This window comes from Ammospiza caudacuta, chromosome 26, assembly GCF_027887145.1.
Source record: "Ammospiza caudacuta isolate bAmmCau1 chromosome 26, bAmmCau1.pri, whole genome shotgun sequence".
Taxonomy (NCBI): Eukaryota; Metazoa; Chordata; class Aves; order Passeriformes; family Passerellidae; genus Ammospiza; species Ammospiza caudacuta.
In genome coordinates, this window is record NC_080618.1 from 5,655,588 (window position 1) to 5,709,560 (window position 53,973).

Consider the following 53,973-nt stretch of genomic DNA (forward strand, 5'->3'; position numbering starts at 1 on the left):
GTTACAGAACACCAGTGAAACCCCTGGCACACCAGTGAGGCTCTCGGCATGCCAGTGAGGTTCCTGGCACCCCAATGACGCTCCTGGCACACCAGTGAGGCCCCTGGCACACCAGTGATGGTTACAGAATACCAATGGGGCTCCTGGCACACCAGTGAGGCCTCTGGCACACCAGTGAAGCTCCTGGCACATTGGTGAGGGTCCTGGCACACCAGGCAGGGGCACAGAACACCAGTGAGACTCCTGGCACACCAGAGAGGATCTCAGAACACCAGTGAAGCTCCTGGCACCCCAATGAGGCTCCTGGCACACCAGTGATGGTTACTGAACACCAGTGAAGCTCATGGCACACCAGTGAAGCTCCTGGCACATTGGTGAGGGTCCTGACACACCAGTGAGGGTCCCAGCGCACCAGTGAAGCTCCTGGCACACCAGTGAGGCTCATGGCACCTTAGTGATGGTCCTGGCACACCAGTGATGGTTACAAAACACCAGTGAGAGTCCTGGCACACCAGTGAGGCTCCTGGCACACCACTGAAACCCCTGGCACACCAGTGAGGCTCCCAGCACACCAATGAAACCCCTGGCACACCAGTGAAACCCCTGGCACACCAGTGAAACCCCTGGCACACCAGTGAGGCTCTCAGCACACCAATGATGGTCCTGGCACACCAGTGAGAGTCCTGGCACACCAGTGAGGCTCCTGGCACACCAGTGAGGCTCCTGGCACACCAGTGAGAGTCCTGGCACACCAGTGAGGCTCCTGGCACACCAGTGAGGCTCCCAGCACACCAATGATGGTCCTGGCACACCAGTAAGGCCCCTGACACGCCGAGGCTCCCCCCTGTGCAGCCACAGGAGCCCGGTGCTGCTCCCAGCTCCCCAGGTTCTCCTGGCACACCAGCCTGTGCCCCAGCAGGCTGTGCCACCCCAGGATGCCTGGCTGGGCTCTTTGGCCACGCAGTGCCCACGGGAGAGGATCTCAGCTCAGCCAGGTGGGAACTCTCCAGCACAGAATGACAGAAAAGAGGTTTAAAAACAAAAGGAGGAAAGGCCACGGAAACCCCGGAGCCTTTGGGCTGTGCAGAGCTGGCAGGAGGAGCTGGGTGGTGGTTTTGGTTATGTGAGATGCTACAGATGTCTCTGAACCCTTTCTGCGCCAGCCGAGCACGGCCAGGCTGTGCAGGCAGCGTCCACGGGCATGGCACGGCAGTGCCAGGCTCAGTGTCGCTTCAGTCCACCATTGCTGTGCTGAGGGGGCAGCTTGGGCAGGCAGGGCTCGTCGGGCAGCGGGTCGTGGGAGAACACCGAGTCCTCTCCCGAGGAGCACGTGGAGCTGCGCGTGTCCGGGAAGCCGGGGGAGTACTGGTCCAGGGGCAGGGACAGGTCCAGGTACTCCTGAGAGAGGGACAAACCCCAGTGACAGGATCAGGAAAGGATAGGGCAGCTCCCAGAGAGCCCCTCACCCAGGAGAGAACTGATCCAGGGGCAGGGACAGGTCCAGGTACTCCTGAGAGAGGGACAAACCCAGGGATGGGATCAGGAGGCGACAGGGCACAGCCTAACCCAGGTGCCACCAGTGCCACCTCTCCTACTGACCCTGATCCAGGGGCATGGACAGGTCCAGGTACTCCTGAGAGAGGGACAAACCCCAGAGAGGGCTCAGGAAAGGACAGGGCAGCTCCCAGAGAGCCCCTCACCCAGGGGAGAACTGATCCAGGGGCAGGGACAGGTCCAGGTACTCCTGAGAGAGGGACAAACCCAGGGATGGGATCAGGAGGGGACAGGGCACAGCCTAACCCAGTGCCACCTCTCCTGCTGACCCCATGAACCCGGGGGAGTACTGGTCTAGGGGCAGGGACAGGTCCAGGTACTCCTGAGAGGGACAAACCCCAGTGACAGGATCAGGAGGGGACAGGGCAGAGCCTCGCCCAGGTGCCACCCCTCCTACTGACCCTGGGAAGCCATGGACAGGTTCAGGCACTCCTGGCAGGGACAAATCCCAGGGACAGACTCAGGAAAGGACAGAGCAGCCCCCATGGAGCCCCTGACTCAGGTGCCACCAGTGCCACCTCTCCTACTGACCCTGGGAAGCCACGGACACTCCTGGAGGGACAAACCCCAGGGACAGGCTCAGGAGGGGACAGGGCAGAGCCTCAACCAGTGCCACCTCTCCTACTGACCCCAGGAAGCCATGGACAGGTCCAGGCACTCCTGGAGGGACAAACCCCAGGGACAGGCTCAGGAGGGGACAGGGCAGCCCCCCCTGACCCAGGTGCCGCCTCTCCTACCTGGTTGGAGGTCATGGCCACGATCCTGTCCAGGTCCTCCACCAGCTGCTTGAAGGTGGGTCTCTGGGAGGGGACGGCGTGCCAGCAATCCCTCATCATCATGTACCTGTGAGGGCAGGGCAGGAAGGGGCTCAGCGTGGGGACCCCCAGCCACAGGAGCAGAGAAGCACCAGGAATGTGTGCCCAGCGTCCCTGTGCCCAGGCTGGACCATCAGGGAAGATGCTACTCCAGGGTGATCCCCCATGGGCAAGGAAGGGGAACCCTTCTCAATAATTGCTTGGATTGTGGGAGAGTGAGGAATACTAAAGATGTGATGAACACTTAATTCTTTTAGAAATGTGGCTAATTTTTGAGATATATATGTGGGACTACTGTTGGTTTTTACTTCTTGGGGCACACTTAATGAAGCAAAAGTTTGCAAAAAATGCTGACAGGCATGATTACTTGTTTCACTTGTGTGAAGAGAAGCAAAAATTGCACTAGAGAACGTGTCTACTGAAACATTAATATTTTTAAATTCACTAAAGGAAGGGTATTTAGTGATGTCTGTTTGCTATAACTGCAGGCTTTGTAAACTTAGTGCTGCTCTTGTAGAAACAGGAGGTTGCACATGCTGACAGGGCAAGTATTGATGATAGCCTTAGCCTGACTTTTGGAAATTTGAAACATTTCCACAAGTGCTTGCACGTTTCGGTGAAAAAAGGCATGACTCAGTTTTGCTTGTTTAAAAATGTTTGGCAAAGTGTTTGAAATAACCATTGTCAGTTTGTCCGCTCTCATGTTTCTTCCTACTAAAAATCTAGGAAGCGAAGAATGAGCTCCGATGTGAGAGACAAAATATGGATTAGTTCTATACTGCAAAGTTGTATAAAGACATGAAAGCCTGCCCTATCAACCCAGGGAGGAGGATGGACACAGTCTGGGCTGGTTTCTGTGCTGGGATTCCCTCATTATTGCAAATCTGGCTGACTGATGTTTTTGCAGGGCTGGGATTGTAACTCCCAACATCTGCCTGCCACCCTCCATGCCCCAGCCCACGTTCTGCACCCAGCAATGGCACTCAGAGATGTCAAACCCCCCTTCCCCACGCCACTCACAGCTCGTTGGTGCAGTTGCTGGGCTTGTCCATCCTGTGACCTTCCTTCAGCAGCTTGAAGAGCTCCTCAACGGGCACACCAGGGTAGGGGGACCCACCCAGTGTGAAAATCTCCCACAGCAGCACCCCAAAGGACCACCTGGGAACACAGGGCACATGCTGGGGCTCCAGGGTGCTGACACCCTGCTGGACCCCAGTTAGAGGCTGGTTTGCTGGGAGGAACAACCATCCACAGCTTCGATTCACTCTGCAGGATAAATGAGCCCCAGCACCAAAAAATGGTTGGTTGGCTGGCACCAACTGCAATTTCATTAAATCAAAGCAAACCCCATCCATGCATGTCCCCAGCAGGCCCTACTCACACATCACTCTGGTGGGTGTAGATTCTGTCAAAGAGAGCCTCAGGAGCCATCCACTTCACTGGCAGGCGACCCTGGAGCACAAAACCCACAGGGGCTGTGAGGGAAGCTGAGCCCTGCATGCCTGGGGCATTCCCAGTTCAGACTGGGGCATTCCCAGTTCAGACTGGGGCATTCCCAGCTCAGACTGGGGCATTCCCAGCTCAGACTGGGGCACTCCCAGCTCAGACTGGGGCATTCCCAGCTCAGACTGGGGCATTCCCAGCACAGACTGGGGCACTCCCAGCACAGACTGGAGCACTCCCAGCTCAGACTGGGGCATTCCCAGCACAGACTGGGGCATTCCCAGCACAGACTGGGGCATTCCCAGCTCAGACTGGGGCATTCCCAGCACAGACTGGGGCACTCCCAGCACAGACTGGGGCACTCCCAGCTCAGACTGGAGCATTCCCAGGTCAGACTGGGGCACTCCCAGCACAGACTGGGGCATTCCCAGCTCAGACTGGGGCATTCCCAGCACAGACTGGGGCACTCCCAGCTCACACTGGGGCACTCCCAGCTCAGACTGGGGCATTCCCAGCTCAGACTGGGGCATTCCCAGCACAGACTGGGGCACTCCCAGCACAGACTGGGGCACAGCACTCACATTTGTGGTCTTCTTGTAGTAATCGATATGGTGGATGTCACGGGCCAGCCCGAAGTCGGCGATCTTCATCACGTTGTCCTCTGTGACCAGCACGTTCCTGGCTGCCAGGTCCCTGTGGATGCACTGACCAAGCACAGGGCTCTCAGAATTGGAGGGTTCTCCATCATGATGGGGTGTGTCATGGATATATTTTATGAAAAATCCTTTCATTAGGACTTTTTGAAATCCTTTCATTAGGGTTTGACCAAGCACAGGGCTCTCAGAACCAGAGGGTTCCCCATGATGGGATGTGAAAAAATTCTTTATCGTTAGGATTTTTTCTCCTGAGAAGCCTCAGAAATTAAATGTAAACAACAATCATCTGCTGCTGTGGAATGCAACAGGTGGATCTTTAACTGGTGTCATGTGGTTGTTTCTAATTGATGGCCAATCACAGTCAGCTGGCTTGGACTCTCTGGCCAGTCACAAGATTTTATTATCATTCCATTCCATTCCATTCCATTCCATTCCATTCCATTCCATTCCATTCCATCCCATTCCTTTCCTTGCTAGCCTTCTGATGAAATCCTTCCTCTATTCTTTTAGTGTAGTTTTAATATATTCTATTATAATAATTATATTTTATATTATAGTAATTATAAATAATATTATATAATAATATTATATTATATTATATTATATTATATTATATTATATTATATTATATTATATTATATTATATTATATTATATTATATTTTTAATATAACATATAAAATTACTATGTTTATATATAATATTAATATAATATATATAATACATATATAAAAACGTTAATATAATATATAGAAGACATATAATAATATTATATATATATAAATAAAATAATAAATCAGGCTTCTGAAACATGGAGTCAAGATTCTCATCTCTCCCCTCATCCTGGGACCCCTGTGAGGGATGGGCAGGGAGGGAAGGGTGCATGCCCCTGGGCTCCCCATCCCACCACAGCCTCCTGGGAGCTCCTCACCTTCTTGGAGGCCAGGTACTCCATGCCCCGTGCCACCTGGTAGGCACAGGAGACCAGGTCCTTGAAGGAGAGCTGCTCCTCGGGCACGCGGGCGGGGTTGTAGCAGTACTCCATGCCCGGGGGCCGCCGTGCCTGCAGGTACTCACGGAGGTTGCCCTTGCTGGCGTATTCCACGATCACATAGAGCGGCCCTGAGGGGATGAGAACATGGAGCAGGGTGCCAGGAGAGCCCCTCTAGCTGAGGGGTGGCACAGGGGACACCTCGTCCCCACTCACCGTCCTGCGTGCAGGCTCCCAGCAGGTTGATGATGTTCTTGTGCTTGCCGATCATCTTCATCATCTCCATCTCGGAGATGAGGTCAGACAAGTCCTTCTCTGTGGCGTCAGCTGAAGGGGAGGAGGCAGCACTTAGGGGGTGCACACTGCAGACCCCAGCCAGGGCTGCGGCATCGTGCCAGTATAATTTTAATACATCGTTTTCCTTTAATATAATATATAGATCATAAAATAATGAATCAGCCTTCTGAAACAGGGAGTCAAGATTCTCATCTCTTCCCTCGTCCTGGGACCCCTGTGAGCACCACCACAGGGAGGGAAGGGTGTGTGCCCCAGGCCCAGGTGCTGGGCTCCCCATCCCACCAAACCCCTTTTTCATTGGTGAGCTGTGACTTTTATGAGTCACAGTCACAATTATCTCTATCTAGTATTGTATTAAGGGCCACTGCATCACTGAAAGTTTGGCTTTGCAAACTTTCTGAAAACTCCTCTCTCTTGCTTGCTAAAAATTTCACAGCATTGTTTTGCAAGAATAATTCTTTACCATCAGTTTCTTGTACAAACTGCAGAGTAGCCATGATATTTTCTGAAAAATCCTTTCTTTAGGATTATTTCTCCTGAGAAGCTTAGAGGCGTCAGGAACAAAATTGTAAACATTGATTATCTGCTGCTGTGGAATGCAACAGGTGCATCTATGATTGGTCTCATGTGGTTGTTTCTAATTAATGGCCAATCACAGTCAGCTGGCTCAGACTCTCTGTTCAAGCCACAAGCCTTTGTTATCATTCCTTCTTTTTCTATTCTTAGCTGGCCTTCTGATGAAATCCTTTCCTCTATTCCTTTAGTATAGTTTTAATCTAATATATATCATAAAATAATAAATCAGCCTTCTGAAACACGGAGTCAGATCCTCATCACTTCCCTCATCCTAAGACCCCTGCAAACACCACCACACTGCAGTTAGTTAATTACACTCTCTCCCCTTAAATTCCTTCTGTAGCATCATTTTGCTAACACATTTTTGCTGCCACTTACACTTGAGCATCTTCACGGCCACCTTGGTCACACGGTTGGGCTTGTCCTTGTCCAGGCCGATGGCTTCTGCCAGCACCACCTGCCCGAAGCAGCCTTCTCCCAGGGGCTTGCCCAGGATCAGCCTGCAGGGAGAAGACCCCAAATGTTGGGGAAGATGAAACAAGAAAGCCTTATCAATATGATTGCCTGGCAAAAGATTTTGAGAATATGGAAACTATAAGTGAGATTGAAATGAAAGCAAGCTTTGAGATCCCGCAGTTACTGAACAACTGGAAAACAATGGTGTGGCTGGCTGAAGGTGATCCCCTTTTGATGGAACAACACCCTCTGCTTGCAGACAGCTCCAAGGCTCAGAGCAGACCCTACAGCTTGGCAGAAGGGGCCAAAGAGGAGTTTTTAGGGTTTAAAATGTAACACAGGATGGTAATGTAATGATTCTTATAGACTGTATGGAAATGCTGTAGGATTTGTATCTTGTACTGGATTGGTTAGTGAGAATCAGAATATTCAACACAGAAGATGATTTATTGTATTGGAATGAGAACTTCGCTCTCTTACCCCTTTTACTCTTTCACCCTCTCATCCTCTCTCCCCCTCTCCTCTCTCAGGCCTGCTCTGAGCTGTGGCTGCAGCTCCCAGCAGGGCCCTGCACTTGGCCCTTTGCAATGAACCCCAAATTCCGTGACCAGAAGAAGATTTATTGTATTGTAATGGGAACCTCGCTCTCTCATCCTCTTTACCCCTCTCTTTACCTCTCTTTCTCTCTCTCAGGCCTGCTCTGAGCTGTGCCTGGCAGCTCCCAGCAGGGCCCTGCACCCAGGCCCTTTGCCTCCTTGGTTATCCAGCAAGCTTGGCTCAGCAATTCTTTTCTTCTATATCAAAACTTACTTCCATCTCTATTCTTCCATCAGACTCAACACTTAAAAATCTCTCTGCCAAGCACACATATCTGTGAGACTCTCCTGTCAAACTCTCATCCTTCCCAACCCTCACCTGTCCCGGGGCAGCTCCCAGCGTGGATCCTCGGGCAGCTCGTACTCGGACACCCCGGCCAGCATGGGGGTGCCGCTGGAGGAGAGGCGTGAGGGCCTCACCAGCATCACCCCCGAGTTCATGGACGAGCTGGAGTCGGCTGACACCTGCAGGGGGATGTGGGTTACCTTCATGCAGTGCCCAGCCCGCGGCTGGCTGCCGCCGGGGTGGGGGAAATGGTGATGGGAGCATTGGTTCACCCTATGGAAGTGTGCTCCCCACTGATGGAGTGACAAAACTATCCTCTGTCCCCTTGAAGGAGTGGCAAAACTGCCCTTTGTACCCTTGAAGGAGTGACAAAACTGTCCCCTCAAAAAGGAAAGAAACCCAGAAGTTTCTCTCCTGGATTAGGTGAAAAAGCCATCTCACAGGACCTAGGGGACTTCACCTCAAACTTAAGGATACTACACTTAAGGATACCCAATTGCACAGAAGCCAAAAAATCTTGTATAGGAATGTGCTCCCTGTTGACAGAGTGGCAAAATTATCCTTTGTCTCCTTAAAAAGGGAAAAATCCAGAAGTTTCCCTCCTGGATTAAGTGGAAAAGCTGCCTGATAGGACCTGGGAACTTCACCTCAAATTTAAGGATAACTAATTGCACAGGAGTCAAAAAGTCTTGTATAGGAATGTGCTCCCTGTTGACAGAGTGACAAAACTATTCTTTGTCCCCTTGGAGTGACAAAACTATCCCATGTACCCCTGAAGGAGTGACAAAACTATCCTCTGTACCCTCAAAAAGGAAATAAGCCCAGAAGTTTCTCTCCTCAATTAGGTGAAAATGGCATCTTATAGGTCTGGGGGACTTCACCTCAAATTTAAAGATAGTAATTGGACAGAAGCCAAAAAGTCTTGTATAGGAATGTGCTCGCTGTTGATGGAGTGTCCCATCAAAAAGGAAAGAAGCCCACAAGTTTCCCTCCTGGATTAGGTGAAAAAGCCACCTCATAGGACCTGGGGGATTTCACCTCAAACTTAAGGATACCCAAATGGACAGAAGCCAAAAAGTCCTGCCTGAGCAATTAATTAGAAAAAGAAGTGAACAAAGAAACTAATTGCTTTTGTGAGGTGCTTTACCAAGAGCAAAGACCTCCGACACCTGGCTTGGTTTTTCTCTGTTTGTTATTTTGCCTTTTTGTTTCCAACACTGCAACAGAAGCCATCCTGCTGATTTTTATGCCTCCAAGGGTAGCTGAGCTATCTTGGGTGTGTTTTAGACCTCTGAAATCTTATTAGACCTGGCTTGAGGAGGCTCCTATAACAACCCCTGCCCACCCTGCCCACGTGCCCAGCAGTGCTGCTCCCCTCTGTGGAACTTTTAATTACTCTCCATCATGCTGAAGCCCAAAAATGCACAGCCTGGGAGCTCTCCCATCTCCTCCATGCTCTGCTCAAGCCTTAAACTGCTGTAAATCCTCCTGGTTCTCCTCATGAGCCCCATCAGGGCAGGGACGAGGGGAAGCTGTGCAGCCCCACCACCCTGCTGACTGTGCTGCCATCAGAAGCACAGCCAGGTGGGCACATCCAGCAGGGTGAGACGGTCCCAGATCATCCCATCCCTCCTCCCCCAGGCGCCCTGGACTCCAGGAGAGGCAGTAGGTGCAAACAAACCCCCTCTCTACTTTCTGTTACCTGTCTGCGCAGGGGGATGCTCTTGGCCAGCTTGTGCACGGCCAGCTGGCTGTTGAAATCTGTCTTCTTGGTGGTGCTCTTCAGCTTGTAGATGATGATGGTCACCACCATGCAGGAGATGAGGAAGGCCCCGATGCAGTAGATGATGATCTCCAGGTAGAAGGGGGACGTCATCATGGCTGGGGTGTCTTCAATGGCTGGGTCAGCGTGAACAGGGGGTTTGTTAGCACCCACCAGGCCACAGGGAGTGGCAATGGGGAGCTCCTGGCTCGTCCCCAAGCTCAGTGGGGACATTGGGGCAGCCCCTGGCTTGTCCCCAAGCTCAGTGGGGACATTGGTGCAGCAGGGCCTGGGGGCTGCCCCCCAAACCCTTTATGGGAAATTGTGCAAGCAGCCCCCAGCTCATCATCCCCAATGCCTCTGCCACCTCTGCAGGCAGCCCAGGGTGGTCAAACGGGGCAGGAATGAAGAAGGGGACCTTTGGGGACAGGTTGTTTAAACTAAAAACTTTACAGCTTTGTGAAATTTGCAAAGCTGGTATATTTGTTACAGTGCTGGATGCATGTGGAGATGATTCTCTTTAAAAGACGTATACTTTTGGGAATTTCAGATTTTTTAAATTTTAAATATATATATATAAAAATATATATATATTATATAGATATAAATATATATTTTTTCTTCTAAATCTGTATGCATACAATTTTACAATAGGTTTCTACATATTCATTTTTATGAATTTTGCGTGATATTTGCTGTTAGTTCTTTATTAGAAAGAATTTTTAGGTCAGGTTGACTTGGCTTGCTTTCATAGCAGTCTTTCTGTCTTTTTTATCACTTTGTCTCTTTTTGTTTAATTCCTGTTTTTCACTGAAGTAGTTTTTTTGAGCTTAGCTTTTTAGTCAGGCTAAATAGTTATGTTTTCTAACTAGAGATTTAAGTTCAAAACGTGCATTCCACTTAAACTAAAATGGATTTCTATTGGAGAAATTTTTTTGGAGAATCTTTTTTAAGTGTGTTTTTTTTTTTTTTTTTTTTTTTTTGAGAAATTTTTTTTTTTTAGAGAATAAGTAATTTTTTTTTATTTAATGCAATGCAGCCAGGGGCACTCCAGTGGCAATGACCTGCTGGGGGAAGGGACCCTGCTTTGGTGGCTGATGGGGTTTTGGAGCCCTGAACAGCTCAGAGCCCCTTCCATGTGCCTGGTCCAAGGTGAATCAGGCAGGATGGGGCTGCCAGCCCTCCTTGTGCACCCCCAGAGAGCAGAACCTCAGAGAGAGGTGTGAGAGGGAGCTGAAGGTTCCTGCCCCAACCTCTGAGCACACCCGGCTGACAAAGCAGTGGCTGATAACTGGGAAAGTTTTGGCTGGGAAGCAGCGAGCACACAGCACCCCAAAAGCTTTCCCCAAAAGCTGTTATCAGGCTTTGCTCCCTCATTGATAGCCAGCAGCAGCATCAATGGGGACGGGGCAGCCATCCCCACAGGGCAGGCACACACAGCCCTGGCAGTCCCACACCACAGGGCAAGGCCAGGCTCTGGCAGGGAAGGGCAGCACTGCCAGCACCCCCAAACCCCCCTGGACCCCCTGAATGGCAGCGCTGGCCTGGCCTGGGGGTGTGAGACCGTCCTGCTCCAGTGCAGCCAGCCCTGGTTAAGTACCCCAGGTATGCATTGCCTGGGCCAGGGAGAGAGCAGGGGCAGACCCCAGCTGGGGTGGAGAGGGGCACAGAGCCAGGGGACACTGGGGACACTGCCACAGCTGCAGGGCAGCCCACACTGACCCAGGGATGGGGCTGGGATGTGCTCTCTCCCAGACCACAATGCATACCATGGAAAGGAGGGAGGAAAGGAAGAGGAGTATATACCTTCGAGAACTGTCAACCATGCAGAGTGATGGGAGATCCCAATAGAATTACCCGCCAAACATGTATACTCCCCAGCATCCTCAAATGAGACATTCCTTAAGTGAAGCACTTCCATTTCTTTGTCTGTCGTGTTAACGCCAGCCGTCTGGAAGGGAAAAAATGGGAGCAAAAAAAAAAAAAAAAAAAAAACGGAGAAGCAAACGACATGAGATCTTCTGGGAGGAGGCCAGAGAGGAGGGAGAGCCCAGTCTCATTTGGCAGAGCCCCGGGGAGCAGACAGAGACCACTGCAGAGATGAGAGACCCTCGGGATGACCGCTCATCCCTGGCGACCTAGGGAGATGCTGTTAAACAAAACCCTCCACCAGACGGGGTGTCCTGCCCATCATCATGCTGGGGATGGGCTGCATGGAGAAATCACCTGGGCAGGGCTGGCTGGACAGGGAGGGGAGCACAGACACAGGACACAGACAAGAGGATGGTGGCACAGACAGGGGATGCAGCGCTGTGCCAGTCTGGGGTGCCTGGACTGGCATGATGGCAGCACCCTCATGTGTGGGTTTCTATTAAGGGCTACAGCATCACTGAAAGTTTAGCTTTGCAGGTAAGATATAAACCTGAAAACTTCACTCTCTTGCTTGCTAAAGAGCTCACAGCATTGTTTGGCAAGAATAATTCGCTACCATCAGTTTCTTGTACAAACTGCAGTGTAGCCATGATATTTTCTGAAAAATCCTTTCCTTAGGATTTTTCCTCCTGACAAGCTGAGAGGCCTCAGGAACAAAATGTAAACAATGGTTATCTGCTGCTGTGAAATGCAACAGGTGCATCTGGGATTGGCCTCATGTGGTTGTTTCTAATTAATGGCCAATCACAGTCAGCTGGCTCAGACTCTCTGTCCGAGACAGAAGCTTTTATGATCATTCTTTCTTCTTCTAGTCTTAGCCAGCCTTCTGATGAAATCCTTTCCTCTATTCTTTTAGTATAGTTTTAATATAATATATATAATAAAATAATAAATCAAGCCTTCTGAAACATGGAGTCAGATCCTCATCTCTTCCCTCATCCTCAGACCCCTGTGAACACCGAATGATAGCACCCTCAGCTATCATTCTTTTTCATTAACCCTTTGTTATCATCATTTTTCTATTCTTAGAAAAGAACAGCTAGCCTTTTTTATCATTCTTTTTCTATTCTTAGCTAGCCCTCTGGTCCTAAGACACCAGCACACCCTTAGAGACCCAGGTTCACTGGTGCCAGGCTGTCACTACGAGCACACACACTGCTGCTCTCAAGGTGAAGAAAAGGGAAGTTATTTTCTGTCTCTAGCATTTATAGTTTTCTAAAAGTGACACTGGATTGGAGGGTTAAAGTGCCACCTCTCCAATGACACTGGACAAACCAACAGTCCATCAAATTTCTCTTCTTCCATAAAAGAATGCAAAGCAACGAGTTATTTACAGAAAGCGTGTGAGAGAAAGTTTGCTACAAGAATGTGAACATCAGAAGGCTTAGAAAATCTTAAAAAATCCTAAAAAAATCTTAAAAAATCAGGGTGACACCTGCCCAGCAGGCACTTGGTGTGTCACGATGGGGAGGACAGACACTGGGACACACACAGAGCACAGCCAGCCCCGCTGGGTATTTTTCCATGGTTGTTGCACCAGAAACAGCAGAAACAGGAGAGCCCAGAGTTTTGTCTTCCACCGCCAGGCATTCCTCGTGTTACCTGTGGCCAGGGGCCTGGTGACAGTGAGCCACGCAGACTGGTTGGCCTCTCCAATATAATTGGAAACCTTACAAACATACTCCCCGCTCTCGGCCTCTGTCACATTGTACAGGGTCAGCACCTCCGCATCTGAGCTATTAATCCCCGAGTGCTGGAACAGACCAACAACAGCAGTCACACGCTGTGCCCAGGAACCCCAGCGCCCTCAGGGCTGGCACAGGCTCTGCCAGCTCCCACAGGGGTGGGGGGCATGGGGATGTGCACAGGGGGGTACAGGAGGGAGGAGCAGGCAAAGGGATGGGGGGTAACTCTGCTCCCCTCGCTCAGGAGCACAGCTGGGATGCATGGAATCACTGAGTGCGGTGGAAGGGATGCTTAAAGACACCTTAAAGGACCTCCTGGCACAGCTGGAATGGTGGCCAGTGTGCCCACTGAGTGGCACTGCTGGGGTGCAGAGGGAGCTGCTCTGCCTGGGACCATGCAGGGCTCAGCTCCCAGCTCCAGAGCTGGGCTGGCTGCCTGGGACTCCCACCCAGCCCTGTGCTGAGTGCCCTTGGGGCTCCAAAAGCACTGGGACACCCACCCAGCCCTGTGCTGTGTGCCCTTAGGGCTCCAAAAGCACTGGGATAACACACCCAGCCCTGTGCTGTGTGCCCTTGGGGCTCCAAGAGCACTGGGATAACACACCCAGCCCTGTGCTGTGTGCCCTTGGGGCTCCAAGAGCACTGGCATACCCACCCAGCCCTGTGCTGTGTGCCCTTAGGGCTCCAAGAGCACTGGGATAACACACCCAGCTCTGTGCTGTGTGCCCTTAGGGCTCCAAAAGCACTGGGATAACACACCCAGCCCTGTGCTGTGTGCCCTTGGGGCTCCAAAAGCACTGGGATAACACACCCAGCCCTGTGCTGTGTGCCCTTGGGGCTCCAAAAGCACTGGGATAACACACCCAGCCCTGCGCTCAGTGCCCTTAGGGCTCCAAGAGCACTGGGATAACACACCCAGCCCTGTGCTGTGTGCTTTTAGGGCTCCAAGAGCACTGGGATAACACACCCAGCCCTGTGCTGTGTGCTTTTAGGGCTCCCAGCCCTGTGCTGTGTCCCCTCAAGGCTCCAAGGGCGCAGCTGGCACACACATCTGGCACACTCCCTGCTCCCTGCTGGGGATGGCTCTGGGCTCCAGCTGCCCCCAGGCTGGTCCCCAGCCCCAGGTGACTCTGGTGGCTGCCAATGCTGCTGCCCCAGGCACTGGGGAGCCCCCAGAGCGTGGCTTTACCTTCAGGATCTGCACGTAGGGCAGGTTGTCAGGCCCGATCTTGCTGCCGTTCACCTCGATGTGCTTCAGCCACTGGATGTGGGGCTGGGGGTCGCTGTACACCTTGCACACAAACTCCACATTGCTGCCCAGGGCCACTGTCTTGTTGGCAGGCAGCCCTGCCTGCAGGATGGGCCGGTGTGGGGAGCGCTCTGTGGGACCAGACATGATTTAACGTATGAAAAATCACAGGCATATTTTATTTTAGTTTATGAAAAATCCTTTTGCTAGGATCTTTTTCTCCTGACAAGCTGAGAGGCCTCAGGAACAAAATGTAAACATTGATTATCTGCTGCTGTGGAATGCAACAGGTGTATCTGGGATTGGTCTCATGTGGTTGTTTCTAATTAATGGCCACAGTCAGCTGGCTTGGACTGTCTGGTCAGTCACAAGATTTTATTATCATTCCATTTCATTCCTTGCTAACCTTCTGATGAAATCCTTTCTTCTATTATTTTAGTGTAGTTATAATATATCAATATAATATACTATACTATCATATAATATACTATACTATCATATAATATACTATACTATAATATAATGCAGTATAATGCAATATAATATAATATAATGTACTATAATAAAATATACTATACAATATAATATAATGTAATGTAATGTAATATAATATAATATAATATAATATAATATAATATAACATAATATAATGTAATATAATATAATGCAATAGAATATAATGTAATAGAATACAATACAGTATAATATAATACAATAATAATGTAATATAATATTATAATAATGTAATGTAATATAATATAAATAGTATAATAATATAATAATTATATATATATAATAAAATAATGAATCAGCCTTCTGAATCATGGAGTCAAGATTCTCATCTCTTCCCTCCTCCTGGGACCCATGTGAACCCTACCACAATGGGGCACCTTACAATGGGGTTTGGGGTGCATCCTGCAGCCCCCCATGCCCAGGACCCCTGGCACAGGTTGGCACCAATGCCCCCAACTCAGCATTAGTGTCCCCTCACCCAGGAGCCTCCTGCAGTGGGATGACAGCATGCAGGATGTGGGACAGGTGAATTCCCTGTGGGACAGGGACATCAGCACCTCCTGGGCAGGGTGAGGGGTCAAACCAACCTATGGAGGGTCCTGGCTGCTCACAAAGGGGCTGCCACTGTGGTGAGTCAGCATTAACAAACCCCTTTGTTCCCCTCGCTGACTGTTCCCTTCAGTTTGCTCAGTGTAATCAAATTAAATCACATTTTTAATGGTTCATTTACTGGCATTTAGAGCAGCTCCACATGTGGAACTGCTCAGACCAGCCTTCCCAGCTGGGAATTATGGCTAATAAGGCCATTAGAAAAACTTTCTGTCCGGTCTATGAAATGATTTTCAGCACAATTAAAAACCCCCAGAACAGGGTGGGGTGAAGCTCTCGCTGCCCAGACTGGCGCAGGAGGCCATGGGGATGGTGAGGTAGCTCTTTCCATGGGATCAGAACCCACCCAACCCTACAGGGTGGTGTTTGGGAGGGCTGAGGGTGTGGGGTGAGCCCCCAGCCCCTGCACTCACCCACAACATCCAGCTGGTAGGTGTGGTTGATGCTGCCATACTTGTTCTCCACGATGCACGTGTAGTTGCCCTTATCAGATGGCACCACCGAGTCCATGATGATGCTCCAGGTGGCCTGGCGGACCTGGGGGGGACAGAGCCAGTTATGTGCAGCCTGCAGAACTCCAGACCTGCTCATGTTCAACCCCTGGTCCAGGACATCAATCTCCCTTTGGGGTCACCTTTGTTGTTCCCTACAGAGGGGCTGTGAGTGCTGCCAGCTGTCCCAGGAGGGACAGGAGGCACAGAGCCAGCCCTGGCCACACAGAGCCAGCTGTGCTGACCAGATGTTGTCCATGGGTTGGTGGGGACACCCTCCCTGGTGTGTGCAGGGAACAGAGCAGCTTTGTTCCTCCTGCAGGAGCTGCTTCCCTGGCTGCTCCTGGGGGTCAGACCCTGCTCCCCATGGCCAGTGGGGTCTGAGGTGGGCAGTGGGCACCTGTAGCTGCACCCAGGGTACTCTGTGGGTGCTGCTGACCCAGTGACGTCCTCTGGAGGAGCCTCAGTGGCTCTGCTGGGCACTGCCCAGGTCCCTCTGGCCACGGGGCTCTCCAAATTCCAGCCCTGTCCCTGCCAGCTCCAGCTGTGGCTCCTCATGGCAAACCCTCCCTGAGCCCGGCTGGAAACTGGGTTATTTCCACTGGTTATTTCAGCCCTGTTGGCACTGTGCTGTCACCAGCCACGTCCTGCCTGAGCCTGTGTCCCTGCAGGCCACCCTGCCCAGAGCTGGCAGCTGTGACGTGGCTGCATTCCTGCTGCTGCCCCAGGCTCCTGGCAGGAGCCCTGGCATGCAGGGCACGTCTGGAGCCGCTTGTGACACGTGGCACGTGGCCCAGGGGTGATGGGGGCTCGGGCTGCAGCTCCCAAAAACAGAGAGGTGGCAAAAAAAGGGGACAGTGATGCCTTCTGGATGGGGAAAAGGAACTTGGGGATGCTGGTCTGGAGTTGTGAGAGGGGGAAAGCCAAGCTGCCATCCCAGCCTGGCACTGCTGTGGGTGGTGGGGAAGCAGAACTGAGCTCCTGCCCAGCTCAGGGAGCCCCAGAGATGTGCTGGAGCACCCCCACTGTCACAGAAAAATGAAAAATTTAATGAAAATTTTATGAAAAATCCTTTCCTTAGGATTTTTTTTTCTCCTGACAAGCTGAGAGGCCTCAGGAACAAAATGTAAACATTGATTATCTGCTGCTGTGGAATGCAACAGGTGCATCTGGGATTGGTCTCATGTGGTTGTTTCTAATTAATGGCCAATCACAGCCCAGCCGTGTCAGACTCCCTGGTCAGTCACAAGATTTTATTATCACTCCTTTTAATTCCTTGCTAGCCTTCGGATGAAATCCTTTCTTCTATTATTTTAGTATAATAATTAGTTAATAAAGCTAGGTTTAATATAATAATAATATTATAATAATACAATAATATAATAATATATAATATAGTCTATTATATATTATATATAAATATGTATAACATACAGTATTATATTATATTATATTATATTATATTATATTATATTATATTATATTATATTATATTATATTATATTATACTATATTATATATATTATTATATTATATATAACATTATATTTAATGATAATAAATATATTATATTTATAGAACAAGAGATAAATATATATTATATAAATATATAATATATATATTTATATGATAATATATAAAAAGAGTATAATGATAATAATAATATTATAATAATTACATTTAATATAATATATATCATAAAATAATAAATCAACCCTTCTGAAACACGGAGGGAGTTCAGATCTCTCATTTCCCTGCCCCAGGAGCCCCCAGCCCTGCATTCCCCCCTCCCCAGCCATACCTTGTACCCCCCAATGCGATGGTCAGGTTTGAACTCTTTGCCGTTCTTCAGCCAGCGCAGGGTGGGGTTGGGGGTCCCGCTGGAGGGACATTTGAATTTCACTGTTTTGGCAGCAGGGACAGCGTGGAGCTTCTTCTCCATCTTCTCAGGGTAGGTCCAGTAGGGAGCAATGGCCTCTGGGGAGCAGAGGGAGGGCTCAGCAGGGCCAAACCCAGCAGCCTCCTGCTCCTGAGGCACCCAAGGATGCCCAGAGCAGGAATCAGGAGAGATGCCAGCAGCCAAGGCCAGCAGGGAGGGGAACTCAAAATGTTGCATATTTTTTAAATAGGCTAAATTTTTTAAATCCATATCTTAATAGGTCTTACAATACCGGAATTATTTCTTTGCTTGCAGGTTTTTACGTGGAAAAATATCTTAGCTTTTCACACTAATAAAGACATGGTTTTGTCCAAGCAATGAAAGTTTGATAATTTCTTGTTTTGGAGCTCTGGGGCATCACCCAGAGACACAGGAGCCCTTTCCCTGTGGGGTGGATGCTCAGCTAAAGCAGGGAAGGGAATTCAATACATTGCATATTTTTTTAATAGGCTCAATTTTTTAAATCCATATCTTAATAGGTCTTATGATATCAGGCTGATTTTTTTTGTTTGCAGATTTTGATGTGGAAAAATATTTTAGCTTTTCAGACTAATAAAGGCTATTTCTTGTTTTGGAGCTCTGGGGCATTACCCAGAGACACAGCAGCCCTTTCCCTGTGGGGTGGACGCTCAGCTAAAGCAAGGAGGGGAATTCAATACATTGCATATTTTTAAAATAGGCTCAATTTTTAAAATCCATATCTTAATAGGTCTTACAATATCAGAATGATTTCTTTGTTTGCAGGTTTTCACGTGGGAAAATATTTTAGCTTTTTTGGACTAATTTTGCCTAAGCAATGCAATTTTGATAATTTCTTGTTTTGGAGCTCTGGGGCATCACCCAGAGACACAGGAGCCCTTTCCCTGTGGGGTGGATGCTCAGCTGCACCAGCAGTGACCCCAACCCAGCCCTGCTCTCCCCACCATGCCCTCGACAATGCCAGGTGCCCAGGGCTGCTTTCCCCACCCCTGGGTGATGCCCATTTGTGCCCAGGCTCCCCTGCCTGCCCACAGGGCAGTGCCAGCTCGCACGTACGGTTGGGTTTGGTGTTATCAGCCTCCTTCTCCTCCGATGAGGAATCATCTTCATCATCATCATCCTCTGCAGAGGGGAGGGCGTCTGCAAGAGAGGGAACGGCCCTGATGAGTGCCTGGGTGTGTGAGGGGAGCTTTGGATAGAGCACAAAGGGTGGGTGGGTGGTGAGGGCTGTGCCCGGTGGTGCTGGTGCCCAACAGGGGCACAGGGATCCACAGAAATCCCACAGAATCCCCACCATCCCAGTGCCTGCAGCCATCCCGAAGAGATTTGCTGTCAGAGGCGACTTTGCAGCTCCTCATTCCACATTTGGTGCCACCAACATCCACCAAGACCTGTGAGCACAGACACGTCCCCACCTGGAGCATTCCTCCCTCTCCAGCCTCACACGCCATCAACAGCACTGCAGAGCAGTCCCACACAACCCGTGCCCCTTTTTGGGTGGTCCTGCAGCATCCAACCCTTCAGATAAACATGAGATGATTTCTGGTGCTCCTCCCCGCCCTGCAGTGGCTCTGGAGCCCCCAACCCTTCAGATAAATGTGAGATGATTTCTCGCTGCTCCTCCTTGCCCTGCAGTGGCTCTGGGGTGACTCCGCAGCCCCCAACCCTTCAGATAAATATGAGATGATTTCTGATTTCTGACTGCTTCTCCCTACCCTGCAGTGGCTCTGGAGCCCCCAACCCTTCAGATAAACATGAGATGATTTCTGGATGCTCCTCCCTGCCCTGCCCTGCCCCTGGTTCTGGGGCAGCCCCGCAGCCCCCTCAGATAAACATGAGATAATTTCTGGCTGGAAACTCTCCTGGGCACCCGCAAGGTGCAAGTCAGCCCTGAACTCACTGTGTGTGACCAGTGTGTGTGCAGGGACCTGCAGGGGTGTGCAGTGGAGTGCAGGGACCTGCAGGGATGTGGAGAACTGTGCAGAACTGTGCAGAAGTGTACAGAAATGAGCAGGAACCTGCAGAGGAGTGCAGGGACCTGCAGGGGTGTGGAGAAATGTGCAGAAGTGTACAGAAATGTGCAGGGACCTGCAGAGGAGTGCAGGGACCTGCAGGGGTGTGGAGAAATGTGCAGAAGTGTGCAGAGGTGTGCAGAAATGTGCAGGAGCCTGCGGAAGAGTGCAGGGACCTGCAGGGGTGTGCAGAAGTGTACAGAAATGTGCAGGGACCTGTAGAGGAGTGCAGGGACCTGCAGGGGTGTGCAGAAGTGCACAGAAATGTGCAGGGACCTGTAGAGGAGTGCAGGGACCTGCAGGGGTGTGCAGAAATGTGCAGGGACCTGTAGAGGAGTGCAGGGACCTGCAGGGGTGTGGAGAAATGTGCAGAAGTGTGCAGAAATGTGCAGGGACCTGCAGAGACCTGCAGAAGTGTGCAGAACTGTGCAGAAGTGTGCAGAAACGTTCAGGGACCTGCAGAGACCTGCAGAAGTGTGCAGAAACGTTCAGGAACCCGCAGAGGAATGCAGGGACCTGCAGGGGTGTGCGGAGACGTGCACAAACGCGCAGAACCGTGCAGAGGCTGCCTCCTCCTCCTCGCTCCACAGCCCGGCCCCGTGGCTGCCCCGGCCCTGCTACGAACCTGAGACGTTGACGGAGAAGAAGGTGGTGTCGCTCCCCGAGGGGCTGTTGGTCATGCAGGCATAGAGCCCCGAGTCCTCGGGCACCACGTCCCTGACCTCTACCTCGTCGCCGGTGATGCGCGTGCGGTTGTTCTCGGCCAGCTGCACGCCGTCCCTCACCCAGTTGATGCTCTGCACGTCGTCCCGCAGCCGGCAGCGCAGCTGGAGCAGCTCGCCGGGGTGGGCTGAGTACGACTCCACCTCCATTTTGGCTTTGGGCACAGCTGGAGGGGTCAGGGGAGAGGAGGGGAGAGAAAAAAAAAAAAAAAAGGAGAAAAGGGATAGAGGCTGAAGGAAAACCATGCTGCTGTTGCTGCTGCTGCTGCTGCGGCCTGGTTAATGAGGCAACATGCACTGCTGGGATGCTTCCACTGCTGGGATATTCCAGTTGCTGGGATGCTCCCACTGCTGGGACATTCCCACTGCAGGGACATTCTCATTGCTGGGATGCTCCCACTGCAGGGATGCTCCCACTGCTGGGATATTCCCACTGCTGGGATATTTCAACTGCAGGGACATTCCCACTGCTAGGATGCAGATATTCCTGACATATTCCCACTGCTGGGATATTCCCACTGCAGGGACATTCTCATTGCTGGGATGCTCCCACTGCAGGGATGCTCCCACTGCTGGGATGCAGATATTCCTGAGATATTCCCATTGCTGGGATGCTCCCACTGCTGGGACATTCTCAGTGCTGGGACATTCTCAGTGCTGGGACGCTCCCACTGCTGGGATATTTCAACTGCAGGGACATTCCCACTGCTAGGATGCAGATATTCCTGACATATTCCCACTGCTGGGATATTCCCACTGCTGGGATGCTCCCACTGCTGGGATGCAGATATTCCTGACATATTCCCACTGCAGGAATGCTCCCACTGCTGAAATGCAGATATTTTTGAGATATTCTCCCTGCTGAGACATTCCCATTGCAGAGACATTCCCACTGCTGGGACATTCCCACTGCTGGGACATTCCCACTGCTGGGACATTTCCCACTGATGGGACATTCTCATTACTGGGACGTTCCCACTGCTGGGACATTCCCATTGTTGGGATGCAGATATTCCTGAGATATTCCCACTGCTGGGACATTCCCACTCCTGGGATGCTCCTACTCCTGGGATGCAGATATTCCTGAGATATTCTCACTGCTGGAATATTCCCATTGCTGTGATGCTCCCACTGCTGGGACATTCTCACTGCTGGGATATTCCCATTGCTGGGATATTCTCATTGCTGGGACATTCCCACAGCTGGGACATCCCCTCTGGGGCACTGGGACCCCAGCACTCAGGGATGGAGCCCATGGCAGCAGCAGAGCAGAGCAGAGGCTGAGAGCTCCCCAAGCAGCACCAAGTGCTCCCCTCTGCAGCAGGACACAAAGCCCTCACCCTCTTCAGCCCTTATGGAGCCTGACAGGGCAGGGCATCCCCAACAGGGGAGAAACAGGCAGCAGTGACACCTCAGTGCTGCTGTCTGGCAGGATCCAGCCTCAGAAGGATCCCGAACCCCTGCATGGCTCTGCCACCTCCTCGCAGGGCTCTCACCATCCCCAGCACCACAAGCAGGCAGCAAAGCAGGCCAGGGTCCCCCAGGGTCCCCATGGCACCAGGAGCCCCAGCCTGGTTAGAGCAGGGCACTGCAGGGGTGACAGGGCAGCAGAGCAGGCAGGGAGGGAGGGGACAGGGCAGCCCAGGCAGCTCTGGCCACGAGTGCCCATCCACAGCATCCAGGAGGGGAGCGGCACAAAGATCCTTTCTCTCCATCCTGCTGTGACATGGTCTCATCTCTCCCAGCCCTGAAATGTGCAGGGCTCTGTCCTCAAGTCCTGCTTTCCATGGTGGGGGGTGCACGAGCAGCTCTCCTGGCCCCAGCCTTGGGGAAGGTGCTGCCTTCCAAATCACCTCTTCAAATTCCACAGCCCATGGAAGGGTCCAGGCTGCTCCAGATCTGCAGAGGCTCCCAGTGATGATGATGATGATGATGATGAGGGTGGATGCAGTGTGATCATCATCCTAGACTGAGCTCTACAGGCACAGTTCCAGAGCCCAACTCTTCAGGAACCCCTTGATTTCTGCCTCCTCCTCCTCAATAATGTGTCTGGTTGTTCTTGGATGCCATGGGATGCTGTGGCAGCTGCAGATGTTCCTCTCAGGGGCTGGAAATTCCCAATGCAGACAACAGAACCAGCCAGGAGATGCTCAAATTCCACTCCCCATGGAATGGTCCAGGCTGCGACAGCTCTGCAGAGGCTCCCTGTGATGATGATGATGAGGGTGGATGCAGTGTGATCACCATCCTAAACTGAACTCTACAAGATTGCTGGGCACAGCTCTTCAGGCACCCCTTCACCTCTGCTTCCTCCTCAATGTGTGTCTGCTTGTTCTTGGATGCCATGGGATGCTGTGGCAGCTGCAGATGTTCCTCTCAGGGGCTGGAAATTCCCAATGCAGACAACAGAACCAGCCAGGAGATGCTCAAATTCCACTCCCCATGGAATGGTCCAGGCTGCGACAGCTCTGCAGAGGCTCCCTGTGATGATGATGAGGGTGGATGCAGTGTGATCATTATCCTAAACTGAGCTCTACAAGGTTGCTGGGCACAGCTCTTCAGGCACTCCTTCACCTCTGCCTCCTCTTCCTCAATAATGTGGTCTGGTTGTTTTGGATGCCATGGGATGCTGTGGGAGCTGCAGATGTTCCTCTCAGGGGCTGGAAAATCCCAATGCAGACAGCAGAACCAGCCAGGAGATGTTCAAGCTTCACCCAGGATTTCTGAGTGCCCAGTGAACCAGAACACAAACACCTCTGCTCCCTGCTCTGCCCCCTGAGCAGCACAGAGCAGCTCAGCCTGGGCCAGAGCTGCAGAGTGGCACAGGGCTCGCTCCTCCCTGCACCTCCCCGCTCCCAACAGCCACTCTGAGCAGCCAAAAATGAAACCCTGGCTCTCCAGAGCTCTGCTTCACCGCACCGTGACCTGCACTTCACTTCCTGGCCGCTTTTCTTTGCCTTGGACCGATGAGAAGCTTCATGGGAAAAACATCCATGAGCAGCTCCAGAGCTTCTCCTCTTCCTTTTGCTCAGCACTTGAAGGAAAACAGTGGGATGGGGTGGAATTCCTTTGCTCAGTTGCTGTTATACCAATCCAGGGCTCCAGTTCATCCGTGAGAGGTTACAAAACATTTTCATGTGGAAGGTGGGGAAGAGTCTTGCTTTGCAATCCTGTTTTCCCCTGATTTTTCCCCACAGGACAGGCACTTCTCACAGCTGATTTGTGTTTCAAGTGACCCATCACAGGCATCTCCAAAGGCTCCCAAAGCAGCAGTGACACCCCCTGAACCCCAGGGCCGGGTAACACCACATCCTCCTGCCCATCCCTCCTCACACAGAGCAACAAACAGCCATGAACACCCAAACCAGCCTGAGCCCAGTGCTGCAGCCACATCTGCTCTCATCTGCCCCTTCCAGGCATCAGCAGCTCCCCTGTGGAACAGAACAGCCCTGCTGTGGTCGCTCCTCACAGCCTTGAGCTCCACCTGCACCCCAAACTGCACCTGGGCAATGTGCAGAGGGGTCCTGGGCATGGAGAAGGCCTTTGGAGGAGGGGAGATGTTGTGGTGTGGTTTTATTCCTTGTAATAGTTTTGGTTTTGTATCCCAGATTGTGTCCCCTCCCTTTACCTGTGTAATCCCTTTCCTTTGCTGAGATCACCCCCAAATCCCCACCAAGTTTTGGGAGACCCCAGCCTGACGCCAGGGCTTGAGGAAGCAGCACTGCAGGTTCAGGAGGGTCCCTTGCAATGGCCACAGGTGCCTGGGTGTGCTGTGTGAGTGCCACTGCTCCTCCAGACCCCTCTGAAAGCTTCAGCCCCACTGGTTTGGATCAGCAGCATGGCTGGGGCACGGAGGTGTGAGGGGATGGAGGGAGAGGGGAGAGGAGGGCACGGTGGGGTGTGCCCTTGGTCACCCATGGCATAAGAGAGGACACAATGGGGTGTGCCCTTGGTCACTCATGGCATAAGAGAGGACACAATGGGGTGTGCCCTTGGTCACCCACAGCACGAGAGGGGATGCAGGGACAGGGACATGGGGCAGAGACATGGGGCAGAGACAGGGAACATGAGGCAGGGACATGAAGCAGGGACATGGGACAGGGGTTAGGGACAGGGACATGGGGCAGCCCTGGGACATGGGACAGGGAAAGGGGACATGGGGCAGGGACAGGGACATGGGGCAGCCCTGGGACACAGGGCAGGGACAGGGGGCAAGGACAGGAACATGGGGCAGGTACAGGGACATGAAACAGGGACATGGGGCAGGGACACGAACACGGGGCAGGGACATGGGGCAGGTACAGGAACATGAAACAGGGACATGGGGCAGGGACACGAACACGGGGCAGGGACATGGGGCAGGTACAGGAACATGAAACAGGTACATGGGGCAGAGACAGGGATATGAAGCAGGGACATGGGGCAGCGACAGGGGGCATGGGACAGGGACATGAGGCAGCCCTGGGACACAGGGCAGGGACAGGGGGCAAGGACAGGAACATGGGGCAGGGACATGGGGCAGGGACAGGGACATGTACAGGGGACATGGGGCAGCGACAGAGACACGGGGCAGGGACAGGGACATGAAGCAGGGACATGGGGCAGCGACAGAGACACGGGGCAGGGACACGGGGCAGGGACAGGGACATGAAGCAGGGACATGGGGCAGCCCCACGTTCACAAGCTGCTCTCACCGTGCCCCCTCTCTCCGTGCTGCCCCCCAGGCTGGGCACACAGCCCACAGTGCACCCTGCAAGCCCAGCCAGCCCCGGGCTGTGCCGGCCATGGGATGGTGACGGTGGTGGCAATAAAGGGGCCAACAAAGCGGCGCGGGGACAATGCGGGCGGGGGGCGCGGAGCCGCAGGCGCCGGTTGCCCTGGAGACCCCAGCGGGGCTTTCCGAAGGTATTTCCTGAAGAGAAAGCACACACATGCCCGGCAGCCCCACTAATCCCAACAGGAAGCGCTCACCGGGTCCTGGGGATTGGCTTCTTTTTGATTTAAACAGCTCCGTGTCCCCCCAGCCCGGGGGCACGGCCCGAGGTGCAGCATCCCTGCCTTGTCATAGGCATCTTCCATGAAAAATCCTTTCCATAGGAATTTTCCTCCTGAGAAGCCTCAGGAACAAAATGTAAACAATGGTTATCTGCTGCTGTGGAATGCAACAGGTAGATCTGTGATTGGTCTCATAGAATTATTTCTAATTAATGGCCAATCACAGTCAGCTGGTTCAGACTCTGTCCGAGACACAAGCCTTTGTTATCATTCTTTCTTTTTCTATTCTTAGCTAGCCTTCTGATGAAATCCTTTCTTCTATTCTTTTAGTATAGTTTTAATATAATATATATAATAAAATAATAAATCAAGCCTTCTAAAACATGGAGTCAGACCGTCGTCTCTTCCCTCATCCCAGATCCCTGTGAACACAGTCACATATCCTTTTCTTTTAATATAATATATATAATAAAATAATAAATCAGCCTTCTGAAACATGGAGTTAGGCCCTCGTCTCTTCCCTCATCCCCAGACCCCTGTGAACACGGTTCCACTGCGTATCCCTGAATCCAGGGCAAGGCTGCAGCAGGGAGATGCCACCAGATGGGCAGCACAAGGCACACGTGGCTCTCAGAGTGCTCAGGGCACCCCCAGCTCCTCCTGTCCACGTCCCTCCGCAGGGACAGGGGATTTATGTCCTGCTCCAGGCTCTGCCTGCACCGCAAATGAAGCAGCACTTAATTAACAGGCGCCTTGGGAGCTTGCAGAGCCGTCAGGATAAACCCACCCCTTTCCCCCCTTTCCCTGCCCTGGAGGCAGCAGCTTGGGGCACAGACACCTCTCCATCATCACCCCTGGGCATGGCACACATGGGGGGCACAAGAGAACCCCCCAAATCGCAGTTTTGGGCTGGCTTTGCCTGGCTCTATCTCAATGCTGGAACTGAGCGCCCATTCCTGTGCCCACCTCCCTCCTGCACAGCCCCAGGCGGGGGGTCCACACTCAGGGACCCCCCCCTGCTCCCCACAGCCCAGGCTCTGGGTCTTTCCCAAAGACTCTTATGTATTTTTTTTGCTCCTCAATTAAGGGCTGGAGTGACAGCATCCGAGTGGAAAGGCGGGAGGAGGGAACAATGCAGGCTGGGAGGGGACGGGGTGTGATGCCCTGGAGGGCACAGCAGTGATGCCCTGGAGGGAACAGCCCTGATGCCCTGGAGGGCACCGCCCTGGCAATGGGGTCTGGGGGTGCTGCTGGCCCCCCCGAGCTCTGGGAACAGCCCTGGGCTGCTGCCATCAACAGCAGAAGAAGAGCAGGAGGCTGCAGGCTTGGCAGGGAATGCCTGGGCTGCTCGTGGGGCTCCAAATGGGATCCCCCGGGCACTGGGTGGGAGACACCTGGAGCTGCAAGAACAAGGAGAGGGTGGGCAGCAGGGAAATGGGGAGGGGGGCAGAGGGTCCGCAGTGCCCTGGGGAGCAGAGGGGACAACCCAAAGACCCTCGTGGGCTGAGCCTGACCCAACTGTTGGCTTCTACAGGGTGCAAAGCAAGACCCCCTGGAGGAGCTGGGGACAACAAAGCCCCGGGAGCCAGAGCCCCTGCTGGTCCCACAGATGGCCAGGGGGGGTTAAGCCTGTGGCCAGCTGGGCAGCAGCAGCCCTGGGAAATGGGAAATGGGGCAGCCCTCAGCCCCTGCCCCACGGGGAGGGGGCTGCAGCCCAATCCCCTGTGCTTTGGAGTGCCAACACACCCCTATAGGGGAGGGTTTGGGGTGCTCTGTGACCCAAGGCAGGACCCCCTGCCCCAGCACAATCTGCTGCACCCCTTATGAGGAGATGCCTGAGCAGCAGCTGGGACAATGGCAGACAAGGAGAGAGGGGGAAAAAAACCCTTGGCAATTTTCTGCAGGTTTCTATTTAACCTGGAGACAAAGAGCGGCTTTGTGCGAGGGAGGGACGGAGGCTGCGCATGGAAATTTCTTGGCTTTTCCCCTTCACCGGGGTTTTTTCACCACTCCAAATTTAGGTAACTATAAAAACGCACTAAATGCCTGTTAATGTTTTATTTGCTGCAGGTTTTTTGGTGCTGGGAGCTCCCAAACTCCCTCTCACAGCACGGGGAAGGGGTGGGCAGAGCTGAGCCCCCCTCCACGTGAGGCACGGGGCTGGCTGGCCGCGGGGGATTACTCCTCCCTGAGAAGGGAGCTTAGCTGCCTCAGAACCAGGAGTAAACTGAAACCCCATAAACATGCAGAACAAAGTCCTGGAAAGCTGCAGCCTCCAGCACCGAGCAGGGCCATGGGGGATGCTCCTGAGCGCCATGGGGAAGCACAGACACCATGTCCCCCAGCATCCACACCTCTAGGGACCCCAAAACCTCTGAGGTGGGGTCAGAGCCTGCCCCTGAAGGGTGCTGGTGGCTGCAGGTCCTGGCCCAGCGCTGGCTCTTCCCATCCCACACGTCCTGCTGGGAACATTCTGTTCCCACCAGCCGGCTCCCGAGCCAAGGGACGGATCCTGCCCCAGCCGGGCTCCTGCTGTGGCACTAATTGGGCTGCCCTGGTGAGAACCGTGTCGGGAAATGTTTCCAGAGGTTATTGTTAGCCCTGGCATGAGGCTGGCAAGGAACCAGCTCCCTCCTCTCCAGCCTCTCCTCCTCCTCCTCCACTGCCACCGCCAAACCCTCCAGGGCTCCTCACGCACCCCTGTGCTTCATCAGCCTGAACACCCCAAGCCTTTTCTCAGTGGGGCTGCAGGTGGTGCTCTGCTGGCAGCACAGAGCCATCCTTGCCCCAAACACTGCCAGGAAACCTCTTCCAGGAAGAGCAATCTCCCGAGAAAAACATGTTTACCACTGTCAACCGCATTGTTTACAGATGCGGGGAGCAGGCAGGCCAGTGGAAAAATCTCAGCAATGGTGCCTGGCAGTGAAGCTCTGCCCGGGCTCCTCTCTGGAGCTGCAGCTCCCCGGGGACCGTGCCTGGCTCTGGGGTGTCACCTCGCAGGGAGTGACCTGGCACCAGGTCCAGTCAGAGGTACCAACCCTGGCATCACCCAGCATCTCCCATGGGGCTGGGGCAGCTGCAGAGGGGGCACTTGTTGGCTGCCAGCTCCCACCCTGAGCCCTGAGGGGACCCTGGGGCACCTCACAGCGCTGTCCCCATGCTGGCCACACCAGCAATCTGCCTCCCAGGGTTCTGCTGGGGGGAAGGGGGAATGAGTATTAAAAAGCAGAGCAGTGCCCACAGAGCAGACATTCTTGGGTAATTAGAACCAAAAGGAGCGAGTCGAGGTCCCGCTGCCGGCTCTGGTTATTCTCTGCCTCGCCGCGGCTCCGAGGCGCCGGAGCGGGGCTCTCTGCCAGGGCTGGCTCTGCCCAGGGACAGGAGACCCCTTTGGCCCTTCCCTGAGCCTTGGGGTGCCCCACACTCTGCTGGAGCAGAGATTTGGACTGCACAAATCAGCTTTGAGCCCCCACCTTGGGCATTTCCAGCTGGGAGCAACACCAGAGGGTTTCTGTGGGTGCACTCATCCCTAGCACTGCCAGCTGGCAAAAACTCAACCCAAGGTTCTGCCCAGGGCCAGGCGACCCCCTTGGCCCATCCTTGAGCTTTGGGGTGCCCCACACTCTGCTGGAGCAGAGATTTGGACTGCACAAATCAGCCAGCCCCAGCTTTGAGCCCCCACCTTGGGCATTTCCAGCTGGGAGCAATCCCGGAGCATCCCGAGGGTTTCTGTGGGGTACATTCACCCCTAGCACTGCCAGCTGGAAAAAGCTGAACCAGTACCTTGCACCCAAACCTTCACCCTCACTAGTGAGCCCAGGGTCACCCCAGTGGGGCCAAGAGGGTGGGAGCAGCCTCATACACACCCTGGGTCACAGATTGTCACAGGGAGTGACCCCAGCAGGGGACACAGCCCCAGGGCTCTGTGCCGTCCTCCAAACCATCAGGTCAGGGTTTGCCACAATTTTCTCCAGGTTTAAAATGTCCCCAGGCACTGCTGTGCCCACACAAACCACTTTGGGGACAACACATGCCATGTCCCCAGAGGCACCAGCTCCCGGGTGACACCACCATGGCACTGTGGATGTGCTGGTGGCCCCACAGCTGGACAGCTGCAGAGAAAAGCAGCTTGTGTGACCCACGAGGAACACAAAGGAGGGAATGGGGGCACCAGGCCATGCTCTTACCTTGCTCGGGCAGGGTGGGGGCCGGCCGGGCAGCGGAGAGCGCGGCTGCGACCAGCACAGCCCAAAGGATCAGGCACCGCCAGGTCCACATCCCACTGCTGCAGCTACTGCTCGGTGACTGGGCTCTGCAACTGCCCCTCCATGGGGGCCCTGGGGGGAGCAGGGGGGTCTCCGCAGGGCTGGCAGCCCCTACAAGCTGGGAAGGAGGAAAGCAGAGTTAGGCAGGGCCAGCTCCCCCATATCCCACCATCCATCCAGCGCTTGCGATGTTCCTCCCGCATCCAGCGCAGACAGCAGGATGTCTCTGCACCAAGGGACATCCTCGATCAAGGGACATCCTCAGACTGCAGTGGCAGGTCCCCACAGACCCCTCAGCAGCCTGACATGAGCTGGCACTGACTGGCAGGGTTATGTTTCCCCGCGTAAAAGCGCTGATGTGTCACGAGTGAAACCGCTGGCGAAGCAGAACCGAGCGCAGCAAGATTTCCCAGAATGGTGAGAGAAACATTAACGACACTTAAAGAAAGGGAGATTCCTGCTCTCCTCCTCCTGCACTTTGTCAGGTGTTGCTGAGCCACGGCTTCACTGAGGGAAATCCCTTACCCAGAGCAAAATTTCATGCTGTCTGTGCTGCGCCACCCGTAGCAAAGCAGCTCTCACTGCAAACTCCAGCCCCTGCCATTCCCTATAGGATCCATAGGGCACACAGCAGCCACCCCTTGGAGAGGCCTTCCTGGAGCCACAGGGTCAGCCAGCTGCAGCCCATCTCCTTCCACCAACAGCTGTTTTTGAAGTGGCTCTGTGGGGAGAAATCCCCCGGCATCCAGGGCCAACTCTGCAACTCGCTCTCGTCCCTGCCAGCTCTCACGCTCAGGTCCCCATCCCTTTCCAGGCCAGCTCCAGAGCTGGGTTCTGGCACAGCTGGGAGGCTCGGGGTGCTGTGGGGGCGTGCCCTGCATGGCCCTCATTCCTCCTTCCCTCTGACCATCCCTGCCAGCAGCACGGAGCTCTTCCAAGACACGTTCCAGGGGACGCCGGAGCCCGAACCCGGCCGCCCCCGGCCAACTGCTCCGAGCCTGGCGGATGGGATGGGAAGGAGCCCCTGTGCTCCACCCCCGCGCCACATCTGCACCTCGGCAGCAGCCTGGGATGAGGTCCCGAGGCTGGCCATGGCTGATGGTCCCGCTGGGCTCTGTGAGGAGATCCTGCCCAGCCATTGCTCAACGTGCACGGCCCCGGCCAGGGCGCCGCTGCCAGCGGTGGCTGTCTCTCTCTCTGGGACAATTACAAGGACAGGACAGGATACCATGCCACAAACCCTTCCCCATGGCACCTCCTGGGGCACAGCTGTGCCTCCAGGCCCCTCGGCCCCTGCTGAACACCCCAAGCTCACCCGTGCTGCCGTGTGCTGCGCCGTCCCCGACCTGCTGCGGGAACAGGCGTCAGGCTGAAGTACACACTGTTAAAAACAGTGAGTAATAATCATAGTGAGTAATAAACTGCTACTCATCCTCCCCACGCACTCGCTCCATGGAGCTCTACCTCTCCTGCTCCAGTGTGAGATCTTGCGCTCCCTGAGCCTGGCTTTTCCTCAACGATGGGCTGAGCAGCCACGACTCCCAGAGATCCTCCAAAAAGCCTCTGCACCCAAAGGAAACCCAGCTGGGGTGTAGCTGTGGGGGCTCCAGCTGCCTCCTTCATGCCCAACAGCTCTGGCTGGCACAGGAGTATTTGGGACCCAAATTATTGACACAAGGAGCCGGGCAGGGAAAAGGGCACCCAGCAAACACCGGCGTTATCTCCAACACCAGCGCTCCCAGGCACCAGGTAGTGCTTGGAAATAGTTATTGAATGTTCAGGATTTATCAGGGTTTGGAAAGGGGAGGCGGAATTCTTTCAGGGAGGAGGTGGCGGTGGGGGGGGGGGGGGATAAAAAAAAAAGCCTTTGGTATTTCTGGAAATTATTTTCTGTCTCTCGGTGGCTTTGTTTATGGGCAGCACATGCTCCCCGGAACATGCCCTAATGCGGAGCGTCTGCGTGGGCCTCCCGAGCCGGCCCCGCGCCGAGGGGAGGGATGGAGGGATGGAGGAGAGCCCAGTGCCTCCAGTTCCTGACAAATGAGTCAGTGCTGGCTCGCGCACAGCAGAGCCCTTCTCCAGATACACCTCGGAGCGGGCGCCTTCCAGCTGATTCAGGGGCTTGACAGCGGGATATTTCCATGGCGTAGGGACGGCTCGGCAGCACGGAGCTGTGCCGTGCCTCAGAGGGTCACTGCAGGGAGGGAGGAACAGAGGGAAGGGTGCCAGCACCCAGCAAGAGCACACAGAGATGGTCGGCTTCCCAGGGCAGCGAGGGAGGGAGCAGCAGCCATGGCTTTGCTGGAGAACAGCAGGGCTGGGATTGCTCCTTCTGGACAGGTTCAGCAGCACCCGAGGGAATCTCAGTGCTCAGAGAGGCAGCACAGACCTTTTCCCCCTTCCCAAGGGAAAAGGGAACACTGGGGAACCCCAAGACACCTGCCCTTCATGACTCCTTGGTGTCCCAAGGAAGTGGGGAGAGCACTCCTACCTGTGCAAACACCAGCATGGCTCTTTTCCGTGTTTATCCAGCTTTTATATAAATCCCAACAGGAAACCATTTGCTCTGGAGGATGGCAGCTCGGGCAGGGTGGGTCTCTGGGCACCATCCCCACTCCCCGTGACCCCAGCACACTGCAATTTACTGCTGCGGGGTGGATTCAAACAACTAAAAACAGAAGCAGCTAGAGAGGAGCCAGGGCTAAGTGCCCCTCGGAGACCTGCCTCCAAAACTGCAATTACCACCAGCCATTACACCCACGGAGCTATTTCAGAGTGGTGATGGACAGCCCTGTGCCCATCCCTGCACCCTCCAGGGGCACACACTCCCTGTGTGCCAGGATAGATGTTCTCACACTGCCTCTGCACTCCAGCGTGTCCATGAGGAGTCTTGTGCAACCTGTCCCCCTGCCGTCCTCAGGGGGCTGCACTTTCACTCCTCACATCTCCCACAGCCCTGAGTCACAGGGCTGAGCTGTCCCAGGGACGTGGCACGGACTGGACTTTCCCACTTGCACAGCAGATGCACCCCGTGGCTCTGAGCTGAGTGGTTCTGAGTGGGGAAGCCCCTTGCTGTCGTGTCCATCTCTGGAATGCATCTCAGGTGCCAAACACAGGAGCAGGGTGGACAGCCAGGCTTGGAGCCCTGCAATGCTGTGATAGCTGCAGGGGAGCCCCGATCTGATCCCTGAGACTTTGCCACGGGCTCGCTGGGGCTGGGGGCTCTGCTTCCTTTCCTCTGCCTCCCTGCTGGCCTGAGGCATTCACCGCGAATGCCTTGGCACCAGTGGGTAGCACAGCAGGCAGGGAAAGCACAGGGACAGGCCAAATGCAACGGGGAGAAGAGTCTGAGCTCAGCTCCTGGGTCTGCACAGCATCAGGAGCTGGAGGTGGCACACTGTGCCCAAGCAGGCACGGTCCCTGTCCCTCAGGAGGGGAGGTGCTGACTGCCAGCAGACCACCCTGCCTGGCACGGACACCCCTCAGCTCCAAAGCACATGAAAAGAGGCTCCTTTTCCTCTGAAGCACAACAAAAGCAGCCCAAATCCAGCTGCCCTTGGGGAAGGAGGACACGCCAAAGGCACAATCTGTGGGTGGCAGGAGTGAAACCTTTCCCTTGCCCAGTGCTCCGTGCCCCCAACCTGTGGCTCAGGTCAAGAACCAAGTATTTGCTGAAATAAAAAGCAAACACAACTGCACATGGAACTGTAGGGGAAAACTGTAATGCTTAAAGCAGACACATGCTTGGAAAAATAAATATCCAACTGTGCAGCATAAAGAGCATGTTAACCCTTCCCAGCTGGCCGCCAGGACTTCAGGGCTACCAGGGGCACCTCCAGCACTGAGCTGTGGGCTGGAATGCAGTGGTGGGAGAGCCTGAGATGTGGGGCAGGAAGGACAGGGAAAGGCCCAGCCTCACCCACAGATCTCCACAAAACCATCGCAGTTCTAGAAGCATCCTCATGCTCAGGGGTCCCTCCCCACCCAAAGACTTGAGTTTCACATCTACAGAACAATTACTGGTACCCAAAAATCTATACTGGGATGGTCTCCCTGACTGCTTTGGGAGGAGACTGCACAAGGAGAGTGACACTGGGACACGATCACAGCCTGCCATCCCAGGCAGGGACAGAAACCCATTACCCAGCCTCGGAGGGAGCTGGATGGGGTCTTCACTACAGTGCACTCCTCCAAGGAAAGCCATGGGGAGGGGAAGGACACACATTTGCCGTCACGCCCAAAGGGGCAGAAAGTTGGATTTTCAGGATGCAAGGAAAGCCATCGGGAGGGGAAGGACACACATTTGCTGTCATGCCCAAAGGGGCAGAAAGTTGGATTTTCAGGATGCAAGGAAAGCCATCGGGAGGGGAAGGACACACATTTGCTGTCATGCCCAAAGGGGCAGAAAGTTGGATTTTCAGGATGCAAGGAAAGCCATCGGGAGGGGAAGGACACACATTTGCTGTCATGCCCAAAGGGGCAGAAAGTTGGATTTTCAGGACGGGATGAGCATCTGCAAGTAGCCCCTTCCAGCAGCCAGGATTTGGGGGGCTCCACCTGGGGCTGAAGACAATAGGGCTCCTGGCTCAGGTTATGTTTTTAGGTGGGTAAATAAAGAGGGAGCTGCAGCTCAGCTCTGGTACTGGTGAGGCCAGGGAAGGCACCTCGTGTGTGCAACAGCCCAGACTCAGCTCCCGCCGGCCGCCTTCACTCGTGCCTGCACCCTGCCGGGGCAGGGGCGATTTATTTTAATCCTCTCGCAGCAACACAAGGAAAAGGCAGCAGTGCATGCCAGCCAGCACAGGGATTAAGGGAGGAAGTGCTCCTGAGTGGGGAAGATGGCTGCTAGCCAGAGCAGGGGGCTGCAGGGCCCACGCTCCTGCGGCGGGGGGGCTCTGCCTGTGCTGGCATCCAGCATCCATCCTGGCACGGGTGGGGGGTCTGCCTGTGCTGGCATCCAGCATCCATCCTGGCACGGGGGGGCTCTGCCTGTGCTGGCATCCAGCATCCATCCTGGCACGGGGGGGGCTCTGCCTGTGCTGGCATCCAGCATCCATCCTGGCACGGGGGGGCTCTGCCTGTGCTGGCATCCAGCATCCATCCTGGCACGGGGGGGCTCTGCCTGTGCTGGCATCCAGCATCCATCCTGGCACCCAAATCGCCGCCTCCACCTGCCCTGGGCTCACTGAACCGCTTGGGTTCAAACATTGCCGGGCACGGAGCAGCCCCGGCCCGCCCGATCCGGGACACGGGGCAGCAAGCCGGGCACAGAGGGGACGGCGAGGCAGCCCGGCATCACCTGAACGCGGACACGCTCTGCTCCGTCCGCACACGAGGCCGTGTCTGCCGGCCCCAGAACCCGCAAAAACCACAACCAAACCGCTCTGCAGCCGATGCCCCCCGGGTGCCCAGGGCCACCGCAGGTGTCGCCTCCCCGCACTCCCGTGGGCGGACGAGCGGTTCCCGGAGCCGCCGCATCCCCGCGCTGTGCCGGGCTCCGGGAGCCCCACCGGCGTGCACACACAAAGGGAAGCACCAGCCCCGGGACGGCGTTATCCCAGCGCCTCCATTCCCGCTGCCCGCCCCGGCATCCCAAAACTAAACCACAACCAAATCCAGCTCCTTCTTCTCCATTTTTTTCCCCCCTGGAAGCCGCAAGGCTCCCGCTCAGGTACTTTTCGGGAAGAAGGGGCCAGGCGGCGGCTCGGAAAACGCCCCCCGATTCCCGCCAGGCTGCCCCGCGGCCGGGAGGGCTTTGGGGGCCGGGACGGCGGGGGCGGTTCCAGTCTCGGTTCTGCCGATCCCAAACCGCTGCCGTCCCGGGAACGGCCCCGGGGCCCCGCAAACCCCCCGGTCCCTCAATGCGGAGCCCCCCCCGTCCAGCCGCCCCGCCGGGACAACGAGGCGCACCTGGGGGGGGGGGGGGGGTTCGGTCCCGTCCCCCGCCCGAGCGCCCCGGGCACAAAGCGACGCCCGCCGTGTCCGTGCCGCCCCCCGCGGCCGTTACTCACCGGAGCCCCGGCGCGGAGCCGCCGCTCCCGGGAACAATGGAGGGGAGGGAGCCCCGGCCGGGGCGAGAGGCGCAGCCCCGCCGCCGCCGCGCTCACAGCGGCCGCCCCATGGCAGCCCCGGTGCGGCCGGGCCGGCGGAGGCGGCGGGAGGCGCTCCCGGAGCCGCTGCCGGACGCGCTCCCGAAGGCGCGGCCGCCCCGACGCCGCCGCTGCCGCTGCCCGCCCGCCGCGTCCCGCCGAGCGCCCGCCGCCGCCGAACTAAGGCGCTCCCGCACCGCCCCGCCGGCCGCCGCGGCTCCTCCTCCGCCTTCCTCCTCCTCCTCAGCGGCCTGATGGGGCTTGTAGTCACAGCCGGAGCGCCCCCCCCAACTGCAGACCCCGGGGCCATTCCGGACATGCCCGGGGTTTTGCGCCCCGAAGGCAGCGCAGGATGCTGGCCGTGATGCTCCCCTCACCTCTGCACCTTTTCCCTGTGGCTCTTGCTGGCCCCAGGGGAGCTTCAGGCCCCGCGGGTGCAGTTTGGGGTGGGGGGCCTGCCTGCACCCCCATTATCCTGTGCAATACCCGCTCTGGAGGCAGCAGGGTGAGCAGAGCTCTGGGCAGCCTGGAGCCCCCCAGCCAGCCCCTCTGCAGGGCAAGGCGGATGTTTAAAGAGTCCCAAATCAGCCCCAAGTCCTCCCAGGAGCCCTTTTACACAGGAAAACATAACCCTGCCAGTCAGTGCCAGCTGCTGAGGGGTTTGTGGAGAGCTGGTGCTGCAGCCCCTGCCCTACCCAGCTGCTTTCACCGAGGTTTGGAGCAGGAACGTGGCAGCTCTAACACAGAGCTCCCCAAAACTCTGAACAGGCACTTTTGGCTTAGTCCCAGCTGGGGCCACACTCAGCCCCCAAGCCAAAAGGCAGAGTGGGATATTATCACACCAGCGAGCTCGGCCTGAATTCTGTGCTCCCCAGCATGGAAGTTTGGGCACTCAGATGAGCTCCCCCAAAGCTGGCCTGGCTCAGGGTGGTGCAGGGCACTCAGATGAGCTCCTCTCAAACCTGGACTGGCTCAGGATGGTGCAGGGCACTCAGATGAGCTCCCCCAAAGCTGGACTGGCTCAGGGTGGTGCAGGGCACTCAGATGAGCTCCCCCAAAGCTGGACTGGCTCAGGGTGGTGCCGGACACTCAGATGAGCTCCCCCAAAGCTGGAGTGGCTCAGGGTGGTGCAGGGCACTCAGATGAGCTCCCCCAAAGCTGGCCTGGCTCAGGGTGGTGCAGGGCACTCAGATGAGCTCCCCCAAAGCTGGCCTGGCTCAGGGTGGTTCAGGGCACTCAGCCTCCATGCAGGAAGCACTGTGGGAGCAGCCACGAGTCCAAGTCAGGGCATCCTGGGATGAAGACGTCTCCAGACAGCAGGGAAAGAGCTGCCGAGGCAATGTGCAAGTGATTAAGTTATAAGAGGGAAGAGGACAGGCTGAATTAGCCCTGTCAGTCACTGGTGGTAGATTTGAACCAAATGCTGGGCATCCATCCCCAGGAGCGGCCTCCTCCTGCTTCAGGCACCCGTTCAGCTCCCCATGCCAAGACCTGCGGAACATTTCCCTTTCAGATTTGACAGATTTGTGGGCAGGGAGAAGGGGGGAAGGTAACACACCTGCTGGGATGTTCTCCCAGCAAGCTGGAGATGGGAAGTGTTTCAATGCACAACTCACACATGCGCAACTCACCCAAGGTACATTTAGGGTGCAGTCACCCCATCCCCAGCGCTGCCTTCCTCACTGCCCAGGAGCTTTGGGTAAAGGTTCCAAGGCTGCTGAGGGACCCAACCTGATGGACTTTGCTATCCATCACTCCCACTGGGCATCTGTCCCAGCCTTTTCTATGCTGGCTCCAAAACAGGGCTGCACTCATGATGGACAGCCTCTGTGGCTGCTGGTCCTTTGGCATGGTTTTCTGCATGATTTCATCAACAGGGCACAAGTTCTTGGGCCTTTATCAATAAAGGTGCTTGGAAATGGCAGAAAATGGGGAAAACCACCCCCTGCTCCCAGGAGGCTCAAGGATCTGGCTCAGCATCATGTTGGGGCTCAGCACAGAAGTGACCATGAGCTGTCACCATGTGGTGGCATGAGCTGTGCACGAGCAAGTCCTTCAGGATGGACAGGGACCCTTCAGGGTGTCACACACGGTTTCTCAGGGTGTCCTAGCTGTGTCCCTGCAGGGTGTCACACACACAGAGTCCCTCAGGATGTCACACACAGCCCTGCAGGGTGTCACACACACGTGTGCACACATGCACCCCCTCCTGCACACTCAGTGCTGCCCGCCTCCACTTGCCACCCAAGGCTACGGGGTGTCCTTCATCATCCTCCTCCTCCTCCCCATCTGCTGCCTCCACATGCCGGTTCCCAGCTGCGGCATCGGAAGCAGCAGAATCCATCCCAGCAGAGCTGAGCCCCCTCCCCAAATCCATCACAGCAGAGCTGAGCCCTCCCCAAATCCATCACAGCAGAGCTGAGCCCCCTCCCCAAATCCATCACGGGCAAAGCTGAGCCCCCTCCCCAAATCCATCACAGCAGAGCTGAGCCCCCTCCCCAAATCCATCACAGCAGAGCTGAGCCCCCTCCCCAAATCCATCACGGGCAAAGCTGAGCCCCCTCCCCAAATCCACCCCAAGCAAAGCTGAGCCCCCTCCCCAAATCCATCACGGGCAAAGCTGAGCCCTCCCCATCCCACCGGGCCGGCTCCCCCTCGTCCCCAGCGAGGTTGCAGCGGGAACCGGACTGTGAAGAGGGGGCACAGAAAGGGCTGAGCCGGCAGAGGAGAGGCCCCGCACAATAGAGCGGCTCCCCCCCTGACCTTGCCTTCCCCGTGAAAGATGTGCAGCTCGCTCTCTCCTCCTCCCCACTACAAAGGGGCTCCTTTCAGCCCCTAATTCTGCATTTAGAAAACAAAAGCAGATGCATCTAGTTTAGGTTTGGAGAGGCGGGGGGGGGGGGGGGGAGGCAAGAGCAAATGCTGAAGAACAAAGAGCTTTCCCTGACAGATCTGACTGACAAAGACTTTGTCAGCTCCGTCTCTCCCTGAAAGGGCTGGAGCCCATCAGGGTGCGGGGCTCCTGGCAGGCAGCTGCCCGGCCAGCAGAGCAGAGCAGAGCAGAGCAGAGCAGAGCTCACACACACACACACACACACACACACACACACACACGTGTGGGACGTGCCCCAGCCCCGTGGGGCTCAGCTGAGTGTGCACATGTGTGCATTCGCGCTCACAGGAACCCGGCTGGGCATGGGGATGGGGCAGGACACGCCCGCGTGTCCCCAGATGGGAGCCAGCACCAAGGGCAGGCTGTGCCCGTGTCACCCTCTGTCCTAAACTCCAGCCGTGGGGACACAGGACATCCCTCTGGCTGTGCAAGACCCCTGCCAGAAGTCTCAAACCCACAGAGCCCAAAATGCCCCTGTGGTTTTGATTATGACCCATGGAGCAATTTACCGACCTTGTATGAAGATCTGCAAGCCATGGCAAATTGAGTAGAATGATAGTGAATTTATCACAAGGTGGAAAAGTAGATTTTGGGGTTTTTAGAATGGGGTTCAGGAGGCAAGATGGAGGAATCTGGGTGTGTCCAGCCTTTCTCCTTCTTCTTCTTGGTCTCCATCTTCTGCTGTGATGGTGGCACTTTGGGATTGGTTTAGAGCAGAAGCTCACTGTCTAACACAGGTGATAGGTATTGGGAAGTAACTGTAAATATTGTACATGTAGTTTTTAGTATAAAAAGATAACACCATTCCCAGGTGCAGGCAGAAGGCCTGGACTGTCTTGCTGAGTGGACCTCAACAGGACAAGAGAAAGAATTCTACAGATAAGATACAATAAACAACCTTGAGACCAAGAAATGAAGAGCCCTGACTCCTTCTTCAAGCGCCGGGCTGGGAAAAGAGACTTTGGAACTTTTCTGGTGGTCGCTGTGAGCAGCTGAAGATCCCGACACCCAGGATGTCTTTTCCCAGGCTGCAGGGTTTGCTCTGCACCCTCCAGGTGTGTTGGCTGGCCTTGTCAAAGCACTTGCCATCATCTGGAACATGTGAGTCACAGAGAGCAGCCTGGCACCTGCCCAAGGCTGGCAGCTCAGCTCTGGCATGCAGGGATGGGCTTTGCTGGTGCCACCTCTAGGAAACCTCTAGCCCCTCTCGCTGTCCAGCCCAGAGTTTTGGACCCAAACTGCTTTTTTCCTTTTCTTGGTGTCATCTCAACACCATAACCCCCCCACCCATCCAGGCTGCTCCTCTGGGAAACACATTTTTTAGGAGCCCCTGGCTGCCCAAACTGCCCCAACATCATCTTCTTCATGGAGGAGAGGACCTGTTCCATGACCAGCAGTGCTTGGGGCACCAGAGCTGCAGTTTTAGGAGGTGATGGAGCAAGCTCAGCCAGGGAGAGCAGAACACCAATGCCACCCAGCCTTGCCTTCAAAGCACCCAGCCCAGCTGTTTTTGCCATTGCCTTGACATTCCTGTGGTATCTCATTTGAGACCCCAGCGCTGGGACCAGCCCCTCCAGCCAGGCAGGAGCTCTGCTCCCTGCAATTCTCACATGCTGAGGGGCTCATTAAGACATCACAGGATATTTTATTGTCTGCAGACAGCAGTCAAGGCAGGCAGTTCCCCAGCAGTGCTTGCAGCACGTCCCCAGACTGGTGTGTGCACCCTGGGAGGGACAGGGGAGAAGGGGCTCAGGGATGCTCAGGGCTCTGCATCCCCACTGCTGGCACAAAGACAAAGACCAGAGCTGCCAGGTGTCACAGACATCTTTTATGGAAAATCCTTTCCTTATGATTTTTCCTCTTGAGAAGCTGAGAAGCCTCAGGAACAAAATGTGAACAATGGTTATCTGCTGCTGTGGAATGCAACAGGTGCATCTGAGATTGGCCTCATGTGGTTGTTTCTAATTAATGGCCACTCACAGTCAGCTGGCTCGGAGAGAGAATCAGAGACAGCAGCCTTTGTTATTATTCTATTCTATTCTATTCTATTCTATTCTATTCTATTCTATTCTATTCTATTCTATTCTATTCTATTCTATTCTATTCTATTCTATTCTATTCTTAGCCAGCCTTCTGATGAGAACCTTTCCTTCTATTCTTTTAGTATAGTTTTAATGTAATATATATCATAAAATAATAAATCAAGCCTTCTGAAACATGGAGTCAAATCCTCAATGTCTTCCCTCAACTGAGACCCCTGTGAGCACCATCACAGCCAGGTAAAGGGCTGAGCCATCCATCCCCCAAACCTGCTGCCCAAAAGTGCTGCCAGGCTCAGCTCTGTGCCTGTTATTGATTGTCCATCCTGGAGATCCTGCCCGGAGGGAAGCTCTGATCTGCTGGGAGGTGAGCAGGAGTATTGGAATAAAATCCCAATATTAACAACACAGGAGCCCTTGGAAGTGCTGCAGGGCCCCTGCTCATCCTGTGCCATGATTATCGAGGTGAGCAGGAGCCCTTGGAAGTGCTGCAGGATCATCCTGTGGCATGATTATCTACTGCAGTGCATCTCCTGTGCTGGCAGATCTCGACTTCTGCCCCCCACATTGATTTGCAGAGGGAAATTAATTCTGTTTGTTTGACATTGCCCCCGTGGCACCGAGGCTGAGCTGCTGTATGAATGCCATTCTGTTCCAGCCCAGCTTGCTCCAGGGGCTGGGATGTTTAATGAGCTCTCCCAGGGGACCTCCAGCTCTTCCCATCCCTGATGCTCGATGCATTCAGAGGCTTTTCGGGCTCCATGGGAGTGCCCACACAGCCAGGCAGGCTCAGAGGGCTGGGGATGGAGAAAGGACAGGCTCTGGTGCTGACACCAGCACACCCAGGGCTGTCTCTAGAGCCAGGACACTGCCCATCCTGTTCCCATGGCTCTCCACCCTGAGAAACCCTCCTGCTATCTTTGGTTTGGCCCCAAAAGATCTCCAGGGGCAGATAAAGGTGCTGAAGTCCGTCAGAGCAGCAACAGGCACCTCCTCAGGCTGTTATCTCCTCTTCACAGGGGGAGAACACTCCAGATAAGAGATGTCACTAATTTACAGCCTTTATAGCGATGCAGGCACAGGAGAAATCACTTGGGGGTTGTCCTCCCTTTATCTCGCCCCTCCAGCAGCTCCCACAGCACCCACACATTGTCCCTGTCCCTGCTGGGAACTGGGGATGTGGGGAGTGGTCCTGGGCATGGTGCAGAGACCTGTGTGGATATGGGATTCATCTCTCCCGTTCCTGTGTGAGAATGGAGCTGGCAGCTCCTTCTCCCAAGGCCAGACGCATTTCACCCTTTTATTACTGCAAAAATCAGCCTGGGCATGGTGCAGAGACCTGTGTGGATATGGGATTCATCTCTGCCATTCCTGTGTGAGAATGGAGCTGGCAGCTCCTTCTCCCAAGGCCAGATGCATTTCACCTTCTTGTTGCTGCAAAGATCCTTCAGCTGGGTGATCTGCTCATGGCATTTTCTGCACGCTGTCGTTTGGAAGCCCCAAGAGCAGCTCCTTGCAGAGGGAGAAGGGCTGTCATTATGTGTCATTACCCACGGGCCAGGAGTCCTCCCCCACAAACTGGAGATGGGGTTTTTTTTAATTCTTTCAAGTACTATTTGGATGTTTACAGGGGAAAAAAGCCACAGCTGGGGACAGAACAGCCAGGATGAGGAGTTTTCCCTGCAGGAGTATGAAGCGGAAGCAATGCAAAACAAACTCGAGCAGGTTTAGCACCTGGAAGGAAGGAGCCAAGCAGCTGGGTCTGATGGGTGAGGGATCCAGTGGATCCCTAGAGCTGCTCTGCAATGGTTGGCATAAAGATGGGAAGCAGAGAGGCCAGAGCAGGATAGAGGAGTGGTTGTGGTGTAACTGTGCTGCCTCCCCATCTTCCTCTGCCTCACCCAGAGCTTTGGATCCCCTGGATTTAGAAGCAAGCAGCCAGTTTCCCCTGGGCTCCCAGGACTAACTGGAGCTGTTTTTTTTGTTTTATTTCAAGTACTACTTGGATATTTACAGGGGGAAAAAGGCACAGCTGGGGACAGAACAGCCAGGATGAGGAGTTTTCCCTGCAGGAGTATGAAGTGGAAGCAATGCAAAACAAACTCGAGCAGGTTTAGCACCTGGAAGGAAGCAGCTGGGTCCCTGTGCCCTGCCCAGGCTCTGATGGGTGAGGGATCCAGTGGATCCCTAGAGCTGCTCTGCACTGGTTGGAATGAGGATGGAATGCAGAGAGGCCAGAGCAGGATAGAGGGGTGGTTGTGGTGTAACTGTGCTGCCTCCCCATCTTCCTCTCCCTCACCCAGAGGCAGAATCCCCTGGATTTGGAAGCGAGCAGCCAGTTCTCCCTGGGCTCCCAGCACAGTCCCAGTCCCCTTTAACTGCAGGAGTTTTCTCCCAGTTTCTCAGGCTGTTTCCTGTCTAGACAGCCCTGGAGAAGCCGCTGTATTTATAGAGCAGGGCAGAGAGCTGTGCCCGCTGGCCCTGCCAAAGCCACACGAGGCTGATGCTGCCGGATGGAGATGCCTCCCACATGCTGGAAACGGGAGGAGGAGGAAGGCAGAGGAAACCACAGGCAGACCCTAAACTCCCTCACCCCTCCAGATTGTGAATGGCTCCTCTCAGTGCCCAGGGCTGCTGGGATCCTGTTGCCCTTCCCCTTGCTCTCTAACAGAGAGGTGCCAGGAAAAGGATGAGTGCAGGGCACTTCCAGGTGAAGGTGACTCAGTCCCCAACTCTCCCCAGGGTCCTGTCCTGCCCAGCAGCTCTGGAGCAGGTGGCTGGCGTATAAATAGAGCAAGAGCTGCACAAGTGCATGAAAGCTTTTCAAATTTCACTCATTGATTAATTCATTTGGGCTTAATTTGCCGGGGAGGAGCATCCTCTGGTGCTTCCACCTGCCAACGTTTGACTTAATTCACCCTTGTCTTGGCTGCTGAGCTGGAGAGGCATTAAACCTCCCAGGACACAGAGCACAGCCTGGCTGAGAGCATGGCCCTGGCAGAGGTTCCTGGCTCACAGGGAGCTGTTTCAGAGGGGTTTGGTGCCCAAAGGGTGGGTGGGAGCCCCCCTTCCTGCTCTGAGTTCTGCAGGAGATGTGCAGAACCCCTTCAGCATTCCCAGCCCTCCCCAGCCTCTGCCCTGCAGCCCTGGGGGCTCTGAGAGCAGCAGAAGCCAAGCTGGGTTTCCAGGAAGCTTCCCCGTGATGGATTTATGGACACAGTGCCCTTTTTACAGGAGTTCATGCTGGAAACAAGCTGTAGATGCTCTCCTTGGGGCCTCCAGCAAGCAGCCCAAGTTTGCTGCTGCTGCCTCACTCTGCGCTTGGGAAGGGGCTCAGTGTCCCCATGGAGCCATGCCCAGCTGGGGACAGAGGTTTTGCCTGTCCCAGTCTGTTCCTGAGAGATGCCAAGGTGCAGGGAGAGTGTGCTGGGCAGCTTCAGGGCTGGGTTTGGCATTGGACTCAGAGGCACTTGATCCCAAGGGTGTTTTCCAACCTAAATGATTTGTCCATTCTGTGGATTCCCCAGGGAGCTCGGTGGTGGCTGAGCTTGTGTGGCTGAGGGCGAGGCAGGTGATGCTCCAGCATCTCAGAATGCAAAGTGCCTTCCTTGTCGCACAGGGGGTGACCCTGGCTCGGTACCAAGGGTGAATTCATGTGAATAATCATGCAAATCAGGTGAATTCATACTGAATAATCATGCAAAGGTGAATTCATGCTGAACAATCATGCAAATCAAAGGTGAATTCATGTGAATAATCATGCAAATCAAAGGCGAATTCATGCTGAATATCATGCAAATCAAAGTGAATTCATGTGAATAATCACGCAAATCAAAGGTGAATTCATACTGAATAATCATGCAAATCAAAGGGGAATTCATGCTGAATAATCATGCAAATCAAAGGTGAATTCATGCTGAACAATCATGCAAATTAAAGGTGAATTCATGCTGAACAATCATGCAAATCAAAGGGGAATTAATGCTGAATAATCATGCAAATCAAAGGTGAATTCATGCTGAACAATCACGCAAATCAAAGGTGAATTCATGCTGAACAATCATGCAAATCAAAGGGGAATTCATGTGAATAATCATGCAAATCAAAGGCGAATTCATGCTGAACAATCACGCAAATCAAAGGGGAATTCATGCTGAACAATCCTGCCTGCCCTGCCTGTGCGTGGAGCTGTCAGTGCACTGGGCAAACCGAGGGGATTGGCTCTGGGATTGGAGGCGGTGTGAAAAGTGACTCCCGTTCTAAATGGATAAAGCTGCTTTTCTCTCCTCTGCTCCAGCGCTGCAGCAGCACATCCAAGGTTTAATCCCTTCCGCCTGATCCTGCTCGTTAGACATAATGTAATTAACAGGCTGCAAAGATATTTGTGCTCCAGGGTCACACGGGAGAACAACAGGGGGAGAACAACAGGGCACCAACTGCCAGGCAGGGCTGGGGCAGCGCTGGAATTCGGGGGGCTCGCCCACATTGGGGGGCTCCATTTGGGGGGCACACGGCCCAGGGGACACCTGGCACAAGGGGAGGGACCCTGGTGCTGGCAGATGGGGACAGAGCCCCAAGGTGTCATCCCCATCCTGCTGCTGCCTCTTGGCACATGGACCACCAAGCCCTCCCGGGCTGGGCTGATCCTTTTGGGTTTTTGTGGTTGAAATGACTTTTGAGGTATTAGAAAGTCATTTTTTTCCCAGCCTCGTGACTGAAGAAGAAGTTGAGATTCATCTTTTTTTCTTTTCAAGGTTGTTTATTTTCTCTTATCTGTTCCATTCTTTCTCTGTCCAGCAGGTCGGGTTGTGGCACAGCCACTGCTTTTGGGGTGGTGTTGGCTTTTTATACTAAGAACTGTGTGTACTTTATTTACAATAATTTTCCAATATCTCTCACCTATGCTAGACAGTCTGTCTCTACTCTAAACAAATCCAAAAGTGCTACCATCACAGCACAAGATGGAGGACATGAAGAAGAAGAAAAGAAGAAGAAGAAGAAGAAGAAGAAGAAGAAGAAGAAGAAGAAGAAGAAGAAGAAGATGAAGAAGAAGAAGATGAAGAAGAAGAAGGAGAAGAAGAAAAGAAGAAGAAGAAGAGAAGAAGAAGAAAAGAAGATGAAGAAGAAGAAGAAAAGAAGAAGAAGAAGAAGAAGAAGAAGTAGAAGAAGAAGAAGAAGAAGAAGAAGAAGAAGAAGAAGAAGAAGAAGAAGAAAGAGGAGGAGAAGGAGGACAGGACACACTTAGATTCTCCTATTTTGCTTCTTGAACCTCCATTCTAAATCCCCAAAATTCTACTTTTTCACCCAGTGACAAATTCACTATCATTCTACTCAAACCCTTGTGGCTTGTAAATCTTCACCCAAAGTTGATAATTTTTTTATGGACTAAAATCGAAGGCACAGGTGTTTTTGACTCCATGCCAGAGTTTCTGAGCTCTTTGCTAGGGTCTCGAATCACTCAGGGTAGCCAGAGGAATGTTTGGGTCTCAGGGTCCCAGCTCCAGGACCCCTCTGGGGGGATGCACTGACTTCTCCCCCCAACAAAACCAAAGGGAAAGGCTGGGATGGGGCAGGGAGCCCCTGGGCTGCCCCACCACCCCGGCCCCTCCCCACCTGTCACACTCTGGCTCTGTGGCCCTGCTGGAATAAAAGGCCCCATTTATTTGAGCTGTGCTAAATAAGCCAGCAGAGCCCCACTGGCCTGGCTGAGGACACCCCTGGCTGTCCTCGGGAATGTCCCGGGGTGCCAGCTCCAAAGGCAGCTGTGGTGGGCCTTAGATCTTTATGGCCACTAAAGGGCTCCGTGGCTAATTTATGCCCCTCCTATAATTTACAGCCTCTTTACAGCTGCTGTAAAATGACCTATAAATCACAGGCAACATCACAGCGCAGGGACAAAGCCTCGGCATCGTCACCTGCCAGTTGGCTGGGCTGGGGGAGGGTGGGAGCAGGTACATCCCAATGCAGGCAGGCACTGGGAGCACTGGGAGCACTGGGAGCACTGGGAGCACTGGGAGCACTGGGAGCACTGGGCAGGGCTCCTCTGCCAGCTGCAGCCCCCTTGGCACCCTGCCTGTGCCACCCCCTGTCCTCAATTCTGGGCTGGCTGGCACAGGGGGTCCCCACTGCTGTCCCCACCAGCTGGGGAGCACGTTTCATTCACAGAGAAAAGCAAGGCACAATTCTTGCCAAGGACATTTCTGGATTTCACGTTCTCTGAACCTCAGAGAAAGGAAACACAGTTCTTATCTGTGCCTGTTTGTGCAAAAGTAGAATGCAATGTGGAGATTATTTACGCACAGTGATGGTGTTGGTGGTGATGGTGCTTTGTTTCCTTGACCTGTCAGGGCCAAGTGTGCAGCCCCACATTTCTCTTCACAGAGAAAAGCAAGGCACAGTTCTTGCCAAGAATATTTCTGGGATTCACATTCTCTGAACCTCAGAGAAAGGAAAAACAATTCTTGTCATTTGCTGTGCCTGTGTTTGTGCCAAAGCAGAATGCAATGTGGAGATTATTTACCCAAAGTGATGGTGTTTTGTTTACCCAAAGTGATTTGTTGGTGGTGTTTTGTTTCCTTGGCCTATCAGGGCCAAGAATGTGTGTGTGTGTGTTGGGACTGTTGGGGGACAGTCATGAGATTCTGTGCAGTGTGTGCAGAGCTGAGTGCTTGGCAGCATTCCGTTTTAGCTGTATTGAATAATATAGTATAATAAAAAATAAACTAATCATAAATTATATATTGCATATAATAAATTATATAATTTAATTACTATAATTATTTATAAGTATAATTATGCATAATTTTATAATATAATTCTATAATTCTATATATAATTATATATTATATATTATATATTATATATTATATATTATATATTATATATTATATATTATATATTATATATTATATATTATGTATTATATATTATATATAATATAATATATAATATATATTATATTATATATTATATAATATATATTATATTATATATTATATATAAATAGTTTTATATTATACTATTATAAATATATATAATTTTTACATTATATAATTATATATAATTTATATATATAATTATATATAATTATATATATATAATAATAATTATATAATTATATATAATTTTTACATTATATAATTACATAGAATGTATATATTATTAACACAATTATAGATATTAATTATATATTAGAATTGTATATAATTTTATCTTATAATATATTTGTATAATTATTTATTAATAATAAGTTATTAACTAAAAAGTGTAATAAATAATAAAGTAATTAATGAGCCTTCTGATAAGATGAAGTCCTCCTCATCATTCCTCCTTCATCGGGAGCAAAAATATCCACTATATAGAGGCTGCTGCTCACAGGGAGGGTTGGCTCTGTCCCTTTTGTCCCTTGTGGGAGGAAGAGCAAAGCCCAGGGCTGTGGGCAGGAGGTGGTTTGTGCTTGGGCTCGGGCAGGAGGTGGTTTGTGCTTGTGTTTGTGTTTTTGCTCAGGCTGGAGCCAAGTCCCCGGGCTCTCCCTGGCTCTGCCTCTGCTGGGGCTCCTCTCGCACAAATGCCCTCTGTGATGAGGATGGAGGGGGCTGACAGAGCCAGCCTTTGTGCCCAGGTGTGAGAGCAGAGCCTCTGTGGCACCCCTGGCACCCAGCACTGAACATTGAGCTCAGTGCTGTGGGCAGTCCTGGGCTCCCTTGAGGGATTCCATAGCATGCACAGGGCCAGGGGTCACCCACAGCCCCACAGAGCCAGGCTTGGCCACTCCACCCCACTGCAGGGGTTGTTTGAACTCCTCCACACTGCAGGATGATGGGTGCATGGCCCTGGAATGCAGCCAGCACCCTGGGGCCGTGTCCTCAGCGTGCACCTGTGTCCCATTCCTGAAAACCAGGCTTGGCTCTGGTCCTCCTCCTTGCCCAGGCTTTAAATAGTGACCTGAGACTGTGTTTCTGTATATACATATATATATATATATATATTTATGTGCACCAATTACAAACTAAACAGTGTGCAGGAAAACACAGTGGGTGTTTTAGGTGACAAACCTTCTAGAGGGACAATGGCCCAAAGGTTACATCTGGTGGGACAACTTGGCTGCTGCCTGGTGGTGCTGGACCCCAATTTGGACAGAGATATATCAATTACAAACTAAAGAGTTTGCAGGAAATCACAGTGGGTGTTTTAGGTGACAAACCTTCTAGAGGGACAATGGCCCGAAGTTTACATCTGGTGGGACAACCTGGAGGCACCTGGCTGCTGCCTGGTGATGCTGCAACCCAGTTTGGACAGCAATGCACAGGATGGGGGTTCCTCCCAGGCCTGGGAGGAGCAGGGACCTGCAGTGTTGGTGGCTGGGGGACAATGGGAGTGCCCAGCACAGACTGGGGAGTGCAATGAAACCAGTGGCACTGCTGTGGATGGAGCAGCTCAGGCTCTGCAGGGATGCCCTGCCTGGCTGCTGGGAGCCCTGTGCTGACTCCAGCGGGCTCTGGCAGCTGTGCCAAACCCAGGGGCAGCGGGAAGAGGTTTGGCTCTCAGTGCCAGACCACAAAATGATCGGTTGGGCAGGAGGGGAGTGCCCAGGGCCACGTCCGGAGCTCTGCAGCCACTGTGGGCTGTGGTTGCATCCGGAGCGGAGGGACAGAGCAGGGAGGAGAGGGCTGGTGTGACCGTGTTGAAGGAAGAGATGAGGATCTGACTCCGTGTTTCAGAAGGCTTGATGTATTATTTATGATATATATTACATTAAAACTATACTAAAAGAATAGAAAAAAAGGTTTCATCTCAGAAGGCTGGCTAAGAATAGAAAAAGAAAGAATGATAACAAAGGTTGTAGCTCGGAGAGAGAATCTGAGCCAGCTGACTGTGACTGGCCATTAATTAGAAACAACCACATGAGCCCAATCACAGATGCACCTGTTGCATTCCACAGCAGCAGATAACCATTGTTTACATTCTGTTCCTGAGGCATCTCAGCTTCTCAGAGGGAAAAATCCTAAAGAAAGGATTTTCCATAAAAGATGTGTGTGACAGGCTGGGATGGGGCTGCTGCACTGAGGATGCTGGGAGCCATGTGGGGCTGGGCCACGGAGCACATTTCTGAAATGTTTTAGGTTATTCTGGTTAAAAAAACAACAAACCAGAAAGTGAAAATTTATCTGTTGAGAGAGAATGAGAAGTTTCAGTAAAAAAATCTGCAGATGTCCTGTCCGGGTTTGTTTTGATCCAAAGGCCAGATGGGTGTGGGAACGCCCCGGTGCCTTCCCAATGCTGCTGTGCCTCATCCTGCTGGGATGGGACCCCCTCTGCCATTCCCACACAGCCCAAAGCAGCTCCTGGACTCCTCCAGGAGGTTGATTATTTTAATCTGGGTGCTTTGCTTTTTCCTTTGCTAGCACAAAGACTCCATGGGACCCTCCAGGGGCTTCATGGGCAGGATGGGACCCTCCAGGTGTTCCACGGGCAGGATGGGACCCTCCAGGTGTTCCATGGGCAGGATGGGACCCTCCAGGTGTTCCATGGGACCCTCCAGGTGTTCCACGGGCAGGATGGGACCCTCCAGGTGTTCCATGGGACCCTCCAGGTGTTCCATGGGCAGGATGGGACCCTCCAGGTGTTCCATGGGACCCTCCAGGTGTTCCACGGGCAGGATGGGACCCTCCAGGTGTTCCATGGGACCCTCCAGGGGCTCCATGGGCAGGATGGGCCCCACTGCCTTGCTTTACCCCAGCAGGAGGAAGCGTGCACAGGGCGTTCCTGCAGGGCTGCGCTTCCAGAGCAAAGCTCCTAATTAGAAGGAGCACTGCAAGCCTGCACTGTAATTTAAGATGAACTCATGAGACTCAGTGTCTAATTTGTGGCTGGGAACAGATTTAACCTGCAGGATGGGCACCAGGAACCTGCCTGTGGGTGTGGTGTCCCTTGGCTGGGCACTGGGGGCACAGCCCTGGGGTGCAGCCCCCGCTCAGGGCTGCCCCAAACACCAAGCAGGGCTGTGGGCAAGGCTGGCTCAGCCTCCCCTGGGCTTCTCCAGGGTTTGGGGGAGCCCTGTTGCTCTCCTTCCTACCCTGGCCTGAAATAGAAAAGGGGAAGAGGGATGTAAAGGGAAAATGATGCCACAAAAGTTGCAGGAGTGTGGTTGTGTTTGCAGGAGTTGTAGGATGAGGGAAGAGACAAGAATGTTGATTCTATAATAAAATAATAAATCAAGCCTTCTATGTTTCAGAAGGCTTGATTTATTATTTTAATTATACGTATATTATTAAATATATTATATAATATATAATATATAATATATAATATATAATATATAATATATAATATATAATATATAATATATAATATATAATATATAATATATAATATATAATACATAACATACAATATATAACATATAATATAGTATATAGTATATAGTATATAGTACATAGTATATTGTATATAGTATATCGCATATACTATATAGTATGTACTATATACTATATATAATATACTATACATAATATATATTATATTATATATTATATATTATATATTATATATTATATATTATATATTATATATTATATATTATATATTATATATTATCTTTTATATATTATATATTATATATTATATACTATATATTATATTTTATATTTTATATTTTATATTTTATATATGATATTTATATAGTATATATTATCTTTTATATATTTTATATATAATAAATATACACATATAAAATATATTATTTTTATTATATTAAAACCATAGTAAAAGAATAGAAGAAAAGATTTCATCAGAAAGCTAGTTAAGAATAAAAAAACAATTTTAACAAAGTCTTGTGACTGACTGAGACAGTCCGGACAGCTGGACTGTGATTGGCCATTAATTAGAAACAACCACATGAGCCCAATCCCTGATGCACCTGTTGCATTCCACAGCAGCAGATAACCATTGTTTACATTTTGTTCCTGAGGCCTCTCAGCTTCTCAGGAGGAAGTAATCTTAAAGAAAAGTTTCTTCAGAAAATATAATAGCTACACAGGCGGAACAGAGAGAAAATCACCTCCATTAACAGGCATGTTAATGGAGGTGAAGCCACCCAAAGTTTTCCAAGCAGCTCTCGCCAGCCCTGCTTGCTGCAGAGCAGGGATCTCACTGCAGCCTGGCTCTCCTGAGGCTGCTCACGTATTCCCACCACGGGGCTGCTCCCAGCATTGCCTCTGCTTGGCCTTTTCTGATGAATTATTGAGCAGTGATGCCGTGACGCCCCAGTACCTGCCGTGTCTCTGTCAGATGGGAGCTGATGAGCTGACACGTCCTGATCCCTGCACCAGGATCTCTGCTTTGCCTCACCAGCAGACAGCTGAAAACACTCCTTTCCTTGGAGCATGACCCACACTTCTGGAAGCTTGTCCATCTCCCAGGTGAAGCTCTGTTTATAAACCTGCTTGGAGCACGGCAGAGCATGCAGATCCATCCCAGGAAAGGGCTGGCATGAACCAGCATGGTCCCTGCGAAAACCGCCAATCGCTTGTTTTTAAAATGGTAAAAGTTTAATAGTAATAAAAACAGTAATACAGTTAGAGTAATAACAATTTGGACAATTTGAATTAGGACAATATGAGACAATAAATACAAAGAGTTATGGACATCTGGGTACGTTTTTCTGGGCAAAATAAGCCCGAAAAAGGACCCACATTAACAGAGGATTAACCCTTAAAAACAACAGCCTGTTGCATATTCATACACCTCATACATGATGCATAAATTCCATTCAAACACAGGATTCTGTCTGGTCATCATCAGCTTCTTCCTCTGAATCCTAACGGCGCCTTCAAGGTGGGAAGAAGTTCATTTCTTCTGATAAGAGGGGAATAAATTCTCTTTCTCTGAAAGTTTCAGGTGTCCTGCGGCTGCTATCTCGCTGCAATTCCTTTCTTTAAAAAAAGTATCTTACATAGCATCGTTTCTATTTTAACAATTTTTATAACCTAAAACTATATTTAACACAGTACTTAGGAGAATTAACACAGCATCGCTTTCTAACACAACACATATAATACTCATTTTAATATTTGCAAAAAGCCAATCATAAAATACACGCATTTTTCACAGGCTTCATCTAGGAGAGTTTCCATGCCCTGGGCGAAGGCAGGGGGTCCCAGGGAGCCCCCAGCCCCGGGCAGGACGGGAGGTATCCAGCCAGGCTCGCTAGACTGCTCCTAATGGGATCATCTCTGCCTGATGCACAGGGCACTCCGAGCCAGGCATCATCCCCGTGCTTACCGGCTCATTAAATAGGAAAAGGGAAATTAAGAATAGGAGTTTGTGGGGAGGAAGGGGGGGAGGCTGTGCTCTGTCTGCAGCCCCAGCAGTAACACAGACCTGGGCTGCTTTCCCTCCTGTAAGTGAAACCAATGCATTATTTACAGGACATGAGTAAAGCAGCCAGGGAAGCACTCCAGAGCAGCTCTCTCCTTAAACACAGGAAATGCTTTCAAAACACTCCGTGGGTTCACAGATTTGAGGACCAGAAACACCAGGAGGCCATTGATGGGTCTCCTGCAGCCCCCCACAACACCAAGAGATGGAGTTACTGCTCCCTCTTCCTCCTCCCTCATCATCCTCTAACAAATTTGCATGACACCCCTAACAAAGGGAGGGAACGATGTATCTGACTCTATTTTATCAGAAGGTTAATTACTTCATTATATTACATATTATATAATATTACACATTATATTACATTGCATATCATTATATTATATTATATTATATTATATTATATTATATTATATTATATCATATCATATATCATATCATATCATATTATATTATACTATATTATACTATACTATACTATGTTATACTATATTATATTATACTATATTATACTATATTATACTATATTATACTATATTATACTATGTTACATTATATCTAAACTGAATCTCAACTGCACACAATTGCACAACATCTTGTGACTGTTAGCTGATAGTTTTGACTCACAGACACACTTGGCCCTGATAGGCCAAGGAAATAAAACACCATCACTTTGTGTAAACAATTTTCATATTGCATTTTGCTTTTGTACAAAGACAGGTACAGCAAATGAGATAAGAATTGTTTTTCCT

The 53,973-nt window shown here is 52.6% G+C and overlaps 1 protein-coding gene across 4 annotated transcripts; it reads right to left on the reverse strand.

The window, feature by feature from the left end:
- Positions 1 to 679: 679 nt before the first annotated feature.
- Positions 680 to 36,048, reverse strand: FGFR1 (fibroblast growth factor receptor 1). 4 transcript variants are annotated; one of them, XM_058820209.1, is made up of 18 exons: positions 35,834 to 36,048; positions 29,745 to 29,940; positions 20,466 to 20,729; positions 18,885 to 18,968; positions 17,712 to 17,887; positions 15,833 to 15,956; positions 14,238 to 14,428; positions 11,238 to 11,382; positions 9,372 to 9,568; positions 7,703 to 7,848; positions 6,710 to 6,831; positions 5,675 to 5,785; positions 5,399 to 5,589; positions 4,394 to 4,516; positions 3,751 to 3,821; positions 3,390 to 3,527; positions 2,292 to 2,397; positions 680 to 1,398 (listed from the first exon to the last, which is right to left on the reverse strand). In XM_058820209.1, exons 2-18 carry the CDS (start codon positions 29,833 to 29,835, stop codon positions 1,222 to 1,224), a joined length of 2,457 nt encoding a protein of 818 aa, XP_058676192.1. In that variant the 5' UTR covers positions 29,836 to 29,940; positions 35,834 to 36,048; the 3' UTR covers positions 680 to 1,221. The 4 variants fall into 4 exon arrangements, with proteins under 4 accessions (XP_058676192.1, XP_058676191.1, XP_058676194.1 ...); XM_058820208.1 differs by having other exon boundaries at positions 7,703 to 7,847; positions 9,365 to 9,568; XM_058820211.1 differs by lacking the exon at positions 20,466 to 20,729.
- Positions 36,049 to 53,973: the final 17,925 nt, after the last annotated feature.

Coding starts and splice junctions, on each gene's coding strand:
- FGFR1 (XM_058820208.1), bottom strand. CDS start 29,835: ATGTGGACCTGGCGGTGCCTGATCCTTTGGGCTGTGCTGGTCGCAGCC. Junction 6,832..7,702: donor TGGGAGCTGCCCCGGGACAG/GTGAGGGTTGGG, acceptor TTCTCCCTGCAG/GCTGATCCTGGGCAAGCCCC. Junction 2,398..3,389: donor AGCAACTGCACCAACGAGCT/GTGAGTGGCGTG, acceptor CTGCCCTCACAG/GTACATGATGATGAGGGATT.